Genomic DNA, 69,304 nt, shown 5'->3' with positions numbered 1-69,304 from the left:
AGGAAAGCCGAAAGAACAATAGCGCAGATGGTCATAGCCATTGCCATTTTGTAAGCCTCCATGACTCTCTGTCTGAGCTGAGTTCTAAGGTAATTATATGTAGTAGAAGTGATATGCTATATATGTATGTATGTTTAGTTGTGTTGAGTGATAAGCACCATAAGGAGTGCTTATATAGGCAGTGCTTGTTGAATATATGAAGAAAATGCCAGCTCTGTTATGAGTTGATTAAAGCTAAACAACAAACAGAATCATTTCAAGCATGTTGGGGTTTGTTATTTTATTATTTAAAGGGGTTTTATTTTTAACAAAAAAAACTTAAAACTAAATTAAACCGGCACAGCCTGGAGAAGCAAAAGGCACTACGGAAATGAGTCGTTCTATAAATGACAAGCAACATCTCATTCCTTGAACTTTTATTTAACAATGCTTGGGCTTTTGGCACCTTGTTATCAAATTATGTGTGAATTAAGCATAATTATGGAGAAAGGTGGAACTTTAAGGTGAATGGGATACATGTTACTGTATCTTTGCTAGTATATTCGACAAGTATTTTTTAATTATAATTGCCGCTTTGTCTTTCGTCTTCTACTTGTATTTGTGGAAATTATTTCTCAGATGAATGGCCTAAAATATATATGCTAGAAATAATTCCAAGTTAATCCAAATAATATGAGGGCAAAGTAAAAAAAAAATGTCCGCACTGAATGAATCATTTCAGAAACACCATAAAGCTACGACACAATTAATTATTTGCGATGCGACAAAATTATGCACACTAATGTCGCTCTAGTCGAGCATTCTAGCCAAAAAGAGGAGCAGCAAAGGAGTAAGATACACACCAGTGTGTGATGAGTGTTATTACGTTAATAACATTAATGAGTTGCGTTAACTCATTACTTTAATAAACTTTATTATAAAGCATTTAATAGCTACGTACGCAAATGACTCTGTGGCCCAATGGATAAGGCGCTGGTCTACGAAACCAGAGATTCTGGGTTCGATCCCCAGCAGAGTCGACTTTGAACTACTACTTTTTTTTAATTAAATTTTTACCTAGTTAATAATATAATTAAATTAAAATCTTGGTTTAACAAAATGACTCTGTGGCCCAATGGATAAGGCGCTGGTCTACGAAACCAGAGACTCTGGGTTCGATCCCCAGCAGAGTCGCTTTTCATAAAAGGATTCAACCTTATTTTTGATCCCCAGCAGAGTCGCTTTTCTTAAAAGAATTCAACCTTATTTTTCAGTGAGACAGATTCATATTTTTGTGTCTCAGACCTTGAGAGAAAGGCACACAGAGCAGACATATATGTACTCGTATCATGTATTGAAGTGAGAAAACCCAGCAGCAAGAGACTAAACTTTAAGTTAAGCCTAAAAAAAAGGTCCTAAACTCTCAGATATGTTTACAATTACATGTACCAAAAAAAAAAAAAATGGTCCATTACTTGGATTCATGTAGGCAATGGAGTTACATAATTCAAGTTACAAAAAAAAAAAAAAAACGGGTCACGTATTCTCCGACGATGCAGCTTTTAATTTCTGAAGCTGCTTGCGAAGATAAGCCTGTTTCAGTTTCTCCCGGCGAGAAGCTGCCTGCTCTTCCCTTCGTGATTTGAGCTGTGCCGTCTTTACTCTTGCTTGGTTCACTTCTTCATGAACTTCCCTGTAAATACGTGCCCAAACAAAAACAGCTTCGTAAGAAGAAAAAAAAATACGGACTCATTTTTAGTTTTGAGAGATATAATCTAGGTTTCATTTTCATATTTCGATGGAGATTTTAGTTTTCTCATGTGCCCTATCCTCAAAATATCATTTTCATCTTATAATCAGAGTGTTTCAAACATAAGCTTAGTACTGAATTACAACATTACTAAACACCAATTAAGCTCGAATATCATATTTGGATTATCAAGATTTTGTTTTAGTACCTCACGAAGCGCTTATGTTCATCGTCGTCTCTGGAAGCAGCGGCTCGGCCGAGCCCCAAAGGTCTCGTGTTGAACAGAAGAGCATCGTCTCCGTTCTCCGGCGGCGGTCCGGCATCGGAAGCGGAATCGGGGCGTTGTTCTGATCCATCTTCGTGCCTCTTTCCCAAAAAGTCAACACAGTACTTCTCGTTTTCTTCCTCGTCGGAAAGTTCGCCTCTCACCAGCTTCTCATAAATCTCAGCCTTCTTCTCCAACGCTGCGTAGCTCACCGCTCCGTCTTTCACTGCTTTCAGCTCAAGTTTGTCCCTAATTATTCACCAAATACTAGTTCCTCAATTGAGATTCAATCACACGTGTTCAAAAATCTATGAATTGTTTGCTTAGGTTAGAGGCACACAACGAGATTTTTCCGTTTCTTAAAGATTAAAAATCCCTAAATTCTTCAAGGAATCGTCGAAATACGAATCGAATCGAAAGGAAAAGGGCGTACTTTAGGGCACGGGCTTCGACGCCGGAGTTTTTGGCGGCGAGAGGATCGTGAGCTTTGATCTTGCTCTTGGCGCGGTGAAATTGAACGTCCGTTCCGGATAAATCCCCGGACTTCTTGGTGTCTTCCTGAGATTTGTACAGCTGAGCCTTGAGCTCCATTATCGACGAGGCTCCGACACCGGAGATTTCTCGATGCTTCTTCGGCATTATGGAAGATTCCGTTAGCCATCCCAGCGATTCCACTATCACTCTCTTCTTCTTCTTCCCCTCTTCATCTGCTTCGCCCATTGATTGAGACACTGGTTTTTCTTCCATGAGGCTTTGCCTGTATCTCCTTTGGTCGAGCGGGTTTTCTAGGAAAGCCAGAAGAAAAGGAATAATGATTGTTTATTTATTTTTGGTCGAGTCAATGGTTCTACTTCTACAATTGGGACGTGACTAAGTCTAAAATTACGACCAAAAAAAAAAAAAAAAAAAAAAAAAAAGGTTGACACTAATTTTAAATGAAAATCTCACTTGTCAAATATAGCTCAAAATTCAAAATTTGACACTAATATAAGAAATAGGTGAAAAAAAATAATTATTTTTCCAACTACTCTCAATAAATATTTCTTATTATTTTTTTTTCTTTTTATTTTCAACTCCTGCTTGGCTTCTTCTCTCACTCACATCCCTCTTCACTCCTCCCGCACTTTTCATTCTGCAGCTCGCCGTTATCTTTCTTCACGAGGCTTGTCGGAAATTAGACTCAGCTAGTCATAATTTCGCAAAAAAGCTCGTTGTTTTTCCCTTGGAATAGGAGAATAATATCCACATTTTTCAGGTTTGAATGCTAAACCTAGTTTAAAAATTTTGTTCATCTTGAAATAAATTTGTCCATCTTCTTCGTTGGTCATTGTCTCAACGTGGATCGGGGCTGGGCTCGTCTTCTTCCTCGCTCTGGAGCTTTGGATCGTCTTCTTCCTTGCTCAGGAGATTTGGGTCGAGATCCTCGTTGGTCAATATATTCATAATCATGAGTTCGAGACATGTTCATCATCAAATTCTTCTACTTTGAAGAATAATAACATGTTAAAAACACTAACAAACATAGATACATGCAATTCTTCCACATGCAAAAATAATTTTTTGCTCTTTTTTTACCAAATGAGTTTATGACACTGACTTTTTTAGAAATTGGGGTTGACATTGTCTCTAAGGCCGATTTTCCTTTTTCTAGGTTTCTCAAATTGAGCTTGACCACGAACGCGACGCCTGAAGTATTGGCCTTCTTTTTTTTGTCGGATCAAACACAAAACAAACCAAGGCAACCCAATCATCATCGGATTAAAATAATCAAGCTTTGGCTCAGAAATCCCAATTCTAAACAAAGAAAAACCAAGCCTTAATTAACTTTCACATTTCTAAAATCGAGTAGAAGGAATATGAAGCAAGAAAAGGAAATGTGATACCTATCTTTTTGAATGGGGTTGACTTCTTTATTTTGTCTCCGCTCGAAAAAAAAACGACTGGGCTCTGCTTCCTTTCTCTTCAGAGACGACTGGCCTTTTGGGTCACTTTTCAAAGCCGACCTATGGCTTCGGCGTTCCCCTCAAATATAATTTAGAAAAATAACAATAACCCCTAAAACTAAGCATCACTATGACAAAGGTTACTTTTTAAAAAAAAAAATTATATTTGAGGAGGTATATTTGTCTTTGGTCAGTAACTTGAGTGCTATTTGTATCAAATTTGAGGTTTTGAGTTATATTTAGTAAGTGACATCTATTTGGTATTATTAATGTCAATCTCCCAAAAAAAATATTGGACCAAAATAGATTGCATTTTATTCCAAAATTATTACTATCTATTTGGTATAATTACCTTTTAATTTTATTTGTATTTTTCATCTCTTTTATCATTTTATTTACCTCTCACATCACTAAATCAAATCAATACAGAGGGTATAATTTCGTCATTTTAGTTAAACAGAGGGTATAATTTCGTCATTTGAGTTAAACAGAGGGTATGAACTCGACATTTTTGAAAACCGAGGGTTAAACTCGACATTTCACTAAAACACAGGGTATAAATGTGTTATTTTCCCAAAAAAGAAACAAATTCGGGATGTTAATTTTATAAATTTCACATTTTAAATTATTTTTATAAATTTGAAATCATATATAAATTCTAAAATATTCCAAATTTATTGAGATAAATACAAATTTATTGAGATCCAAAAATTTATTGATAAACATGTCAATAACTCTTAATAAAAAAAAAATCAGATTCTTTGCAATTTATTGATATTTATAAATTTATTGATAAATATGTCAATAAATCTTCAAAAAGTTGACCTATTTTTTTAAGATTTAATGACATCTATTGACATAAATATCAATAAATTTTCGGAAACGAAAAAAATTATAAATTTGAAAAAAAATTAACACTAATCATCACATAATCAGAAGCATATAGAACTTAAGTGAAAAATAAGCTTACAATTTAAGTGTAACCATTTCATTTTTTTATAGCACATCTCTTTCTCCCATTTTATAGTATTTGAACGATGTGGGACAATATTTTAGAGCGATTTGTGACAACTGTCCATTCGTATATGACGTCCAGTTTTTTCCTTACGTTGTACATCGCACTTGGTAATTTGTATATAATACTACATAGCCTTCCACTTCCACGTTATAGCACAAATCAGTTTTATATTATTCAAATTATATTTAGGGTCCAGGTAGATATATAGCTCAATGAAATATTGAATTTTTTTTTTTAGCTAATTTTTTGTTTGTCTTTAATAAATGGCCAAAAAAATATTGATTATAAGTCCAAATTGATGTAAATACGTCATAAAATTTACAAAAAATTAACGAACACATAGACAAATAAACTATCCAAAAGATGTCACGTCGCCATTATAACTATTTACTTAAATTTTACAAAAGATTAGCTATTTAACACAATATTTTTAAGTGGTTCAGTTAATTATATATTTGTTATATTTATTTGTATACATTAATACTTTGAAAGTTTATATAATAGTTTAAACATTAGGATAGACAAGAGGCCTTTTTTTTAACTGAATGACTTTTAAACTTTTTTGAAGTTTCGTTCGAACAACTTTAACAAAATTGTTTTGCCGAATTAAATCATGTCACAGAATATTCAACATAGTTGTCAAGGCTTTTATTTTTTTCTTTTTCTTTTGCCTTTCTCAATCTTTTTATAATGAAACCTGTGCTTTATCAGTCGTTGATACACCAACTATCCATTTAGCTATTCATAGTATTTCAAAAATAACTCAACATCTTCATGATACCTACAATATTATAATTTTTCAAAACTACATTACCATGAGAGAAAATTTTAGAAAATATTGGGGTGTATGAAAATTCATTTTTTGTATGGCTTTGCATGCATTTTAGACCTCAAATTAAATTTGAGGCGTTTCTAAATTTTTTTATGAAACTTAAAAGACCTTACAAGAGATGATTAAGTTATACACAATCATATTAGGGTCCTAAAAGGATTATCTCTTCGAGATTTTTCAAGCGAATAGTGCAGAATGACTTGAGCTGAGCCCATCACTCAATGAATCAAGAAGTCGTGTCACGTTTCAAACCTTCCATTGCTATTACATAGTGTGAGTATATTGCCAAGTTATCCAAGATCACAAGATTCGGCCCAACACGATGAGATCACACTCTTCAACTCTAAACATTTTTTTCTTCATGAGGCAAGATTCACATGCAACTTGAAGTAGTCGTGGAAACACAAAAAACATGTTTTCAATCTTGTCAAGGATGACTCGTGAGTCGTGACATACTATTTATCCTAGTCTAAATTGTTTCATCCGAAATCGCATTTAGACCCTTTAGTAACTTGGGTTGCATATTCACCGTTTAGTAACTTGGGCTGCATTATCGGTGATAAGAGAGATAGTTTAAGTCCTCAATTGGTCGAGACATTAACAGATGAATTGACTTATTCACGATAAACGAGCTCAATGGTCATTCGTCAATATTGATCTCATGGATTATTTCACTTATGATTTCTCATATTTAAATCTTGAAGATTAGGAAGTGTACCTTTAACTTTGAATAATTATAAATAAAATTTAAAAATACTCTTTCCTCTATTTATCTCTCTGAGGGTAAAAAAAATTAATCCGATCTTGAACACAAGAGGAAAGCATTAAAAAATAAAAAATAAAAAAAAAATTCACAACCCACACGAGCTTTAACTTTCACCGTGATATATAATCCGATTACTTCTCCTTTATTACTTTGCCCTTAACGAGAGTAAGTCAAAGCTCAAACACAGTAGCCAGAGTGATTAAATACAAAATGAAAAGAAAGATTTTATTAGTTATATTGAGTTTGAAATAACACATAAAATCAATACTTGAAAGCCGAACTTATTTATAAAGCTAAAACAAATTCAAAATCAGAGGCGCTTCTTCCCGGTCATAGCTTCCCAAGCAACCAAGACGTGGTTCACAATTTCCTCTACTCCAACCCCATTCTTTACCTGCTCATCATATACACACATATATTATAGCAAATATATATATATATATATATATATATATATATATATATATATATATCACATGAGTTTTAGTAAGCTAAAAAAAAGTGTATGAATGAATGATTGAAGGAACCTGAGCAAAGACGAAAGGGCCGCTATCTCTCATACGAAACGCATCTCGCTCCATCACGCCTAAATCGGCTCCCACAGCTGCTGCCAAGTCAGTCTTGTTTATCACCTGTGATCAAACAATCAATTAGTCAACCAATCCATTTTAATTATTAAGATGGGAAAAAGGAAAGCGCGTACGAGGAGATCGGCTTGAGTGATTCCGGGCCCGCCTTTGCGAGGGATCTTGTCGCCGGCGGAGACGTCGATAATGTAGATGATGTAATCCGCCAATTCTCTGCTGAAATTCGCTGCCAAGTTATCTGCAACGAGGCACGTACCAACAAAGCAAGCAATGAATAACTCCGAGAGAGAGAGAGAGAGAGAGAGAGAGAGAGAGAGGCAATAGAATATTCTATGTACCTCCACCGGATTCGCAGAGAAGCAAGTCGGCTCGGAAGAGGTTGGAGAGCTCTTCGAGAGGGCCGAGGTTGATGCTGATGTCCTCGCGTATGGCGGCGTGAGGGCAACCGCCCGTCTCCACCGCGCGAATCCTCTCCGCCGCCAGAGCTCCGTGCTTCACCAAGAACTCGCCGTCCTCCTTCGTGAATATGTCGTTTGTCACCTATATATCCACAAACATACTACTCAGTCTATTTTTCTTAACGATTTATATAAATAATAGTTTGATCACAAAGTAAATATATATATAAACAAAATATTTTGAGGATGAATATCGAACTAACGAGTTTAAAGGACTTACCGCAGCAAGACTGTACTTGTCCCTGAGCTGTTTACACAGAGCCAGCATTAGAGCTGTTTTTCTGCAATAACAAAAAAAAATTAGGTCAAAATCAAATACCTTTGAGTTTGACCAGGGTCAAATCAAATTAGTTAAACGGAGACAGAAAAGCGAGAACACGTGAGCAGAGCCATGCCTTGGATTATAAAAAAAAGAATACTTTTGGTTCGATTGCCATGTTTTTTTTTTTTTTAATTTTGATTTGAAGCGTTAGAATAAATAATAATGATATGGAAGAAAAAAGTGATACCCAGTGCCGACGGGTCCACCAATACCAACAGTGAAAGCTCTCTCGTTAAAATCCCTGGTGACGAGTGGCTGAGCTCTTGTGGTGAAGAACCCCGGCGAGTATATGGGCTCGTGCGAGTGCGGTGCTAGTCCATCGTGGCTATGGTACACCTTCCCATCTTGCCCAACCCACGACCCGCTTCTCTGATCCCCATGATGGTGATGATCATGATGATGATGATGATGATCATGGTGATGATGATCGTGAGAATCCATATCTGAGGAGAGAGAGTGGAGAGTAACAAGTAGTGCGGCTGTAACAGTAGTGCAAAAGGAGAATGAAAGAGGTCTTAGGTTGAAAGAATCTACGAGGCAGATAATGTTGATACTAAATTACCGTAATGCCCTTCACTTCCACTATTAATTCGCTGTATTTTGTAGTTTGTACTTTTGTCTACTTTGTAGTTTATTTATTATTATTATTTTATTTTATGAATTACGCGATTTACTTTTACAGTTTTGTTTTTAACTTTTAGTTTTATTACCACAAATTGTGGTCCACATCAAAATAGGAAAGTAAGTGATCCATGGTGCGAAACAAAGTCAAATTTCCTTTTCTTTTATGCATCCCTTTACTATAAATTTACAAATTTTATGACCAACTCCGCAAAAAAGCCTAATTTTACGGAGCTACTTTTTATGCACATTGTAAATGGACAATATATTTTTTCGTTCGTACTTTTAGTAAGAAAATTAAAGAGGGCTTACATCTTAATCGAGTAAAAGGGTACACGACTTAGAATTATAAAAAACAAGATACTATATACTAATGACATGATTGGGAAATCTAAAAAAAAGTAATCCCCAAGTTAGTCAAACAAGTTCCTGAGTGCATTTTGCTTTCCACATGGCTGAGGCACCAACTGAAGATCCTTATTATTCCGAGCCATGATATTATTCGCAGTGGTCCCACTTTCTGGTTGAAGAGGCGATACTGCTTCGAGATTGCCCTGAATCATCATTCCTTGCTTTTGCATGTATTCTTTCTTGTCTTGATAGAGGTATAAGAACGCAATGAGAGCGAGCTCAGCCGAGAAAAGTATGGTCCAGAGTCTAGTGCTTTTCAACGTCCTCTTTTGGAACGCCTCTAAGCCCGTGTATATGTTTATAATCCCAAACAACGACACCAACGTTCCGAGTATCCAATGCACGACGTACCATAACTTTCTTCCTTCCTTTCCTCTGCGCGTACATGACACACATATAATATGTCAGCTAAGTATATATATCTGATATATTGAATTTGAATGCTATATAGTTTTTAGTACCTTTGAGGCCTGAAGAATCCGATCAGGACCTGAATCCAAATGGCGGGATAGAGAGCGAGGCCTAGTCTTTGATGGTTATTGTTGAATGAATTCTCTAAATTTCTTATGGACAACACTGCACCGGCTGTGGCAATAAGAACTGATAGCATCTGCTTCGTAAAAATAAAATAAAAATACTTAACCGAAGTGTATGAAGTTTCTATTTTATAAATAAAGTGCACTTAATATGTTGATTGCTTGATCACTAGGCGGTCTAGCTCCGTTGGTAAACAATTTGATCATTTTCATCCCCCAAATAAGATATGCGGCGAAAGCAAAAACTCAAACAACAACTAAAAAAAAAAAACATAATAATCTGTATGTTTTTGTCACGCAAGTACGTGTAAGTTTCACTTTTCTTTTAATACTGAAAAAAAAAATCACACATGTGTCATGTGTATATATATATATATCTATATTGAATTTAAGCGAACAGAAGAGACACATCATTCGTCCATCCAAAAAAAAACAGTTAATATCTTGGTATTAAAAAAAACTTAGATAAAATTTAAATACTGCATGATAGAAACCTGTGGGCTAGCCTTAAAAAAAAAAAAGAAGAAGAAAATTAGTAGTGGACGCCATCATTAAAGTTAAAGCAGCCTGTGATGATGATGTTTTATACAAATATTATAGCCACTGGCTGACATAATAATACATTTTGTGACCTATAAGCATTTTCTAGATTTGTATTAATCAACGCAGCTTATGGCTAACTAATTAGATTATTTTGGTTATTATTAGGACTAATTTCCAAAAAAATCAGTGGTATTGATTAACTTCCAGCTTGGATAAGCGGTAAAGAATAAGTATAGTAATTTATGTACTTGCCTGCAAAATGACATGAAGATAGAAGAAAACCTTAGCCATGGTTGAATCACGTTGCTCTCTGCCTGAAACCCTGATGGTAAGTATACCAACAGGCATTAAGAATCCCATTGAAATCCAAAGAAGAAGTCCATGAACTGTGACGTGAGATATCATCTCAGGACTCAGCTGCAAAAAACATTATTATAAATATGACAACAATCAGACGGTTATATGTATGTTATGTATGTATGTATGTATAAGAAATGATATATCACGGTCATATGTGTGTATGTATCTGTGGTGAACATGACAAACATAGAGATATGGCCTAAAATAACTAGTGATAGTAAACACACCTGGGCTTGAGAGCTATTTTTCCTGAGCCTGTGACCAGATTGGTGATGCTCATGTTCATAGGAAAAACAGAGGACTAATGGTACAGCTTGAGCTAGAAAGATTAGCGTCGTAGAAGATACAAGCTTGATAGAAAGTCTCCGCATATTTTTTCTTCAAACCAAAATAAACTTTGTTGAATAGTAATAAATATTATAATCCGATTTAGCTTTCTATCAATCTCGTTTCACTTGCAGGTGCTTTTTCACCATTCCTTAGCGAGACAGACAATATAATGATACGTAGAGGCAAAATAGAGGATTTATGGTGGTTCTGATGATAAAGGAGTTTTTAGGGGACAATGCTTGGATAACCTTTGGTTTTATAATGACTTACTACCCATGTAGCTATTGAGTATGAATGGTATTATTACATACGCTTTATATGGTAGTTAGGTATGGGAGGGGAAACAAATATAAATGAAAAGAAAAGTGGGATGAGTTAAAGTTCAATACAAAAGGTGGAAATACTCTGTCTCATCTTTTTTGTCCAAAAATAAAGAAAAATCACCCATACTTCAAACTTGAATGATGAATGATTGATGAGGTAAATAAAAACAATTATGGATGAAACGATGCCGTTCTGCGGAGGCGGCTTTATCTATTTTATAAGCATTGATGAACTTAGATACAACTTAAAACTAGCTAATCTATCATGTCAGACATAATTAGTGCATTTCATCTGGGGATCAATATATTTAAAATAATATTGCAATGATTCACATTATTTTCACTGAAGTAATATGATAATGAGGATCATCATAATATTTTATTTCACGGAAGTAATTTCCATTCGAATTTTTATCCTTCGCTATGTTCAAAATGGCTTAAACCCTTTACACCACATAGGTATTAGCCGCTTTAGCCGTCAGAAACTCTGGTGAGTAGTTAAAATATCACTCAAAGAATCATTAATTAATAGAATGTAAAATAACAAGAATCTAAACATTGTCATCGCTTAAAATTAGTGGATTTTGCTACAAAACCAGTAGTGTCAGAGTGTATAACTAATTTTGTCCATAATAATTGTCAGTCAGGTCAGCTTCTATCAAAATCATCATGAAACTGACAATGAATCACAGATCTCTGTGTAATTTATATACATATAAAAGTGTATATGATAAATGCAAAGACACAATTATTGGCTCTGACCACAGCCACCGTATTGTAATCTAATACAAATGGCACGCTCATAACAACAACAAAATTAAAATTGGGTGTGTGGAAAATGACTGATCAGATTGTCCAAACAAATTACTAAAGATTTTACGTGCTTTTACTCCTTCTATGAAGAATCAACTAGTATGTTAGACTTCAAGAACCCCTAACTAGGCCACAAGAACTCAAAGTTTAATCAACTACCTTGGTGACCAAGTTATCAGTGGAACTCTATGAGAATCCATCATGGATATACTAACTGGACCGATACTAAAATATCAATTAAACACGTATAAAATCAACATGACAATGATTAAGTATGGTTAAAAAAGTAGAAAAACAAGATCTCACCAGATATATATATATATATATATATATATATATATATATATATATATCTCTTCATTCATGTCGAGTCTTGAGTCTTGCCAAGATATCCGGCAACGAGAAGATTTCGTCTGGCTGAAAAGCAAGTCGCAGTAAGAAGGTGTATGTTAAAAAAACAAAAGCACGAGAAAGAAAGGTCATAGAAGTGAAGAGAACTAATGTGAGCTACTAAAAAATTTACGAGCTAGCAGCTAATGTGCTAGATCAGAAATTGGAATTGGACCAATCTAAGACTAAAAAATAGGTCCAATACTTGCTTTCTCGGGTCGAGGCATACAAAAAAAAAAAAAAATTGGAGCTCTCAAGCAAGTGATTAAAAGAGTGAAAGACAAGTCAAAATCCCCAAGTGGATGAAGGATTGTGTGAGCAGAGCTTAAGTGGCAGAAACTGTATAATGAATTGGTGTAAGAAAATTAACAGGAAAGTTCAATACTTGCTGAGAAATCAGCGACAGAAGATGAAATTACTTTCAGACCTTCTCTTGCTAAGATAATTTATTTTAAAAGGACTTTCAAGTTCTGGAGAAGGATAACCAGAATGGCTCGTCTTCAAGCCCATCTCATCCCAAACGCCCAAACCAATAACATCAGCTTTTTCACCTTCAATGGTTTCAACCAAACCCACTTCGACATCTTATCGAGCTCACAGGAATTTCCATAATCAAGCCACCCAAATGCCTTCTCAGGCACACAGACCGGTCCTTCTCCGCCATTAGACGCTCCTTGTATTGTATCGGCGATCCAAAACCTGCAGCCACATACAATAAAAGAAAAGGTAATACATTAGAAATTTCAAACCCTGTAACTGTAATCTACACAGAACAGATGATATTGAGATGAGAGCGATCCGATTCTTCCACACAATGTTGGAATGAGAACATTGTACACAATGCCGTCCCGACAGATTTAAAACAAGTTTTCCTCGCGAAACTACTGTTCAAATTAAATCTTTGTCGTTATTAACCCTATGTCGTTTCTAAATCTTTGTCGTTTATAATACAATGTCGTTTATAAAATCTTTGTCGTTTCTTAAATCTTTGTCGTTTATAATCCAATGTCGTTTATAACCCTTCGTTGTTTCGGAAATCTTTATCGTCTCTTTCTGTCTTAAATCTTTATCGTTTATAACCAATGTCGTTTCGAAAATCTTTGTCGTTTCATTAATCTTTGTCATTTGTAATCCAATGTCGTTTATAACCCTTTGTCGTTTCTTTAATCTTTGTCATTTGTAATCCAATGTCGTTTATAACCCTTTGTCGTTTCTTTAATCTTTGTCGTTTATAACCCAAACGAATTGACCTGACAGCAAACGACACTGACATCTTTTTGTTTTGTGGTCATGACTCTATGAGATTATCTAGGGCGGCGCAAAAAAACCGTAAAAACCGTAAACCGGACCGGACCGGGGATTTTTAAACCGCCGGTCCGGTTTAAAACGGTTTTTTTTTTCCCCGGTCCGGTCCGGTCCGGTTTACTCAATGTAAACGGTCCGGTCCGGTTTTTTTTTAAAAAAAACCGTTAAACCGGACCGGACCGGTTTATTTATAAAAAAATTTAAAAAAATTAAAAAAAAATTAATTGATGTCCAATTAACCAAATTAGGCATTTGTGCATGTATTTAACTCCTAAATATGATTATATGTTTGTGTTTTGGTGGAAAATTAATGGTTTTTTTAAAAAAAATTATGTTAAACGGTTCAAAACGGTCCAACGGTCCAAAACGGTCCGGTCCGGTCCGGTCTAAACGGTTCAAAACGGTCTAAACGGTTTAAAACGGTCCGGTCCGGTCTGGATGATTTAAAACGGTCCGGTCCGGTCCGGTTTTTACAGTTTTTTGGTCCGGTCCGGTTTGGGTTTTTTTGAACCGTTTTGAACGGTCCGGTCCGGTTTTTTGGCCGGTTTTGGACCGGACCGGACCGTGCACAGGCCTAAGATTATCTTCCAGCAGTGAAATTGTTCTGTGAAATTGCTAAACACAGAAAAACGATGACTTCGAGAAATACTGACGTAAATCCCTAAAAAAGAACAGAGAAAACACAAAATATCAAAAAGCTCAAGTAAATTTTCAATGGAAACAGATTTCAACCTTTCAACGACACACAGTCGCGGGATGTGAACTCGTTAATCATGCACATATAAATCCTTAAACAAGAAAAATGAAGATTAGGGGATTCGTTATTTCCACGAAATAAACTTCGTTTATTCATGAATTACAAGATGATCCTAGTCCCAGCCAAAGCCTAAAGCCCTGCGATTTCATTGCTCGGTGAAAAACCCTAATCCCGATATAAACCTAACGAGTACGACTAGCATTGGGCATTAACTAAATCCCGATATAAACCTAATCCCGATAAATCCATTCTACTGAGAAGTGTTGATCTTCAATTTATAATTAGTATTTGATTATTGCTATTGTTATGAAGATTTGATAAAGGCTGTGACTTTAACTAGATGAACCCACGATGTGTTTGTTGATGCATGTATGTGTTTGTTGATGCATGTATGCATGCTTTATATGGCCATAAGTGTCATAATAAACCTATTTTTGCTTCCTTCTTTTTTTTTTTTAAATTGTTACCCCTTTTTTTATTTGCTTCAGTGTGTTTTATTGAGTCTCGTCTCATAGGTTTTTTTTTTTTTTTTTTTTTTTTTTTTTTTTTTTTAATGAATACTATTATTAAAACACACAGTGGGAAAATAACACATTTATACCCTGTGTTTTAGTGAAATGTCGAGTTTAACCCTCGGTTTTCAAAAATGTCGAGTTCATACCCTCTGTTTTACTAAAATGACGAAATTATACCTTCTGTTTAACTAAAATGACAAATTATACCCTAAAATAGACAACAGTGTCACGAATATTCTTTTTATTGACTTTTCGTTGACGTTGACTATAATATTTATATATAAACACCAATTATCTTTAGTCATTCGCGTCATATATGTAATTTATTTAAAAACTAAAAAAATAAACAACAGTCTCTTAATCGTGAAGAACACAGAAAGAGACAAATGGGTAAACATCGATAGTTGATAGTCATCAAAATCGCATATTCGAACAAAGAATCAAGGATTTAGAGTTACAATTCGAACACGGAATGAAGTTATCTCTTAGAAGGTATGAGTTTTATTATTTAATTTCAATTTAAGGCTATTTTTATTTCAAAATTGAGAATTTGGAAGTTAGGGTACTGATTTAGATTTGATTCGGTTTTTCTTATATAAGAGTTAATATCAATGAAATGGAGATTTGTGACGCTGTTATTCATTTCAGGGTATAATTTTGTTATTTTAGTTAACCAGAGGGTATAATTTCGTCATTTTAGTTAAACAGAGGGTATGAACTCGACATTTTTGAAAACCGAGGGTTAAACTCGACATTTCACTAAAACACAGGGTATAAATGTGTTATTTTCCCTTTTACAAATGCTTCAGTGTGTTTTATTGAGTCTCGTTTCATGGTTTTTTTTTTTTTTTTTTTAATGAATACTATTATTAAAACACACAGTGGAAATAATGTGCTATATATATGTGTATATCATTTTTTTTGTCCTTTTTACAAATGCATCTTGTAGTAAGTATAGGTTCTTGTCACTGATCGTCTTTGCATCTGATTGGAAATGTACTAAAGCTATTGAGAATGTGATATTATAATTCCTTTGAAAAAAAAGCTGCCCAAAGCCTCAAACTATTCTTTGAAGCTCATTTTCTTTGTATTTGTTTCTTTGTATCATATTAGTAGAAGTATTTCACTCCCAATGATATACCAATTAGTTTCCTTTGATTAAAGATTTCCGTAGGATTCATAGTTTTAACAATATATTCAGTATATATTTTTAGGTCCACAAGAACAATGCTTATTTTATTTTAAACCCCAATTGGATGAGGGAAATCTCTCCAAAAGTCGGTTTAATACACAGTTGTAGATAGCGTCTGATTTTGTATATACAAGAAAAGGAAAAAAATAATAATGTTTAGAAGGAATTTATGTGATAATTGATATTGGAACTTCTTGTATATCAGTGTTTTGTATTCTCTTGAGTTGTTTTGAACTTGTACAAGTAGTATTCATCATCCATGTTCTATGGAGTTTGGTTTTTGTGTTGTTGGGGATTCTCCGCCTCATGTACGGAGAGTTTTGGCCGGCGATTATCGAGCTTTTATTGATGCAAGGGGTGCTAGTTTCTCGCCCATCTCTCTTTCCCGGGATTGATGGAGAGGTTTTATGAGGCCATTTTCAAAACATAAAAATTTTCTAATTGTTATTTAATAAAGTGGTGATGCTGAAAGCATGCTTGTGAACAACTCGGAGGCTCAATTTAGAACAGAGCAATGTCTATCATTGAAAACAAAAAACAAATATGATACAAAACATTGAGTTAATATCTTTACTACTTACTAGAAGCGATATCGCTTCTAAACGAATTACCGCGTTAAGGTGCGAGTATCCTTAGAAGCAAAATTAGAGGCGACATGTCGCTTTTAAAAGTGTCGTTTTTAATTTTTAGAAGCGACATACTTTTATAAAAGTCTATTCTAAAAGTCATTTAGAAACGATTTTTTTGTTTTTAGAAGCGACTATTTTTTGTCGCTTCTAAAAGCCTTTTTTCTCCTAGTGTTATCCAATTTTTAAATATTGAAGAATATAATAATGGCCAAACATTAAAATTAGGAAAACATTAATATTTTTTGATATATATATATTTAATTAAGTGACTATATAATATTTATCATATATTTAAAGTTAACGGGGCGGGTACCGGATAATCGAGTACTGAATGACATATATTATACACTTCCTCGAGAAGAATGGGGGTCATAACGGGCCGGTACACGGATAACAAGTAAAATTGTCAGCTCTAGTTGAGTTCGGAGACTTTGGGTGGATCATCGGTGCAAGAACACCTTGCAGTGGTATTCAGGGGTAGGGACGTAAATTGGGCGTGTCAAATTAAATTTTAGGAGATAAAAATCAAATATAAAGTATAGGATCCAAAGAAAGAGAAAACTAAAAATTAGATAGAATTATAGTGATGGAGGACTAAGTGTTTCAACGCATATCGCTCTGTCAGATTCCGACACTGGAAGAAACTTTTGCTAAATTTCTCTATAATTGTGATATATCTATTCTAATTATCTCAATTTTGTTAAATTAAGAGAAGGTTAAAAAAACCGACGGTATACGTCGATATATCAGAAAATGGAAATGTTCGGTAGAAAAACTACTATAACCCACTAAATATCGATACAATGTTCTTATTTTTTTTAAATTAAATAAATAAATTTCGCTTTTACAATGGTCATGAGCTATGTTTAAATTTATTAGTACAGGCACAACTACATTCAATCCTTCATACGATATTTGTTTGCACACATACATAAGTGACCGAAATACTTTATACATATGTATGTATGATTTTTATTGTAGATACGATTTTTTTATATATATTTATATATAAAAATATACATAAAATACATATATCTATGTATATTTATTAGACATGTTGGTATATATTTTATACATTATAAAAATAAATATACAACATATTTTTAATTTTTTATAACATATTAATCGTTATAACTATCTATAAGCAATATATCAACGATATACCATCGGTATTATCGATAGTCGGTATATATATTTTTATAACATATCAATCGATATATCAGTCGGTAGTGAATATATCAATAAAATCAAGATTTTAGTATCGATAACGGTGTCGATATTTTAAAGCAAGACTTAATTTTTTTTAAAATATTACATTACTTGAAGTATTTTGGTGAGGTAAGAATAATGTTACAAAAATTTATGCCGAATATCTCTACATCCATGTTTGGACTTAATGTATTGAAGTAGTTTATAATGTATTTATAAATTTGTTTAGGATTATGAAATTAAATTAGTTATTTGTTTAGGGATTCATATAGGGATTGGAAATTAGTTTTAAAATGTAATTTATAATTTAGCTAAAAGTTTATTTTTTTAAAGAACTAAAAGTTTGTTTAAGGTATAAATTTAGAACATTGTCCAGAATATTTTTTTCACTTATCATACATGTCCATCATTATTTAAAAAGAGAAAGTATTGGAAAGCTCACCTATACTTTAACAGTTTATTCTCTTTTTTAAAAAAAAGTAGTACAAATTTTATTTTACAAAAAAAAAACAACAATTTGAAGTATATTAAATTAATAAAAAAAAAGGATATAAATTATTTCTTAAGTTAATTTAATTTTACTGCATGACAAATTTTTTTTTTTTAATAAAATGAAATTTAGACTAGAATATTAAAGAGCACTGTAATTTAATAACCAACAAAAATATTCATTAGGAATAGTCAACGTATGCAAATCGTTTGGAAAATAGTCAAACAACCTATGTGACATAAGTGATAGCTAATAAAAAAAAAACTTTTACGACCTTAGCTTTTTAAATTCGTCACTTTATCTCTCCTGGTTTTGAATTCGTCACTTTATTTCCTACATTTTTTTTTATAAAAACTTCAAAAATTTATATATATATATATATATATATATCTCATATGAACTCGAAATTGAGTGATTCCAAATCTCATGGATTCGTGGTGCCTAGATCTTTAAAAATAGATCCATTGTGTTTGATGAAAAATCATGTTTAATGCGTCATGTTTATGTTTGTTTGTAATGACTTTTCCAGAATTATTCAATAAATTTTCATTTATTTCCAGATGATTCTCGAAAATTTTCAGTTATTTTCATATCCAAGACAGTAGCGTGATTCTTCTACATCTATGGGATTAAAAATTATTTTTCATCCAATACAATAGTCTATTTTTGAAGATCTCGGTGCAACAAATTCGTAATTTTGAAGTTTTGATGAAAATAAAATGTTTGAAAAAAAATAGAAGAGGGAAAATGACAAATCTATAATCTATAACCCCCCCTAATTTGATTCAAGGACTCTTTTGAAATTATTTTAACATATTACTCAAACTGCCACCTCATACATTTGACTATTTTCCCATAACTTTTTAAACGTTGACTAAATCACAAACGTTAAGATTAAGATGATTTAGTTAGTTACAAATTTTAATATTAAAAGAAAATAATAAAATAGCTAGTTATAATAAATTTTTATATATTATGTATTTATTTAACAATTTATGTGATATGAAATCCAAAATTCTCTATTTTATATTATTTATAGTCTGCACTGTCCAATTGATTCATTGTTGGCGAAGCCAGCTAAGTATTCCATTTCTTTATTATTATTATTAACGGCACTACTAGTTTAGTGTGCTCAAATAAAAAAAATAAAACGTTGATATTACTTTATCAACTCAATATATTTTTTTTTTTGGTCATTTTCTATAAGCTCAGTTTAATGTGCTCAAATAAAAAATAAATGTTGATAGAGATCTAAAAGTCATGCACACGTATAAAATATAAATACGTAATTGCCGCCAACTGAGCTGTCAACTAATTATACTATCTCTGGACTCGCAAAATAATAAATAAAAAACACTAATTTTGCAAATGAACGCATGGTAATCCTGGCCGTCAGAATAGGAAGGCATTGGAAATCCCGATTCTGATAGAGCTTCAAAGTAAAACTTTTGTTGTTTCTTCTTTTAACTTCCGGTTTTTATTGGCCGGAATGTTTTATTCCGAACAGGCTCAGAACTGGCGTTCAGTCAAAAACAAAATGGCAGTTTCGATTGAACGCCTGTACATGAAACATAAAATCACAAAGATATTTGAGGAAAAGATTCAATATTTTCAGATTGTACACTTTAAGACCCAATCTCTAAAAGTGGTGGGATAAATACTCAAGCTCAATAATTTGTTCCTAAGTTAATGACTTGATCGTTAATAATGGATATGAATATACAATGAACGGCCAGGATATATTATTTTGAGACATCTCTTACAAATACGGAAAACTAGTTCTGCCGCCCTTCTCGCTCATTCTTGTCCTCTTGAAATCAAATAACCTTTCATCGGAACACATCTCATGTCTTGTTATTGATTTACTATTTTCTCAAACAAGTAATTTCTTCTTTCTTATCGAGACTTATTTTTCTGTGCTTTATTTCGTATAAGAAATTGGATTTTTTACTCAATGATGTCAAAATTTAGGACGAAAAAATCATCTGCCCTTTTGACTAGTTTGGAGAAGAATCTTATTTGTTGGGACAAGCTTTGGGGCCGATTGCGACTACGAGGGACTTCATTGCGCACTCTTCTTCTTCTTCGTTGAGAATCCCAATTTTCATAAAATATTCCAAAATCATGGGTACAATTGCGAACAGAAATCCACAAATCGAGATAGGAATAAATTAATCAAATGCACGCACAATCATGAATATCAAACGATTTTAATCCTAGAAGAGCTGGTACCTGGGTGTCGGAGCTTGAACTTTTTTGAAACAGATCTAGGTAAATAAATGCATTATATATAACATAACAGATCTTAACCGTTCATTGTATAACCATCCATTATTAACGGTCAAGTCATTAATGGAGGGACATTATTGAGCTAGGTAACAACCATAAAATATTAGGTCTTTATACCGGCATCTCCTCCAGATATTTTCACTCATATTTTTTGCTTCCCCCATAACGTTTTCATTTATTATTAGCCCAGAGCACATCACAATCACATTAATGTACGTACTTTACTGTATCTCAACTCTCGAGACACACCCAAACACAGCACATTGATCATTGTGAATTAAGCACGATATCTATATTCATGGGTGGAGGAGAGTCGAGAGGGGATCGGGTGCAGCGGCGGCGCAGGAAAACCTTGCAGTCGTCCTTAGGGCAGATGGTGGGGACGTAGACGATGTCATCACAGCCGTCCGATCTGTCCCGCTCGAAATCGAAAAACGAGCAGAACATGGCGATGAAGAGAACCAGGTGGTTCAGCGCGTACCTCTGTCCGACGCACCGGTGGGCCCCAACGCCGAACGCCAGGAAGTTGCGCTTGAAAACCCGGTCCTCTTGCCTCTCCTCCGAGAACCGGTCCGGGTCGAACCGTTCCGGCTCGGTGAACCCTTGGAGACACGACTCGAACACCGACGGGAACACGATCGTGCCTTTGGGCACCGTGTACGTCTCCGTCAGCGGGAAATCCACCGCCGCGATGTGAGGCACCATCGTCGCCGGAGCTCGTATCCTAACAACCTCACGCGCCACCGCATGCGTGTACTTCATCGCCGACAGCATCTCCAGCGTGATCGGAGATCCCGATTCCGCCGACCATATCCCCTCCACTTCCTCCCTCACTCTCCCCAGAACCTGTTACAAAAATCGTATCAATAAATATCATTTTATCATTGTCGCATATATATATATATATATATATATATATATATATATATATATATATATCAAATCTGCTATAAACTTAGTTGCAATAAAAAAAATAAAAATAAAAACCCTAAAATAAGCATAAATTTGCGAACTTGGATATTTTCGAAACACATTGTACAAATTTTACATATAACACTGCCACTATTCCATATAATTTCCAGGATATAATTTTTAAATTTAATGTAGTTTTAGCTAACGGTACCTTAGGGTGAGACTCCAGGAGAGCGACCGCCCAGAGCAGCGACGACGTGGACGCGTCCTGAGCGGCGTAAAGAAAGTCAAACAGGTACGACCCGATGCTGACGTCGGACAAGTTGGCCGGCGCGGCCTTCCCGTCCTCCTCCGCCGCGGCGGCCTCCTTGAGAGTATCCTTCATCCAGAAGTCAACGAGACACGTCGGCTCGGCTCCGTCCCCGGCTTCCTTCATCCTGGCTCGGCTGCGCTCGGCGCAGACGGTCAACGTCTGGATGAGCCTCTCGACCGCGATCTTGGCCCGTCTGAATCCCGTCCCGGGGAGGTCGATCGGAAGCTTCATGAGACCGACGTTAAAGAAGTCGTACTCGACGTTGAACCTCTCTCTGGAAGCTCCGTCGAGGTACGACCCGACGTAGACGGTCTGAGAGGTCTCGAGGTTCATGTCGCGGATCAGAAACCGGAGAGGGAGCGAAGAAGAAGAAGAAGCCGAGCCGAGTCGCTCCCAGGCTTCGAGGTGTTGGAGGATAATAATCTGCTGCAACGCGGTGTAGGTTGAGAGAGCCCTGTTGCTGAAGTTGGGCGCGATCCTGTGCCTCACGTCCTTGTGAGCCTGCCCTGTGAGGTAGATCAGGTTGTGGTCGCCGAAGAGCTTTTTTCCGAAGGGGTGTCCGATGAAGTCAAAGGCGTCGGGTCGGACGTTGACCAGGACCTTGTGGGAGAGCTCGCTGTCGCGGATGAACACGATGAACTTCCCGACCACGTAGTTTGCGCAGATCCCGAGAGGGGATGACTTGGCGGCGTCCGATTGGAGGTCCCAGAACTTGGTCGGATCTCTGACCAATGGGATGGCGTTTCCGACGAAGGGAAGGACGAAGGTGGGCCCGGGGATAGAGCTCTTCTTCTTCAGATATGAAAGCTGTTCGATGAGTATCAAGAGGAGCAGAGAACAGACGATGTATGGCGTGAGTGAAGATAGAGAGCCAAAAGCCTGGAGATAATTACTCATCGACATTATCGCTGAGAAATATGTATGATAGAATTTAGAGAGTATTATACATATATAGGCAGAAATGAAGGGAATAGTATATATATATATATATATATATATATATATATATATATATATATATATATATATATATATATATATATGTATGATATATAAATGTCGAGTGTACATATATGGAAAACTTTATAATAGATTACTAAAAGAGTTAAATGTCATCCAACCAAAAAAAAAAACAGTCATATTTATTTAATGCTTCTTCTGGTATAAACTATAATAGATATGCATTGGACTGGCGTGGAACAAATCACTGGAACAGATTATTTATGCATGATGACCACGTGGCCATACAGGTTGCTACTTTGTATCTGTATGGGCGCTACGGTATTTATGGCATTGGTTAATAATTGAGACGAAATTAACTGAGGACTGGTACAGTACAACTTCGAGATATCTGTATTATTAGTTTATGAATATATTGATATCGCAAAACGACCAATGTTTAGAAAAGTTCAGAAAGATAGCTTATTTATGTGATCTGATAATGAAATAAATTTTTCAATCTTTTTTTATTTAACTTTTTCCACGTATCTATTTTAATTTATGAAAAATATGGAGTTCCAATGTTTAAAAATAAATCAGCAAAATTGCTTAGTTTGGGTGTGGCAATATCTTGTAATGTGCTTAAATGTTCAATGATATGATATTGATGATATAATGTATGATGTAAAATTGAATTATTTAAAAAAAACAGTAAAATTACTAATTGTAATTTATGTGACGGTCAAGATGTAGCTTGAAACAGTAGAAGATGTAGCTTGAAACCGAAGATGGTCGAAGCATTGACGTGTGGTAAGGATTGGATTCAACATAGAAATCGAGCACAATAAACATTCATGTGCTTCGATATTCTTGACGATTTTGAAGTTGATTTCACAAATGTAAACATAAATGGTTAGACTAACTTGTATAATTAAGGGATATCCCGGCCTTGTCCGGAATAAATTTTCAAGTAATTAACGAGGAAAGGGGTGCTCTTTTTCCTCACCGTCGCACCTTTTTAGGGGTCGGTGAAGTTTTTTAGGAGGCCCATTTTTAAATTTACATTCTTCTTTATTCTTTTTTTCTACTCACTTAGTTTAAAATCATTTCAATTACATCATTCTATTTAATTATTTAAATTCTTTTAAAACGTTTTTTTTTTCTTTTTTTTCTTTTTTTTTTTATGCCTAACGGGGTCCGAGTCCCGTTAGGCATATCCCGTTTGGCCAAGTAACGGGAGTCCGTTGTTGGCGGGAGCGGGTGCGCGGGATATACCGCCAAGCCAGGTTTAATGTGACCTAACAATTAAATAAATTTTTCAATCGCTTTTTAACTTTTTCTATGTATTTATTTTAAAATAGTTTTCTGTTTTATTTTCACAATAATCTATTTCTTTCTCGAACTTCCGCACACTTTCTTTTCCAATTTTTAAGTTATTTAACTCTCTCTCACTATCTCTCTCGTTCCTTTTTTTAAATCTCAGCCATCATATTATTCCGGTAGTTCATTTTTTTCGTTCAATTTTGTTTCATTTTTTATAAGTTGTTATGTCGTTTGTTTTTTTTATAACATATAAATAATCCGTGTGAAATTTTGTCTGCATGCGTAATATATTTATTATTTACCAAAACCAATAATTATTTGTAATGAGCTGCAAAATTAACCATTATGATCTGCTTGTCTTCTTGCACAATATTTATTATTTACCAAAATTAATTAATATATATATATATATATATTTATAAAGAGATAATAATGGACTATAAAATTCAATTATTTTTTAACATGATGATTCAAAGAAAAATATGAGAGAGAGGGGTTAAAAATAACTAATTGGTAAGAACTTCGTATGTTTATTAAAAAAAAAATTGTTGATTGAGTGTGTTCATTTTTTGGTTTCAATTTTTTTTTTAATTTCGTTTTGTTACTTTGAAAATGCGGGCTAGTAACCATAAAGGTATTATGGTCTTTATTAGTCGGTTATTTTCGTGAATAATTATATTATAAAATTAATCAACCGTTAGCTAGTTTACAAGATCTAAAAATTATTTTGTTATACTACCCTTTATTTATTACCATCATGGTTTTCAATTTTCATCCTGACCATGGGAGATTCATATGATATAATCTCCTTTTTTTTTTTTGTAATAGAGATGACCAATGATATATGATTAGTATCGTAAAAAAAAGACATTAAGGCGATGTGATATTTGTTTTTGTTACGTAATTTAGTGTGATTTTTTTTTACTATTTAATGAACTTGAAAAATCACACTAGTTAGACCACTTATAATATCTAAATTGCTATTTAGGCAACATTTTTTTTTTTTTTTTTTGCTATTTAGGCTACTTAAGATCTCTATATTATTAAGTCACGTGATATAATTCTTATATGTTTTCCGGTATCGAGATGCGAGCCGTGCAGCATATAGAGCAATGATATATGAATAGTATTGTAAAAAAAAAAGAAAAAAAAAAAGAAAGAAAGAGACGTTTTTTTTTTTTTTTTTGAAACATCAGAGAAAATCCATTCATAATAAAATGCTACTAACGAGCAAAATACAACGAAGAGGAAAATCACCAAACAAAGACCGACCAGTCAAGTCGAAGGTGCCACCTAAGAACCATCGGGACAACCATACCCGAGACAACCAAACAGGAACGGTCCTGTCTTGGAATTGCCGAAGCATTTCCATGTCTCTTGGGATTTGCCGAAGCATTTCCTTGTCCCTCAAACGGAGATAAACTCCTACATAAACGTGGTTGTCGCTCACCTGAGCACCAACCAACCAAAGCCCTTCCATCCTCCCACCGGAGGACCACCTCCACAAACCCAACTCCCGCAGATTAAGCGAACCTTCGCGGCGGGAGCTCGAGAGCATGAGGTCGGCGACCAACCCAACATCCTTCCTTCGACTGATGCGCGCCTGAAGTTGATGATAAACTTCGATGGAAAAACGCACATTAGAGAACGAAAGATTCGACTGACTAGCTACAACACTAAGGCAATAAACTAGATCTAAAAGAGAAAATACTAGCTTAGTCCTCACTTCTAACAAACCCCAACAGAGTAAATAAAAAAAGACATAAAAAACACAGCCACCAACAAAACCCATTCCATCCAAGCTCAAAATTCCACTGCCGACAGAGGCTAACACCACCACCAAGTGCGGCGTCGACGATGGAGAGCTCCGATCAGGACGAGGAAGGATACGCCGGAGAAGACGACGACAAGCTCGAGCGAACGGAGAAGAGGGCAAAACGAACCGGAAGGAGAGGGCTAAAAGCGGGGCAACGAGCGGGAAACAGAACAAGCGTCGCTCCCCCCGGGTCGGAGCCACGCCGGGCGACCGGAGCCCAGGAGGAGCGGAGGCAAACCAGATCTAGATCTGGGAACTCTGGTTTTTGGTTTTTTCTTTGGAGAGAGAAAACTTGTACGGTTTCTGATCGAGTAGATGTTGAAAGAAAGAGACGTTAAGGCCATGTGATGTTTGTTTTTGTTACATATTATTCAATATGCTTTTTTTTTTTTTAAATTATTATTTCGTTCGTTGGTTAAGTTTAACCACTAAAAATGTTAAAGAAAAATGAATGTGAAATAATACGAGTTTACAAAGGTCATGGAACTCTCTTGTCATTGTCAATTGATTTTGAGGTAGAATCTTATAAAACTTTCACATGATATTAAGTCAAAAAATGAGCAAATGCAAAGAACCATTGTCTTAAGACGGTGTGTTATAAATTTCACATTAAAAATAAATGGAAAGTAACAAAGAGTTTATAAAGATCATATGTTAATACTCTCAATGTTAAATGATTTTGAGATAAAACTCATAATACTTGCACAAAAGATTTATCAATTCATGATGAGTTTCATTTTTTCTGACATATATATTTTTTTTTTGTGAAATTGCCACAACTTAGACTCTTTTCTGGACAATTTACTTCTTCGTATAAAAACGAATTTTTTTTACCATATTAGAATTCTTTAGTTATGAGTTTATCATTAAATCACTGGAATTAGTGACAAACTCTTAACTAAATAGTGCTGATATGATAATATTTTTATTTTATAGAAATAAGTAAATCTCCTCCAAATTACTCTTAATTTCTTCCACCTCCTTTTTTTTTTTTTGTTACAGTGCTGTGTAATTGTGTTAGATTTAGACATGTGAACGAATAGCTCATTGATTCCACGGCGATTTCTTCCGAATCTGATATCTATTACGCAATGTCAACTATGTACAGTTTTTTTTTTTTTTTTTTTTTCTGCATTAGGTTATTACTTATTATTTCATTTGATGCTTTGTTTGTACTCCGAAAACTCCGAACCAAGTTGATCTTCTAATAATATAAAATACTTTCTTCCTTAATCAATGATAATTTTATATTTTTTTATGGCCGGATGATTTTATAGTTGCATCCACTTATTGTTCTCACAGCATAATTTATTTATAAAACAAGTTACATTACATGCTACTTAGAAAAAAATTGTATGCTTTATTTTTTTAGGGCAAAATTTTATATGTTTTATGCAAGGATCGAAATACCGTTACCGTTACCGTTCCGAGCTTTCGAATTTACTGGTAACCCCCCGTACCGTAAAGGAATACCGGGGGAAGCTGGAAAAAAAAGGAAACCGGTACCGTTGAACTTACCGTTACCGTAGAGGAATACCGTCAAATACCGTATTTACCGAGAGGAATTCAGAAAATAAATATACAAAAAAACATACAAAGTTTAACATAACCATAATCATTACAAAAAAAATCATAAACATGAACACAAACTCTAAAATTAAAAACAATTCATAACAAATTCTTCATAAATCAATAAACAAGTTCAACATAACCTTAGTCATCACTAACTAATAAAAAAATTACAACATAATTCGGATTAATTACAAAAAATTAGAATCATGAACACAAACTCTAAAATTAAAAACAAGTCACAACAATTTCTTCATAAATCAATAAACAAGTTCATCATACCCTTAATTATCACTAAATAATAAAAAAATTACCAAAAATTCGGATTAATTACAAAAAATTAGAATCATGAACACAAACCTTAAATAAACACTACATTTAAGTTCACAACTATCAATTTATACTTAATCTTCAAGAATTATCAAGAAATTTGAAAAATTAAACCCAAAATCATTAAAAAAAAACCTTAAACACGTCGGGAAGCTCACGGGAAAGGGGGATTCCGGCGGGATCTGAGAAGAAATGAGCTATGTCGCGTCGGGAAACAGGCGGTTCGGCGGGATCCGGACGGGATCTGGGAAGAAATAGGCTAGCTCGCGGCGGGATTTGGGAGAGAAGAAACCGGCTTGAATGGCTGAATTTTGGGGGAATCCGGGATTAAATACCCAGTTTTTTTTTTTTTTTTTTTTTTTAAGTGAACCGGACCGGGAAGTGAGAACCGGGTTCCTATCCGGATCCCAGTCCGGTTCCCCCGGAATCACCGGAAACTTCCGGTTTTGGTGGTTCCGGAGCCGGGGTCTTCAAAAAAGGGGGAACCGGACCGGTTCCCCCGGAATTTAAATCCTTGGTTTTATGGTTTTCACACTAAGTTTTTATTTTATCCCTCCGAAAATAGTTTGCAATCTTGTCACACACCGTTTTATTAAACATTACTAAAAAAATCAGCATCCGCAAAATTAATGTCACAAATAAAATATACTCTCTTGTATTTTCTTCATATGTAGCCTTTACATGGTAGTTGAAGAGTCGCTAACTATAAGCGCATGTTCAGTACTAAGAGCATCTCCAATACTAATATTATATAAAAAAAAATTAGCAAAATAGTTAACTTAAACGTTTGGGTTCAGCAAAATAGCCAACGTGCCGTAAATCTTAGGTAAATGATCAATACATTTTATTTACAAGTGTATTTTTATAAAAATACCCATAAATAAGTTCAATTTTTTTTGGGTATTCATGGGTATTTTTGTAAATATACGCATGTAAATAAGTGTAAATAAAATGCAATTACTATTTACCTAAAATTTACGAAACGTTGGCTATTTTGCAAAAATAAACATTTAAGTTGGCTATATACCTAATTGACCCATATTATAATTGGTATAATTTTCACACCAAATATAATGTAACTTTTACACCAAATTTTGATTTTACTCCAATGCTACAACACCAAACTTTATATTAAAGAGAATATTCTAAGAATATGTTTTTAGATTAATTTTTTTAATTTAATTAGTTACTAATTATATATAATAATGTAATTATATTTTATTTATTAATTATGTGTAATATTTAGTATAAATTGATTATATTTAAAAATATGAAAATATAATTATAAAATATTTAAAAATAAATAAACTTCATTACATAGATAGTACAACATTTTTCTTGAGTATAAATAATACACCATTAAAAAACATAAATATAAAAATTTCATATTATTAATTAAATTAATTACTATAAAAATAAAAAAATACATAAAAAATTAGCATGCTAGATTATTTAAGTTGTATTGAGTGAAATAATAAGCTCTAAACAATTAAAAAATAATTATTAAATGTAGATTAACTAAAATATGTGTTTTTAATCATAGATTTTCACGTACGATTCCTTTGAGAAGGGTGTGATACCACCACCTATCAGGCCCGACGAGTCGTCCACGAAAACAAACATTTGAAGAAGAAAAAGAAGCCAAGCCTGGTACAATTAGTTGTAATAGTCGGAACCATCCCATCATAATATGATATGGTAATTCAATAAATGTCCGTCAACGGCATTCTTCATTTTTCATAAACCGAGGTGCAGACGAATTCTTATTTTGACACAAGAAAAGGTTGTGTAAAATTCCTAATCTTGTGTCAACGACTCGGAAGACAAATAACCCCTTTTAGAATGTCTTGTTCTTCTCCTTCATTTTTTACTTGAGTTTTTATTTACCGCTTTTTTATAATATGTTTAATCTAATTTGATTCGGTCTATGACTGAAAATAGGGACATAATCATACCCCTTCTAGTTTGATTGAAAAAAGAATACTAGTAGTTTCCTATCAACCGGATGACAAGAAATTGATGGAATTCTATGGCTATATTTCTCGAAACAAATTGCAGGAAAGTGCAGTTGTCGATAAATCAACTATTATAGAAACATTATACCTATCAAATTATAATAATACTTAAATATTTGGTGTAATTTTGACCCCAAATGAACAGTATTGCATTTGGTGTAAAAACTCTGAAACTCTATATTTGGTATAATCTTGACACCAAATAAACACTGTTCATTTGGTGTCGAGACTATACCAAATATAGAGTTTCCGAGTTTTCTCCAATGAGATGCTCTCACTACTCTGTGATTCTTTAATCCGATTTTGGCACTTTTTCATCATTTATAAAATATACCCTCGCATACAATAAGCACCCTCAACTACAGATGAGATGTATTTTAATAATTGATCCAATAAAAAAATTAGATTATATCAAGATTGTGAATCTTGTGCAATATTAGCACATGTATTACTTGTAACTTTGTTTTTCAAGTATTTTGACGTATAAATTGTGTATCATACGGATGTAATAATTATGGTGGATTAAAAATCATAATCATCCCTCAAAAAAAAAAAAAAAAAATCTTAATCTTTGTGTTTTTATTTATTCAAATAGTGAGTCTCAGAGCGAAAGTAACACATTGACGATCACAATCCGATCGCCTCTAAAACCAGTCCCCAAATTGAACTCGACTATTTTATACCAGTAAAAAGTTTTGAAACCGGAGTATTTTTAGACCAGTTTAAAAAACCGGACGGACCAATCAAGACAAAACCATTTTAAACCAGACCAAAACCTTGAAAAAAATGGTTGTCCAATGACTCCAATCTAATTTAATATTTTGCACACCCAACATGAGGGTGAACAGAATCCTTAATTTGTTTTCTCGACTTTTATCAAAGTTGAATCCTTTATTTTACCCTCGATGTTGAAAACGTTGTTTTATTTTTCTTCCCAAAGCTAAAATACTTTCTTAGGACGATAAGTCGTCTCAAAGATGAAGCATTTCATGACGACTTGGTCGTAAAACACTATAAATTTTGGGGGAAAAAAAACAAAAAAATAAAACTCTTCATATTTTTGGTTAGTTTTGGTTTGTTTTGAAGAAGTTAAGAGTATGGCCTTTGTGATTTGGTGCTGTCCTATATAATTTGAGTTACTATTCCACAGCTTAAGAATCTGGAACCAACTACGAGACCCAATTCAAAAGGCGACAACACAGTGCCTATAGCTATATTTCGTCAATATGAATGAATTTTCACAAGCAAACCAACCTAGTTATATATATATGGACAATTAGCACGCATATAATAATAGGTCTGACACAAAACCACGTCCCAATCGAAAAAATAATTACAATTACCAACTTCACCAAGCATGAACTCCTCTTGAAACACCTAGTGTAACAGCAAGCAAGGCCAAGATGGTCTGCAACAAGATTTAACTGACATTAGACTACATATGACCAAGTTTTTCATGTCGCATTATAAAGATTTAAATTATTAAGTCACTCAACTCATGTATGTAAATTGTCTGAAAACCGACGTTGGTAGCTATATTAGTGTACATGTCAATAAGCGAATTTGCATAAATTCTTATTAGGTCTTTTATTTTTTGCGCAATTTTTTCCGTTGTCTAAAAAATGACCCAACGTAACACCATAGCCAGTCAATATTTTAGCAACAAGCTGATATGCACTGGTATTTTCCTATTAAATATACTTTCCTAAATATTCAATATTAACCCCTAACTTATCTACTAGTTAATTATAATGCCTTCAAACTCCTAGGTCCTAGCACTAGCACAACCCTCACTGAAATTACAAAAAAAACTAACTTCAGCGGGCTCCTGAATTTACATATATACCAGGAACTATTTTTCAACATCGTTTTATAAATTACACAAACTCGCACAAGTAACCGAAGTTCAAACTAACAGTTAGTTTTAAAAAAAATCGAGCAGCATGGTTATCTAAGTTTATATGTTATATAAAACAAAGTGGGTCACTAAGTGAATACTTACACCTATTGTGCAGGCAACAAAGCCAGGCTTCTCTCTGTAGTCCACTCTTATGCAGAGCAAGATAAATGTTCCAACGTACCACGGAATGCCTCCAAAGAAAAAACCAATTATAAACCTTTCACACAAAAGAAAGAGAAAACGTCATTTCTAATTCTCATACCCGTTCTTTGGTTGAAAAAATTAATACGCAAGTCTATTTTTTCAAACGCCCAACGAGATCATAAAAGAATGGTTATAACCAAAGCTCACATACTTTGTTTTTTAAAACTAAAAAACTGGATGTTAAAACACTATCCAGGAACATATCAAGGAATTAGACTTTTATATGATCTCATTAAATAACAACTATAAGAATAACTAACTCTCCTTCCACCAAATATATATATATATATATATATATATATATATAGAGACTAGAAATTTAAAATCATCGCAGTATAACTCATGTGATTGAAAACATAAAAGAGCTTGGAATCCATTTTTTATCAGTCAATACACTTCATCCCTAAAGCACCGTTGGCTCTTTACCCGAGCTGATGAGTATAACAATGGTGTTTATAAAAACATCAGAGAAAAGATCAGAAATCGAACTCACAGAAACCAGCCAAGACCGAGTCCACAGCAAGGAAGACGAGGTTCTCTCACGGGGTGTCCCTCAACAACAGCATAACCTTGAATCACGAGAACAGAAACAAGAATAACATGATTTACGAAAACAACATATAGAACCTTTCTTTAGCTCACATGTCTGACATCAAAATAAAAAAAAAATGTGACATCCCTCAAATTCGTACTCTTTTCCATCATCCCGTGAAACCTTACAAGATAAGTTTTCATTTCGAGCTCTAAAGCACACAAAAAATGGCCGGAACTTGTTGACTTGATCTGAATTAACCAGAATAGAGGATCCATATATACACCGATCAACATCCATGGGAATTTTGTTTTTCAAGCGTTAGATTACTAATTATCAGCCAATCACAGTCCAATTCAAAAACCCTAAAAACGCAAAATAACCTAAAACGAAGTACGGCAACCAAAAAAAAAAGGATTTATCAAGGATAACCGGAAGCGAACCTGGTACGGTTTGATAAGCGTGCTGATAGTGAACGTGAGGGTAGCGAGGGTGACCGGTTACGCCGGGAGGCGGAGCCGGCTGAGGAAAGCCGACGACCGGCTGAGCCGGTGGGTGCTGAGGTGGCGGATGGTAGTAATTGGCAACGCCCTGAAACGTGCCGTAGTACTGGCTCTGGCTCTGGCTCGGCTGATCGCCGACCACCGCGTCTCTGCTCTTCGATTCCTCGCTCATTTTTTCAACTAAGATTTATTACTCGGAGCCGATTTAGAGTCTTTTCAAAGTCTACGATCTTACACTCTTTCCTCTTGTTTCTTCGAATGTTGTTGGCGATTGGCGGTGGAAAAGGAAGAAGCTGATCTGGCATATTGCCCGACCCGAATTATTGTTGGACTATCAGTTGGGCTTTCAAAAGTGATTTTCCAGTTGTTGTAATTGCTTTGAGTACCCGTTTTTTTTTTTTGTATTTTATTATAAGAATCGCGTTTTTAAAACTGTTACTGTGAAAATAGCATTTTTTAAGTTATAAACAGTTAAACTATACCATGATCATAATGACCAAATGCACATCCTTAATTACTCTTTCTTTATTTGACTACCGCATTGAACGGTGAAAATAGGAGGAGCAGATATAAGTAAGATCATCCCAAGATCGTAACCTAGCTCAATTTTAATGGCCGTTCAAAACCATTCAACAATGAGGCTAGTGCTATCAATCGGGTCGGCCGCTAGTAAGTTAACCTGCCCGATTCTCTTTTTTTAGAGGTTTTGGGACGACTCAACTATTTTCGGGTCCGTTGAATGACTCAAGCCCGATCCGACCCGAACGCTCAAAAGTTTTCAATTCAAGCTCGGTCTGAACCTTAATTAGGTTCGGTTCGGGTCCAATCCTTTTCATAATAAAAAAAAAATTGTGTTTAAAATTTATATTCTTTTGTATAAAAATATTTTTGACACATATTAAATTTTTATTATCTATTATATAATTTTTTTCTACTAAAAGGTTATAAATAGATAGTAGATACACATAAAAACTATCACCAATGTGAATAGGTACAAATATCTGAAAGCAGTAGTGTCAGAATTAACAATGTCACTTGCAAAGGAATGGACAATAAATATCATGAAAACTTGTACCAAACAATGTCACAATTATTAAAAAAAAAAAATCAAAAAATTGGCTGCTTAAGCCACGGAATGTGTAGCAATTTAAAATTGGCCAACCTTTCGTTAATATGCTGTAAATAGCCATATTGCTTACGTGGCAGCTTATTAATTAAATTAGATTTACACTTTTACCCTTATTTAACTCGCAGAAACCGAATAGGGAAGTTTTCAAATTTGAAATTTGAAATTTCCTGCAGATTATGAAAATTAATAGCCCATTTATTGTTATGTTTCTGAAAGTTTCTAGCGTTGACTTTAGGTAATTAGTATCTATTTTCGTGGTTAAACTCTGTAAATATATTCTTCATTTATTGATATTATGTTGTCTTCCATATATTCATAATTTCCAGAATTTTCGTGCTCAAAATATTTCCAGAATTTTTTTTTCAGTTCAAATATACTATAAATATACTGTAAATAAGCTTCTTATTTACAATGAATATACTGTAAATATGCTTTGTATTTACAATGAATATACTGTAAATATCCTTCTTATTTACACGAATATACTGTAAATATGTTTTCTATGAAGAAAAAAAAAAAAACTGTTCTTCTTATTTAATCATATGTCTGTCTCTTCCTACGCGGACCTCGGAGGTCACCGGCAGCGATGGTGACTTGACCGCCATCAAAATGGCGGCGTGAATCTCCAAAATCGGCTTGATGCTCAAACATGACTGTCCTCCAATTTTCGATTATCCTTTCGGCGCCAGAGAAGAAGATCGTCACGCTCCTCCGCCGCCGTGCCCTAGGTCGCCGCGAAATCCCGACCTAGAACCTAGGTCACGCCCTAGGTTGTCGCGCGCCTCATCCTCGCTCGCTCGCGGCTTGGATCTTGGATCGGCTCGTGGTCGCTCAACAACGCTCGTGGACGCTCGGATCTGCGCTTCCCAGCCATCGCCGGTCGCGATCTCCTTCGCGCGCGCTCTCCGACGGTCCGACGCGACTCGATCTCCGCCATCGTCGGTCGCGGCTTCCCTCGCGTGCGTCGCCAACCACTCCAGCTTGACCCGGTCGAGGATCTCCTTCTCAGGCGCGGCTCGAGTACCAGCCTCCATCTGCGATGGACTCGTCATCGAGGTCTGCAAAAATCGCTCCAACAGATTCGTGAGAGGATATTATCATTTGAGGTTCTTCTTTTTTTTTTTTTTATGGAAATTGATGTGGGCGGTTGTGTGTGAACGCATCTACACGGTTTTAATTACTTCCTAGATTTTCGCGAGCATTAATAACGAAATATTTGAGCTGATTAATAACGAAACTGGGCGGGAAAAAGAAAAGGGTAGTCTAGTCAAATTTTGGCTGTTAATAAATCATCCGGGCTATTTACCACTTATTTACAGAACGTTGGCTAAAAATAAATCGGCTATTTTCAGGAGGCTACTTAGCTTAATTACCCAAAAAAAATTACATATATCCCAAACAAATAACTAAATTGCAATTTTTCAAAAAGAAAACAAAAACAAACTTGCAATCCAGAAAGAAAACTTTTGTTCATAGTACTAAAATATGTAATATGAAAATTCTAATTTATTTTCTTATAATTAAGGAAACAATGCTTTGAATATTGATTATATAACCATTCTATTATATAACAGTGCATTTTATAATATACAACGTTAGAAAAATTGAATAACATGTTACTATATATTAATCCAGCCATATACCACACTTTAAGGTGGGAACATCTATTGTATTGTATAGGATTTAATTGAGTAATCAGCGTCCGAGACTTTAGACGGCTCGTCCAAGCTGGCTTCCCTGACGTTTTCCTTCATCCAGAAATCAATGAGGCCGACGTTGAAGAACTCGAAGTCAACGTTGAATTTCTCTCTTGCCTTGCCATCCAAGTAAGAGCCTACGAAGACTGTCTCAGAAAGTCTCCAAAACCAAGCTGCGGATCAGAAACCGGAGAGAAACCGCGGCCGAGCCGTCCGTAGAGAGGCGCTCCCAGGCTTCGAGGTGGCGGAGAGCTATAATCTGCTGCGATTCGGCGTAGGTTGAGAGAGCTCTCGGTGAGCCTGGTCGGTGAGGTAGATGAAGTTTTGTTCGCCGAAGAGCTTTTTTCCGAAGGGGTGTTCGATGAGAGTGAAGGCGTCGGATCGGACATTGGTGAAGATCTTGTGGGAGAGATCAGTGTCTCGGACGAACGCGATGAATTTCCCGAGGACGTAGTTGGCGCTGATTCCGTGAGGGGATGACCTGGCGGTTTCTGATTGGAGGTTCCAAAAGCTTGTAGGGTCGCGGACCAATGAGACGGCGTTGCCGAGGAAGGGAAGAACGAAGGTGGGACCGGGGAGAGAGCGTTTCTTCTCGATGTAGACCATCTGTTCAAAGAATATCACTGTAGTAAATCTTGCAGCAAAACTAGCCAAGAACCCTAGTTTTTCTTCCAGTGCAAGCAAAACCAGGAAAAACAGTAAACCAGCAAATCAAACGCGGAAAAGTGAATCGACACACGTTTTACACTGGTTCGGCAATGTGCCTACATCCAGCAATGAAGATCACGATCACTATCAAGAAATCCTTACACACTCGTCCTCACTTTTTCCCCAAATTGTGTTTACCCTTACAATAAGTCTCTCAAAAGTGTTTCCCCGAGTGTTTTCAACAACTAACCGAAAATTAAAGTTACAAACAGCCTCACTACATCTCTCTCTATTTATACAACACATGAGACTCATTAAAACCATCCGAGCAATCCTAGCCGTCGATGCCTTGCACAGGAAGCCAACTCAGCTGAGATGATCCAACGGTCTGCTGCTGCACAAGCTGAGTCTTTGATGAAGTTCCATGACTGATTTCCAACAATCACCAATAGGACTAGTGAGCACACGTACCAGGTACGAAGATAGAGAGCCAAAAGCTATTGAATTATTGAACATTATTAGTATTATTAATGCTAGTATTTGTGAGTTTAGGATTGTTTGGACTTTGGAGTTTAATTTATAGTTAATGATAGGAGTGCCAAAGCTGAATTTGTTATGAATAGCGTGTGGGAACAGATAAATTACTTGTCGAAAATTAGAGATTTTTTTGTTTGTACGGAGAGTCTTAGGTTTGGGTTCTGACCCTGAAGATACTGATCTCAGTGTTGCTTTTCTCGCTAAGAGAAAAACCAATGACTTTGTATGATTGGAATATCCACACAGATTTCGCCTTGATTATCTTGTTCTTGTAGCAAGCGATTTCGCGGAGATCTCATAATCACGGAGATCAACAGCAGAAAGTGTTCTGGCGTGAATGAACTCTTTGATCTTCCCTTGGCTGAATCGGCGGAGAAGCCTGGGACCTTAGCCGTGCCCGAACCAGAACTTTCTGTGTAAAGCCTCCGTTTTTGGTGGGCCAAGTGATCTGATAGACCTCGTTCGTCATAGCGCCTTTCTGGTGAACCAAGTGGAGGGGTTCCACGTCATCGAGCTCGTCGCCGTAATGAGAAGCCACATACTTTATTATGCTCTCCAATTCCTCTGAAACACTCCCTTTCACATGCCCATTTATCTTTATTGCCATTCCTTATTCCTCTCTCACCAAAGTCTGAAAACAAAAAAGTATTGCCGGCAGTGATTGTCACCGAAGCGGCCTTTGAAAAGCTTCTGATGACGAGCTTCCAGCAGAGGAAACAGCGAAGGAATCAAGAAGATCAAGAAGATGGGCGCCAGAGATGATGGGGCTTTTCCTCGCCATTGCCGATTCCGATTTCGTCGGCTTCGGAGCCGAGAGCGAGATTGTCTCGCGAAGAAGAAGAGGAGGTTACAACGCTTTCAAAGATTCAATCTTTGTTGCAGCTCTCATCTTGATACTGGCGACGGATTGTGGTAGCTTCGCTGGAGAGGTTGGAGATGAATCATGGTGGGGCTTGCCGGAAGAAGATCTTGAAGCCTTGACACGGCGGGACTCGCCGGAGAAGGGAACCTTGTTGGCCGTGGCACGGCGGGACTCGCCGGAAATAGATCTCGAAACTTTGACACGGCGGGACTTGCCGAAAATAGATCTTGTTACTTTGACACGGCGGGACTCGCCGGAGAGGATCTCGAATGTCGACACGGCGGGACTCGCCGGAAGAAGATTCTTGATGAATGACACGGCTTGAAATCACCGGTGATGAATCTTGATAAAAATCACTCCGAATGTCCGATGCGTCTCCGTCGATGAAGCTTTTCCGTCGATGAAGCGATGAAGAGAAGAACTTGAAATCGAGAAGAAGAGGCGCTCAATATTCGGAGGTAAAAGGAAATTGACCTTCGTGAAATTCCACTGAGCTTGTCGTCGGAGATCTATTCCGATCGTCGAGGAATCGGGGATGACGAAGTGGATTTCTCCAACCTAGAAAATCGAATGCGGAATTTCGCTCTGATACCATATTACATTTCTAGGTTAGGATAGATATAAATTGGATTTGAGAATTGGGGAGAAACTAACTCTCATATTGAATGATTGAGAGTGAAAATGTTTATTCCAATCTTAATGAGAAAAGTACAAGTATAAAGCTTTATATAGCCATGAACAAACTAAAAGAAATAAAGGAAAATACAATGAAAGAAATAAAAGAAAAACAACATGTCGTACTTATCGTTTAATAGACATAAACGACACCTATGGAAAATATTTGATCTCTAATAAATAATAAGGGTATGTGTAGTGTTGCCCAGCGACCTGTAACTTAATTATAAGGGAAAATTATGAAAATATCACTTTTAGAGTGTAATATTTATGAACAGCGGCTATTAATCCTCTAAAAAATAGTTTTTTTTTTCTCACTTGTTAAGCATTTATTTTTATTATAATTAAATTATAAACAGTAAATAAATTGATAGAGCCCATAACAATAAGCAAATCAAAAATCAAGAAAAATAATTATTTTTAATTTAATAAATGATATTTTCGTACAAGACACCTTAAAACTAAATAATTCGTACGGAATGAAACCAGCGTAGTTGTATTTTTATTAAATAATTCGTACAAGACACCTTAACTAAGAACATCTCTTGTTTAGGGTTGAATTGAGTAATCACGTGGCATAGTTTAGAGATTATCAATCAATATTATTTAGTCTAAATATTATATTATAAATATCTTTGTGTAATTATATATGTGGTACGAGGCTACGAGCCAACAATTACCAGATGATAAAACCCCACTCCCCACCACAGCCTATTATTACTTGGTTCAATAGTCAACATCAACTCATGTAATGAGGCTGCAAATTGTATTGCTAAGACTCGTCTTGAACGCTTAGAGTTTGATGTGTGGTGTTTGGCAAACCCTGTGTGACTGAAACCTTGTATTCTAAAGGATATTAAATCCTCAGTTGTCGGCTAATGAAATCAGTTTTTCCCTCAACAAAATAGTCAACATCAACTCTTTCAAAGAATTCAAAAAATCCCATATTTAAAGATATATTTACTTTTCCTTTTTTCTCTCCTTTTTTTTTTTTTGATAACTCCTTTTTTCTCTCCTTAAGAGGGTCAAAATGATCGGATATTTTTTGTTTCAAAGAAATATTTTACTTATTTGATTTGCACCACCACGTCACGGACAACTCAAAAAGAAATTAAAAAAACATATCCTCCAGCAAAGAATTGTTGCTCTGGTGAGTAAATTAACCAACCGACACATCACGTCACATCACATTGTCCATTTTGCCCTCCCCGCCCATTGGCGTCGTCGACGAGAGAAGGGAATCGGGTGCATCGCCGGCGCAGGAAAACCTTGCAGTCGTCCTTAGGGCAGATGGTGGGGACGTAGACGATGTCATCACAGCCGTCCGATCTGTCCCGCTCGAAATCGAAAAACGAGGAAAACATGGCGATGAAAAGGACCAGGTGGTTTAGCGCGTACTTCTGTCCAACGCACTTGTGGGCCCCAGCTCCGAACGCCAGAAAGTTGCGCTTGAAAACCCGGTCCTCTTGCCTCTCCTCCGAGAACCGGTCCGGGTCGAACCGCTCCGGCTCGGTGAACCCTTGGAGACACGACTCGAACGCCGACGGAAACACGATCGCTCCTTTCGGCACCGTGTACGTCTCCGTCAGCGGAAAATCCTCTGCTGCAATGTGCGGGACCATCGTCGCCGGAGCTCGAAGCCTCACAACCTCGCGCGCCACCGCATGCGTGTGCTTCATCGCCGAAAGCATCTCCGCCGTGATCATCGAATCCGGCGACCAAATCCCGTCAACTTCCTCCCTCACTCTCCGCAGAATCTCCGGGTGAGACTCCAGCAGAACCACCGCCCAAAGCAGCGACGACGTGGACGCGTCCTGAGCCGCGAACAGGAAGTCGAACAAATACGACCCAATGTCGGCGTCCGAGACGTTCGCCGGCTCGTCCGACCCGGCTTCCTTCGCCGCCGCGGCCTCCCTGAGGTTTTCCTTCATCCAGAAATCAACGAGGCATGTCGGCCGATCGGCTTCCGACATCCTCGCCCGGCTCCGCTCGGCGCAGACGGTTAGGGTTCGGACGAGGCGGTCAACGGCGGTCCTGGCTCTACGGAATGCCGAGCCGGGGAGGTCAACGGGAAGCTTCATGAGGCCGACGTTGAAGAAGCCGTAATCGGCGTTGAACCTCTCTCTCTCCTCGCCGTCCAAGTACGGACCGACGAAGACCGTCTGAGAGGTCTCGAGATTCATGTCGCGGACCAGAAAGCGGAGAGAAACCGCGACCGAGCCGTCCGCGGAGAGGCGGTCCCAGGCTTCGAGGTGGCGGAGGGTTATGATCCGCTGCAGCGCGGTGTAGGTGGAGAGAGCTCTCGGCGTGAAGTTCGGAGCGATCCGACGGCGTACGTCCTTGTGAGCCTGGCCGGTGAGGTAGATGAGGTTGTGTTCGCCGAAGAGCTTTTTTCCGAAGGGGTGTCCGATGAGAGCGAAGGCGTCGGGTCCGACGCTGGCGAAGATCTTGTGGGAGAGTTCGGTGTCTCGGACGAACACGATGAACTTCCCGACGATGTAGTTTGCGCTGATTCCGAGAGGGGATGACCTGGCAGTTTGTGATTGGAGGGTCCAGAACTTGGTCGGGTCTCTGACCAATGAGACGGCGTTGCCGAGGAAGGGAACGACGATGGTGGGACCGGGGAGAGAGCGCTTCTTCTTGAGGTACACCATCTGTTCATAGAATATTATCAAGAAAATAAATGTGCATCCCAAGTATGGCAGTGAAATATGTGACAATATTATCATTCTTCTTATTGGTTTTGTGTATGAAAGTGGAATTTACAGTACGTGTAGAGAAAAAATGAAAAACAAGATGGAGTGTCCGGGAAAAGATCAAGCTTCTTATAGAGAGAAGAGAACTACTACAGAGTTTGGGACTGCCTTTTGTTTTTGCTTTTATGCCGTGTACGGACAGAAATAATATGCCATGCCAATATAGAAGCACCAATGAATCGGATAATCAATATAAATTGATCAAAAAATAAGAAATGGTATTAGTTAAGTTAGGTCCAGTGGTGGGGTCGGAATCCAGCTGGACATGCATGCATGTGAACCCATCGCGCCGTCTTAATTTCTCTCCTCTTATTCGAATTCATTTCTTGTACTAGCCTAAATAATCTCTTCATTTAATTTGTTTTACTTTTTTAAGTTGTTGTTTAGTATAAGCGTGCCGTGCATAATCAGAATTTAGAATAGCTGACTTTTTTTTAATTATAGTGTTCTGGAACTAAATACTTTCATTTTAAAAAATGTATTACACAGAACAAGTCGTCAATCAATTAAAAGACCATAATAAAAAAAACAACACATGAAATCAACAGAACAATTCGTCAATAATTATAAACCTATGCAAATAGACAATGATACTATTTATTTTTCGGAATTACATGTGTGTAAAGACAAAAGTTGCAATCATTATATAAGATAAGATAGAGTTAAAGCTTGAACAAGAGCCAGACTGTACACTTATAATATAATACACGTTTGAAACGTTATTCTTATTCCTTACGAATACTATATCTAAGTGATCTGCGGTCTCAAAGCTTAATATCCAGTAATGCCTCATAAACCACAAATATGTAAGCTATGCTACTTAAATACGCCTATGCAAAAATGTTATCAAGTTCGCCATAGTTTTATCCAGAGCAAATCAGGTTTGAGTTGTGTACGTAAAGAAAATTAATTCAGTTTGATAATTTTAAAAAGAAAAATTAGTCGAACTAAACCATCTGAAACGTTGAAATTGTAATCTAGCCAACGTTTCGTCCAAATTTTCACTCTAGCAAAAAATGATGACGTGTCTTAATTATGTAAGATGTTAATTACTATAATATACTCTACTAGAATTTGCTTACAAAATTTGTAGCTCACGTTTGATCAACCAAAACTTTCGAAGTTAATACACGTGTATATATTTAGGATTAAAAAAAAAATTCTATATTTGGCAAAGTTTGTTATTGAGTGTTTTCTTATTTCTTTCTAATTTTTTGTTAATCTCCGTTGCTTTGTTAATTATGGTAAATTTACATATGTGCAGGTAGAGGTCGATGGTGTTATCAATTGATATTTATTTTCTTTCATTTAATACGCATTTAATACGGTGTTATTCACAAGCCGATCAAATTTTCAATACGAATTTTCGAAGTTAATACACGTGTTTTAGAATTTTTAAAAAATTATATATTTGGCAAAGTTGGTTATTGAGCGTTTATTTATTTCTAATTTTTTGTTAATCTCCGCTGCTTTGTTAATTTCAGTTAATTTCCGTTTATTTTACGCACGATAAACTTCGGCTGGCTGAAACGTTGACTAGTATTTGATTTCTATGATTTATGTTACATAAGTGTATTTTCGATATTTTCTAACCGTTTATTTCTGTAAATGGCTATATTACAAAATTTACCAAACGTTGGCTAGATCCTTAAAACCATGTTTGAAATTGGCTACGTTGCTAGATTAACCTTTTAAATTTTTTTTCTTCGTAGTTAGCACTTTTATTATTATTATTATTATTTTAGTCTTTAGAAGAGCTAGACATACATGATTTTCATTATTATTATTATTATTATTATTATTATTATTATTATTATTATTATTATTATAATATATAATACATGTATTGGAATTCTAAGATAGCTATCCAATAATTAAGACAATGTACTCCAATGAAGATAACATGAAGAGCTGGCATGAGTTGTGCTATTGTGTTATATTTTTAATAATTGAGTAGTTGAGCTATAATTGAAATTGTGAGTAATCATTAAACTAGCTTCTTCTTATTACTTGCATTTTCTCTAGATTTTTTTTTTTTTTTGACATATTTTGACATAAAATTGTCATAAATATTTTTTAGTTAAAAGTTGGACGTTATCAAACTTATAACTAGTTTTTTTACAGAGTTATAAGCAATATCATATAATGTAATATATTACTAAAATAAAAATATTTATCAGTTTTATAAAAAAAAATTACATTTTTAACATAGTATTTGATTAAATAATTAGAAATGCTGTTAAAATAAGGTTTAAATTTAGTTATGTGCTTAATTTTATGATTTTCATCGGAAATGCGAACCAATATATTAGTTCGAAAAATGTAGAAAATTGAATATTGTAGACCGAGCATTATAGGTATTCACAAAATAAGAATGAATGCGTAACAAGGTATTGTAAGAAAACAAAAATCGAAAATAAGGTAACCCAAGTACTTTAGAAAAAATTATTATACCAGAAATATGACCGTTTAAATTTTTATTTTACCAAAATGCATTAATTGTTTATAATTCCAAAACTATGACTATTTATTAACAAACTTGTCAATAAACAGATGTGTTTATTGATAAACTTGGTCATAATTTTGGCATTAAAAATGATTAATGGATTTTAGTAAAAAAAAAAAAAAAAGTTTTGAATGGTTATAGTTTTTAGAACTATCCCAAAAAAAAAAAAAAAAAAAAATCCAATGTAGAGGTAATCAGGGCCTAATGTGCAAAGGATACAAGTAGCGCATGCCATAAAGAATCAACGTGAAACTTGTATGGGAATTTTTTTTTTTCTTAAACTAGTCGCATGAAAGAAGTGTATAAAGTTTTTATTACGAAAATAATAAGTTATAAAAAAATATTTTTCTTGATGTTTTAAAAAAAATATTGTTTATTATATTGGACTTGATTTAACTCTACTATTGTTTACCATAATCATTTATGAGAAAAAAATAATTATTTGCACTTTGAAAAAAAAAAAAATTAAAGGATTAAAACACCTACTATTTTGAAATGCTGCACTTTTTAAATGCTATTTCTATAATTTTCCTACAAATAGACGACATACTAACCACTCCTCCAAAGGCTAGCCGAAGGGTTCAGCTCTAAGGTCGGGGAAGTGAAGACTGAAGAGACTCAAACTCTCTCTTAAGACTGATTGAAGACCAAACCGCTCTCTTGGGACCCCCAATGAGTCGATGATTCCGTTCTCGAGTCTTAATACCTCTGTAAGTCAAATGTATAGAGAAAGTAACTTCTTCCCAAGACAACGAGTCCGATCGAGGATCTCATCCGATCGCAGTCATTAGGGATCAATTCGCCAATTGATCTAGACCTACATAAATGGCCTACATACATGTCTATTTGTGAGCTCTCCCCTCATAGTTTGATGTTTTCAAATTTAAAAAAGATTATCGAGTAGAAACCGTGCGCTAAGCGGACTAATCATATTTTGTAAGAGATACATCAAGTTTTCTAGTTCATTCTATAATATAAACCTTCACGGTTCATTCCATAACACAACTTTTCAGGGACAACGACCCCTAAACAAAAGTCACAATGTAAAAGATACATATAGTTTTCAAATTCTGATAGTAGTGAGGTTAAAAAATCAATTAAAGATATTTCCGCATATTTGAACAAATTTTTCAATAAAAAAGAATAATTTCCGAAGATAAACTACATAGAAACAACAGCGTAACGCTGAAAATACCCTAATATGCAAAGTCATAATAGGCAAAGATATTAACAAGTAAAAATAATATGACCTAGTACCCGAATGCTAATTGCCTTTTTACAGGCACGACAAAATTGCTGAGGAAAGGGTAAAACCTACAACACATATAATCATGGAACCAAAGACTAATAAAAAGAAAACACTAGTCCCTAACCAAAACTTTTTCTTCTTCTTTTCCTTGTGTGTTTCTGACTTACGTATCAGACTTCACACTTTGATTCCTACGCCGAAACAAGTCCCACATATGCGGCGAACAATGCCAATACAGATGATATTATATACGCACCCGCTACTATCTTCGGTTCCGTGACCCCACACAGTTCAAAATGGTGATGAATTGGCGCCATTCGGAACAATCGACGACTGATACCAAAGAAGCGTTTGGTTGCTCGGATATACGAAAGCTGAAAGCAATCACAATGCAAAGAAAAAAAGAAGTGAGAAGAGTTCAGACTAAGAGTACTCACACGCGGAAGGGTGGTTAATTAACTAACCTGCATAATGACCGAGACAGCTTCGATGACAAAGACACCGGATGAAATGAACAACGGAAAGAACATTCCTGTACAAGCTGCCATGGAAGCTAAAGCTCCGCCGAGTGCCAAGGACCCAGTATCACCCATGAACACAGATGCTTTGTATCTGTTGTGCAGGAGAAACCCAACACAGGCTCCGGCCATTGATGATCCGAATATGGACATGTCTGATTTAGAATTTTCGAACAAATCATCACTACAAGCTAAATTTAATCACCGACCAGATTTGTGTTCAGCGCAACAACAATTGTTTCTGGTTCAGTCGGATTAGGGGCTCTAATCCTAACAGAAACTGACCTGGACATATTGGAAGCACCGCAATAGACATTCCTGCGAAAGCCAATGCAGCGGTCCCACCAGCAAGACCGTCGAGACCGTCCGTTAAGTTGACCCCGTTTCCCATGGAAACAAGACAAAAAGAAGTCAGAATTAAGTACCACTTGCCCAACTGAATGAGACCCAATGGCGCAGGAAGTGGAACCAGCATTTTCCTGTGTCACAACGTGAAAATCACAAAAACTTAAAAATATATACATGAAAATGAGCTATAATAAATAAATAAATAAATAAGAAGTGATGCCCGATCAGATTAATTAAAAAGTACACTGTACATGCCATAGGGTGATGAGAAACTTGCAGTAGTCAGCCAAAATGAAAAGCAAGCCCCAATTGCAACCTGAAAGTCGTAACACGACATTGTCAAAAACCAAAAATGTACGTTTCAGAGAAAAGTAATCGATACTTTTGACGCAACCGAAATTCTCACCTCTAAGAGAATTCTAATGCGCGCAGATAAGCCACTGCTGTGATTTGTTACCAAAATGAGGACATCATCGACAAGGCCGATCGCACCAAAGGCGAGAGTAGTCGCAGCGGCTATAGAAACTTCGGGAGAAGGCGAGCCGGCAATGACCTTAGCAACAATAACACCTATCGGCACGAAGAATAATCCTCCGAGAGTCGGTGTCCTCTTCTTCACGGAGTGCCTGGAAGGGCCTTCTTTCCGAATGATTTGGTACATCTTAAGGCCGTAGAGTAAAGGGACACAAACATAACCGGCACACGAGGCTGATATGGCTGATATAAGAAAAGGTCGGGTCAAATGGAACGGTGCTAAAGGTATCCTTACGATCCGCCATGCACACGAATCCACGAATAGAAGCAAGGTTGTCATGAAGACTATAAGCCCTGTATTGAGCAAAGCTCCGTGCTTGATCCTGCAAGTCTCGGCACGTAAAGACTTGTTATTTAAGAATTTAAAAATCTTAAATTGTGTACAGATTGTCTACACTTGGTATTTTCTACTAACATAATGATAGTGCAGTGTTAAAAAAAATCCAGATAAGTAAAGACCATCAAACGTGTTATAAATTGAAGATGATAAAACACTAGTATATGAAAGTCAAGAACCACAAAGATATACATGAAAAATCCAAGATGAGAAAAAAACTGCCGGCAGAAAAACCAGAACGTCGAAAAATAGGTTCTGGAGAGTTCGAACAGTGGAAAAAGCGTCCATGGGAAAGTGATAAGTGGAATTCCAAAAGCTATACACGTCAAGCACAACTATGTCCCTGTGAATATCAAATTTATTTCACCATGGACTGTCCAGGCCGAACCAAGCCAATTCGGGTCACCAAAACTCCAGCATAACCCGAATAAAGGCCAAACACAAGTAGAGAAGACAATGCAGTGGAGCTACATGTCTAAATGAAAAGACGATTATGATTTACAAATATTACAAAGCAGTGCTGATAAATGAAAAAAAAAAAAAAAAAAATCAGGTAGGAATTGCAACAGAATATATAACAAGCTGTGTATTTAGCTTGATCTCCAAGTTTCCCGAACTTGCCTGTATCTCTTATGGCCTCGGCCAACCGATCCGAGACGATGAGCAGCCAAGCTAATCGCGTCATTGTTGTTCGTAGTGGTTGAATGTGTAGGCAAATCCACTTCGGTGAGTGGATTCACGAGATACTCGGCATCACTATTTTCGCCTTCGCTGGAAGATACAACCGGACTCCTTGGCTCCTCATTGTGGCCCAAATCATCAAGCAACGGAATGTCAAACGAATTCTAGGGCACAAAAAATTAAGCACCTTAAAAATTAAAATTTAAAAAAAAAAGGAAAGAAAATCCACTAGTGTCTATGATTCTGTATCATTGTGTTATTAACTTATTATTATTCATTACAAACCTAAAAAATAATCATAATCTTACATCGTCGAAAGCCTTGAATTGGGTATGTCTGCGTCGAAGACCTCGAACGCGTCTTCGCTTGTTTGATCGAGAAAGCTACAGAAGCAGAAAAAAAGAATAGAGCTTGAACAACAAACCAAAGAATAAATTCAAACTCCCAATCGATAATCGTAGATGATTATAAACGACACGTGCGATAATATAAAACACGTACCTTAAGAGCCTGTGAGAATTGATTGGGGTTTATTGCAGACAGCGAAGGAATCGAGGAGCGAGAGAGAAGAAGAGTCGGTGGAGGAGATAGGTTGGGAATATCGAATGGACGAGACTGGAAATAGTGGGAGTTGAAAGGCATGATTTCAAACGAAAATCGGATCCTGGAAAGTGGTTGCTGAAGAAGAAGAAGAATAAGGCCATGCAAGAAGGTGAGTCATTAAGAAGGCTGAGTCGGATCTTCTTCTTCTTCTTCTGCTGTTTTTATGCAGCTTTGGTTCTAAATGTAAAATGAATGGAAGTCCAAATTCAAAGCTAGAAACAGAGAGGAAGAGAGCGAAAGTATTTGCGAGAGCGAGACCCTGGTTGCGCTTCCAAATAACAAACACTGTGCAGATTTTTTTTATTAAATAGCCTAAATGAAAAAAATTAGACAATGTACATCCAATATATCATTTCAAAAGTAATCGTGTAATTTTTTAGTTAGACTTTAAAGCAAGAAAATAGTTATGTGTGATTTTTTGACTTTTTTGTGGCTAGAAAACTTTATTTTATATCTATTTGATATTGACATGAAAAAGTTGTCAATATTCAAGATTTTTTTAAACTGAAATGGAATAAAGGGCTAATGAAATATACCCTTGATTTATTTTGCCTTAATATCTCTTTTCTTTGGTAGTTGGTACGATAATATAGTATCATGTCGCCATCTATATACCACGCGTCACACAACAAGAGATGAGCACTAAACAGCAAGAAATATTTCTATCAAAATATTATTTCAATGAAAGTTGAAATATTGACTTGGTCATGTAACATTCATAGTTCATGGACCTTTCACCAAACCATTTTCTGAAACGTGCGCAAATATCATTATGCCAAAAAAACAAATTGAACGACGAAAATTCATACCTCATTCATTCTCAAGATCACAAAAATAACAAAAGCGAAAACACAGCTTACACGTTGCAAGAAGTAGCTAGAGAGACATGGTTTTTTTTTCCTTTCTTTCCTTTGTAAAAAAACCACATCGACGCTGCTATTAATACACGACTATCATACGTATCTATCTATATATATATATATATGATTGGTAGTGCCTAAAGGAAAACAAAAAGAAGCGCGTAAACGAAAACGACCAGAAGCGACCCAGCCCCGGCTCCGGCGAACTTTTTCCCGGCGGCGGAGAACCAGACGCGGACGTCGTCGATGACGGGGCCGCAGAGGGAGGTCATGTCGTCGGAGCGGGTGTTGTAGTAGACGCTGTAGAAGGCGACACGTGTCCTGTCGGCCTTGGCCGTGAAGTTCATAGAGGTGACGTGGAACGTGGAGTTCGAGTCGGGGGTATAGTGGACATTCTGCGCCTGGTCTCCGGCGAAGGCCATCACGGCGAGAGGCTCTTTGCACTTGTCGTCGGCGTGGCCCAGCGCGAAGCTGAGCTCGTACTGCTTTCCGGCCGAAGTCTCGACCATCTGAGAGATTATTCCTTCTTTCCCCGAGAGAAGCTCGACGGCCCGTTTCCCTCCCGGGACGCTGTAGTGGTACGAGTCGATGTATCGGACCGCCCGGTTCGACTCCACGTTCCAGCCTGGCAGGGCCGAGATTTCTTCGTCCAGGTTCGTCGGGAGGAGTACCCCGAGGGACACGTTCTTCGGCATCCACGGGCCTTCTTCGAAGTCCCCGTTGATCACTGCGTTGTCTGTCAAGACATTTGATTTTTTTTTTTCGCGGCTCAGAAATATTCTACAGACTTTTCATTAGAGTTTCGGTGACCCGAATCAGCGAGCTTGGCCGGACTAAGAATGTCCGTGGTGCGACATAATTTGAGATTAATAATAGCTTACATGCAGTGATGGAGCTAGACTACAATGTTAAGGGGGGACAGATGAAACATTTTTTTTCTCCCTAGGAGGGGCTAGTTTAAAATTTCTGTTTCTGCCTGTTATTATTCGTAAAATCTAACGTTTATATATCCACAAATAAAAACCTCGTGATGATATATATATCAGGAAAATAGTAACGTTTCACACCGCTAAATAACCAACATTTGATAAAACTTAAGTAAATAATCAGATGTAAATCTTAAGTAAATAATCATATTCATATACCAAGCATTGACTATTTACATAAAATTTACGTCTGAAAGTGGTTATTTATCTAAGATTTATCAAACGTTGGCTATTTAGCAATGTCAAACGTTTAACTCGACTATTTTCTTAATTTTCTAGTTACCTTTGGGGCGATCCGGGGTGAAGAGCTTCTTGACAGCAATATCGTCGATGATGGGCCCACACGTAGGGTCGTCCTCCATGCCGAAGTTGCTAAAAACGAGGGGAAAGTCGGCGGAGAGGGCCTGGAAAGCGACGGCGTAGGGGTCCCAGCCTTGGATGGTGTAGAGGGTCTGGAGGTCGATGGTGAGGGAGGCGGGGGGGACGGAGACGTTGAGCGCCTCGAGCTGGGCGCAGGTGCGGGCCGCGCTGAAAGTCACCGCGTACACGGAGCCTTCCTCCACCGTCAGATCCTGACGGATCTCGGCGTCGTTGCCCAGCCTCACCGCGTGGGCCCCTTGGGGCACCACAAGGATCATCCCGCCTTGCCTCTGCCCCGTCTCCACCAGCTCCACCGTCCCGTTCCACTCCCACCCCGGGATCCCCATCCCCATCCCCCGCCCCGCCGACACCAGATCCTCGCTCGGGAACCCACCCGGCGGGCTCGTCTCGAAGTCCCCGTTCCTTATCGGACCTGTCGGAAACGGATCGACTGACTTTGAGTAATCACTAAGTAACTATCTTGGAGTACAAGTGGAAAAAAAATAAAATTATACTGAATAGTCATTTAAAATTAATTAATTAGCAAAATAACCAAAATTTTAAATTTTCAGCAAAGTGATGAAAATGACGTTGTCAATTTGTTTTTTTACACCAAAATTATTATTATTTTTTTTGGCAATTATTTTAAGTCATTTATCACTTAAAAAAAAATCTAATCTAATGGGCAAAAAAGTTTTTGAAAGTTGGATATTGCAGATTTTGACTACTTCAATAATCACTAACTAACTAACTTTGACTAGTAACTATCTTTGACTTTACAAACAAACCATGAATACAAGTGAAAAAAAAAACATTATACTAAATAGTCATTTAAAACTAGTTAATTAGCAAAAGTTTCAAATTTTCAGCAAAGTGACAAAAATTACGATGTCAATTTTTTTTTTTACACCGAGATTAATTTTTTTGATAATTATTTTAAGCAATTTATCCCTTAAAAAAATCTAATGGTCAAAAAAGTTTTTTAAAGTTGGTTATTGCAGGTTTTGACTACTTCAATAATTTTATACAAATATTGACTATTTTGCTAATTCAATATTTTAAATAGCCTATTCAGCTAAATAAATAAATAAAAAAAAAAAAAAAAATTCAGTGTCATTAGACAGTGAAACTGTGAAAGAAGATTTCCGACTCCGGTAATTATTTGTATCACCCTAACTGTATGTAAATGGTGTTCTAGTCTTTTACCAATCCTAGTCATTTAATGTATATGAGACTCTGTTTCTATCAGAAGCCAGCAAAAACTTCTAAATATGTGATGTGAGCTCGTTTGCTTTTTAGCATAGTTCCGAGTTGAAGTAATTGTGTAAGCTATTTGTTTCATCAAAAGTATTTGAATCCTTGCTAAATTTTGCATGGAAGCAACTATAACAAACGGATAAGTCTTATCCGAGATTCGTGGCCACATAAATATTTCATCTTAAGAACTTCGAATAGCTAAAAATAAACTCAGAAGAGAGCCAAAAAAAAGGGTGGATAACAGAATGAAGGAATAAAAAAGAGAAACTTGAAAATCCTTGCAGATAGATAAAGTTAATGACACATAGGCACATCCTAACAAACCACGACGTGACTATCCCTTGTCACTGACAAAAACGACAAATAGCCTGGCGGTGTCGTTTCATTGAAAAACGACAAGAGACGTGTCAAATCCAATGTGAACAAATAGACAGGTTTAACCGCGTTGGTCCCACCACACCCCCACCGTTTTGAGTGGGCCCATAAAATTTCCATGCGGGTCAGAGTCAGACCCACTTTGACTAAACATATATATATATAAAAAAAAAAAAAAAAAAAGCGAAGAGATAAAAAAGGTTATTTTCAGGGATTCAAGGGTATGTGTATTGTGCTTTTTAGCTTTTACGGAGCGAGTCTAGCTGGAAATAGGGATGGTAACCCAAAAAAGGTACAATTATCGAATATTTTTTTGGGGATACGTTTCAAAGGACTTTGGCCTTTTGCCGGAAATAAAAAGTAAAAGTAATATAAAAAAAACGCGTTGTGATATGGCGGGAAATAATCCCACTACTGTTATGTTACAATGTATTATTTAGCAAGGACTAACATAGCTACCGTTGAATTTGGGGAAAATATGAGGGGAAACATTTGGGGCCCAATCCAAATTGTGATATGGCCTTTTCTTTTGATCGAGAAAAGAATCGATGCTTCAAAACTTTTGATGTGAAAGGGTTTGGTAAGTTGAAATCACGAATAGTGAATAAAGAGTCAATGAGATCACACATGTAAAGACTTCTTGTGGAATTTATTGGTTTCAATGAATCATAAATTTCCAGCTCCCAAGGGAATGGTCATTGATATTCGAAATCGTAAAAAAAGAATGTGCTTTACAATTTTTTTTAAATGTAAGTTTTATATTCACAATATAGTGTTGTTAACAAAATGGGTTTTTATGAGAGGGAAACAAAATTTCATCATGACCCACTGCAGATATAGTGGACTATCCGACTGTATCCACTACTCTTTCGTGGTTATGCATAAATATATAAAGTAGAAGAAAGCAAAACATGAAAAATATATAAAATAAAATAAAACTAGAAGGAAACTTATTGACAAGAAGAGAGAACATTCAGGCAAAACTGTATGTATGAAATAAGAGGTATTAAAGAACAAAAGCATGAATGCCGTGAAGTACTCGATTACCGTGGGCCATATAGCTTTGAAGGCTTTGATTAAAAACAAAATTAAAACATATTACTCTCTACGATATATTCATTTCATTACATAATAAAATTAAACATATTACTCTCTAGTCTCTACGATCTATTCATTTCATTACATAATAAAATAGAACCATAGACTGTCACAGTGACTCGAAGTACTACTACTATTAAGAGATATCTAAAGCTGTATTCTAATTTTGTTTTTTCTCTCACGAAATCGAACATTGATTAGTTTCGCTTTCACATTCACTCTCTTGGGTTGCCAAAATGTAATGGCACTGCAAAAGAATTTGTGTTTTTTTTTTTTTTTTTTGTGGCAACTCTCGAAGCTCAATTAATTACACATCTCGGGGAAAACAAAGTTTGAAATCGCCAATAAAGAAAATGCACTAAAAATCATGCTTGTAGAAGATTCAACCCACCCCAAAAACGAAGAGCAGAGATTAAATATCAGATCTTAGAACAGTTCAAACTTCAAACTAATAAAGAAGAACATAACAAGTGGCAAATATGTAAATACAGCTAGAGAGGACTTACCATCTTCTACCATTGGCACTGCTATACTAGTAGTCGCTGAGAGAGCGAAAACAAGCAACAGAAGTGAAAGCCATTTTGTCGATGTACTTAAGCTCTGAGCCATTTTCGCAGCTCTCTCTCTCTCTCTCTGAAACTGGCTCTTTGGTTATCTGGTTCAGAGTTTAGGAGAGAGTGAGTGAGTTTATAGAGACAGAGGAAAGGGAAACAGTGAACAAAGAGAGAGAGAGAGAGAGAGAGAGAGAGAGAGAGAGTAAAGAGTGTCTTTTTATCCAAAAGATTCCACTTCGAACGTCTTTACTCAATTTTGCTTCTTAAGTCGTAATTATTGTTATTATTCTAATCACTTTTTCTTTAACGTTATTTACTTATTTAATATAAAAACAAGAAGTGAACATATATAAGACCTTCGATAGTTCTCCGTGTTCCCACTTTCCCACCACTGCTAACCTAGTTATCTGATTTCTTTTTTAATAAACGAATGAACTTTATCATATATTTAAATGAAATTTTCTAATTTTATCACTTTCATTTTTAGATATGTTTTACTACCACGATTGCTTCTGATATAAATCTTACATACTATTTTGTAACATAAATCTTACTGATTATTGTACGAAAAGCGTTTTAAGAAATATCGAGTTTAATAAATCTTTCAAAATCCGTGCTTGATAATCTTAATCATATTAACAGTTAAATTAATATAATAATAGGAAAATAACACATATATGACCTGTGTTTTAATGAAATATCGAGTTTAAATTTTACTTTTAAAAAATGTCGAGTTCATACTTTCTGTTTAAATAAAATGACGAAATTATACTCTGAAATAAATAACAGTGTCACAAATCTCTCTTGCATTGATATTAACTTTTATATAAGAAAAATCCGATCGAATCCAAACCAGTATCCTAATTTTTAAATTATCAATTTTGAAATAAAAAATGTCCTTAAATTAAAATTAAATAATAAAACGTATATCTACCAAGAGATGACTTTATTCCGTGTTCGAATTGAAACTCTGAATCATAGGTTAACTGTTTGAATCTGTGATTTTGATGACTATCAATTGTCGATTTTTACTCATTTGCCTCTTTATGTATTCTTCGCGATTAAGAGACTGTTGTTTACTTTTTAGTTTTTTAATAAATTACATATACGATGCGAATGATTAAAGATAATTGATGTTTTTATATAAATATTGTAGTTAACATCAATGAAAAGTTAATAAAAATTCAATAAAAAAATAATTTGTGGTACTGTTATCTATTTAACGGTATAATTTCGTTATTTTAATTAAACTGATGATATGAACTCGATATTTTTGAAAACCAAAAATTGAATTCGACATTTTATTAAAACACAAAAATATATATGTGTCATTTTCTCCACAAATAATATACCATTTAATACTGCATTGGTGACGTGATAAAATGTCGAAACCCTAATATCTTAATAACCAGTAATGAGTAATGAGGTTACATAAACACTTTAATTTTTTCTTTGTATGTATTATATTATTATATGATTTCCGTACTTTAATAAAATTGTCTCGACTTTGGCCCACCCACCGCCGGATCATGATGCGTTGGCCACTTGTATAAATTATGCTTTTTCTTTCTCGTTTGGGGTATTAAATTTAATGCTGAGCACTTGCAAAATATATATAAGGTCACCAACCATATAAGAGTAAAAAGGACATGAATAGGATTTTAGATCATTTAAAAAAAAAAAGGATTTTAGATCATACACAACACATGTACAATCTTCATAAATAAAGGGTGAATATGTGATGTATATTCCCTAACAAATTTGCAATTAACTCAGTAATAACCAAAATACCACATTTTGAGAGGAAAAAAATGGATAATGGTTGCGTGTTTCGTGTATATTTCAAATGTATAATTATATTGTGCTTTGTTTTCGGACTAAATTGTTGTCCCTAATTTTAATAGCGTCACAAGGAAGAATTGCCATCTCTAATTATCTTAGTTTGAGCTACATTTATAATTATTAAATAATAAAATTATAATTTAAACGAAAAAATAATAATAGTGTTTTGAAGTGCAATATTTAACTTCTTTCAATAATATTTTTCTTCGTTAAAAAAAAATAAGTGTTTTTTTAAATTGTAAAGGGTTATTTTTCTCACAAACAAAACGGTAAAAAACTAATTAGAATGGAGTTCAATATATAGACATATTTGTTTTTTGTTTGTTTACAACTGGGAAAAAAAATGCTATTTTTACCATAAAAATTATAAACACGTTATTCAAGCAATTAGTTTAAGAAAAATTCGAATTTGAAGGTTAAATGCGTTATATGTCTAGCTATCTGGCTCGCGAGTAGTGCTGGCCCAATCAATAAGGCCCAAACATAAAGACCCAAAAGCTCAATAGTCACTAGTCAGTCACTATCTCCGAAGCAGCTCTCTTTCTCTCGCGAAGACGAACAACCAATGGCTTCTTCATCGGCGTTGAAAGAGCTCCAGCGAGAATTGGATAACAAAGCCAACGATCTCAGTAAAATCCAGAAAGGCAATCACTCTCTCTGTGATTTTTCTTATTTTTACTCGTATTTAAGCTCGTATTTAAGCCTAACAATCTAAGCGATTTCTTATTTGTTTTCGCTCTGCTGTGCACTTCTTCGATCACTTAGAAATCATTCGAAACCACTGCCAAAAAATTGATATACGGACCTTTTTCAGACATATCGAAGAATCACCAAGTGAGAAAGAAGTACACCATTCAGCTAGGCGAGAACGAGCTTGTCCTCAAGGTAACCACCATCATTTCCGTATTTTATATTATTTTTTCGTAGCTCTCTCTTTTATTTTTTTTATTACCTGGAAATATTTTGACTTTGGAATCGGAGTTTGTAATCGTCGAAATGATTTCTCTATTTTTGACAATAAGTGAAATGACTGAAGCTTTCTTTTGTTTTGTCATTAAGATTTCTTGGCTTTTGATTGAATGTTGATTGATGTGTATCAAATTTTGTTCGATTGTTTGGGATTTAGGAGCTGGATCTACTGAGGGAAGATGCAAATGTGTACAAATTGATCGGTCCAGTTCTTGTGAAACAAGATTTGGCTGAGGCAAACGCCAATGTGCGCAAGAGAATTGAGTACATTTCTGCTGAATTGTATGTTTCTGAATCTTTTTTGTTGAATTTGTCAACCAAATATCTAAAGATTACCGTTTAAATTAAAGAAAACTACAGTGGAGAGATCTGGTTCGACATGTTTCAAGACATGAAATTTAACACTTACAGCAAAAGAAACTGTTATAATGCGTGTTATTTTTAATATTTTCTACAGGAAACGGCTTGATTCGACTCTGCAGGACTTTGAAGATAAGCAAAATAGCAAGAAAGAGGCGGTTAGTAATTTTATCTTTTGATCGATATTATCATCAATCATCATCATCATCTTCAATGTTTCACATAAAAGTTGGTATACCGTATTTCTATGATAGCGATCACTTAATAGTGCAAACTATAATGACTAATTGTAACCATGTTACTATTCTTATGATTGATTTATGAATTCATTTGTAACTTCGTCTCAAGTAGAGCTATAACTTCCAATATACATACTAGTTTAGAGCAGATAACTTGTAAATCTTACAAGAAAATTGGATTGATATCCAGCGAAGCGGAAACTATATGTATGTGTAAACTTGAAACTAGAATGTAGGAATTTAAATCCACTTGGGGAAACCAAATAATGATGGCAAGAAAGAGACTAAGTTCGTATGAATGTGTAGTCACTGCCAGTCCTTCCTTGAATGTTATCCTTTCCTTTTCTTTGTTTTCCAATGCGGTTATAACTTATATCTAAACATTTAAAATTTGTAATCTCCAGGGTTGGCATCTAAATCTAGGTTTACATACTTTGGCTTGTGCTTCATGATTTGGATTCTACTCTAGACCCACTCATGAATTATGACCGGTTTTTATTGTGCTTTTTTACTGTCGTGCTTGCATTGAATTTAACTTCCTAGCACATAAGCAGTTAGACATTTTTACTTTGCCACTATACACCACCTTTGTTGATCAGTGTTATAAGTCACAGTACTAATTCCTTGGCCGGATGTCATCTTTCAGATTCTAAAAGTGCAACAGAGAATTCAGTCTCTCCAGTCTGCAAAAGCAAAGGCATAAATTGCACTCATGCGTGGTCGTCGATATGTAAACTCATACATGTCCTAATTTGTAGTTTGGCTCTATGCCATTGGAAATCATTTTGACCATATTCGGTGTTGTAGTTGATTGTTAGCTACATCTGTTATATAACAGTTACAATTATGTGTGGTATTTTGTATTTTTCAGACAGATTTTTACACTCCTGATCGACGAAAATAGATAATGAAAATAGTGCGTTTTTCTTGTTCTTTTGTTCCTTCTTTTTGGTCGAACCAGATGTAGTTTGGCTGTCGTTTGAACGATTTGTTACTAAACCTCGGCGCAATCAATTCGGTCAAGTGGAAATCTTTCCTATAATATATAAATTTAACTCTGTTGGCCGTTGATAATTTATCAACTTGAGTGTAATGAATTAGGTCGGAACCATCTGTCTTAGAGTGTCTGGTGCCTGGCCATAAAGTGCCTACGGAAAGCAGTCCGATTTAAAGCACTAACAAATTAATAAATAACCGTCTTAGATGCGTGTACATTTAACGCTTTAATTTTTTCTTATAAGGCGGACAAAGGTCTTTTTTTGCAAGGGGAATTGTGTCAGATATGGTGTTTACTTGAACACACTGCCTTAAATTGAGATATGTTGTGGCGGGTGCTATACCATTTGGTAGGAGAAAAGTCATTTTGATATATTTATGAGTAAGAAAAAAAAAAAAAAACAGAGAAGAAATCACCTAGCTACCGATTTATCACACTTATTTGAAAAGACTGATCGAAATATTTTAATTGTATATAATGACGACTGACCACAATAGTTTTTATTTTTTTTTATTTTTTTAATAGTTTTGTTTTTATTAAAAAAATATCCGTAAAAATATTTGGGAGTTGTTATATTTTTGAAATTTGATAAATTTTTAGGTTTTTTCTTGTTGCAACTAACAGAATATATGGAAAATATCAAGATAATGACATCGTTTGGCATAGCTTTGTTTAAAAAAAAAAAAGTGCTTTTAGATTCAGTTTTTGAAAAAAACTGTTTTTTTCAAAAACTGATAAGGTGTTTGGTAAACTGTTTATAAAACAGTTGTTGCTGGTAACAAAAACTGATTTAGCGTTTGGTAAAATAAATTTATTATAGTAAAAAGACTAAAATAGACATAAAATAAATATTTAACAATGCTATGGATAATCACGTGAGGATATTAAAGTAATTTTATATCAGATACAAAACGCTTTTTCTAAAAGCTAAGATTCTTAGCTTTTGTGACTCATGTACAATTTTTAAAATCGTTTTTGAAATTTTTTCTAAAAACTGTTTTACCAAACAGTAAGATTGCAGTTTCATTTTTGCTAACAGCAAAAACAGGCTTAAAAAAGCTATGCCAAACACGCCCAATACAAGTGTTAAGGGGTGTAACCTTAATAAAATAGTGAGTGCGAAGTTAGTGTTAGGTAAATAATTATAAATGAAACAAAGTTAAAAACCTATAAATGAAACGGTAAAATAAGAAACAAGGTTAAATAAAAATTTTATAAATAAAGAAAAGAATATTTACAACTTGAAAAAACTATTATTGGGATAATTATTTTAGACAAGCTATTCTTATAATTAATTTTAATAATACTACTAAATGCAATTTTCGCTTTTTTCAGGCTGGGTTTCGACTTTAGTTTTGGGTCAGGCCTTTATGTTATGTACGGAATGACAAAAACAAAATCTTTTTAAAATTAAATATTTGAGTACGAAGTTTTCAAAATTTAACGTTTTAATTAATTTTTAAATCATATTACCTTAACCGTAGATAATAATATAACGAAGCTAATAAATTGTAGACTCTGATAAAAAAAAAGTTATGTATACATTCACGTAACCTATTAACAAAATAGGTTACTTTAGAATTTTAAAATTTATTTGGTTTTATCTAATTAACCTAATTAATTGATATCTCTTAGAAAAAAATCCAACAAAACCATCCTGAAAACCCGTTATTCCATTTTTTCGATCAGATTCCATAAGAGAGAGATAGAGACACGTCTTATAACTTTAATGATGAGAAATAAATAAAATAATTGGGATTTATGCCAGTTAAAACTAAAATGATATATTGGAAGGTATTATATTATTCTATGTCAAAGACAGTGTCTAAACAAAAAGATTAAACGTGTCAATCAATTATAAATTATATTATTGAATGGGAGACAAAGATTTGATTAGCTAATGATGAGAAAGATGCAATGATCATATATCTTTCTTTATGGTGTCAAATATAAACTTTATAAAAGGATTGATACCAAAGCAATTTATCTAATTGGGTGTCGGCATATTTCTCTGTCTCTGGAAGAATATGAGAGTCCATACAGCAAGAAATCATACATTGACTTTATTAATTACAGGAAAGAATTAAGAATCGTGTTAACAATTTACATACACAATAATTTAAAGAGGTTGACTGAAATAATATGATGTCCAGTCAACATAATTAAAACCATTTTCATGAATGTATACCTCAGCAGATAAAAACTAATGTGACATAAGTATAATAAATTAGTTATAGACTAATTTTTTCTTTGCCATGTATTGAAAAGTATATTAATAATATTATACTTCTACCATGAAAACCTCAATAACACCCATTTATCTCAGTGATATTAATATACAATTACAAATAAATAAAAACAAACATCACGGATCATTGTCTACAAAATAAATGCTTTGAAAAAATTTATTTAATCAAGAAAAATCATACAGATCAGTCACTTAAAATACTAAATGATAAAGTAGTATGTTTAATGATTTTAAATAAGACATTCAACTTTATTAATATGACAATTAATTAAAAAATTGCATTATGATTCTATCAATTTATTTTCGCAATTGATATTAACAAAAATATACCTTTATAAACGGTTTTTAAATTAGTTGACAAATTTAGTCTTCGATTAATTTGAGAATTTGAAATTTTGAATGATTTAATTTTATTTCTTTTCATTAGTTGATTTATTTGTTTCCATGTAGGAGTTGTTTTCCTCGATTTATGCAGGATTTTGAAATTTTAGAAGTCAAATTAGCAGTTTATTTAGTTATCTTTTCATTTTTTTAAATTTAATCGGTAGTTAATATAAGAGTAATTTTGTCAATTTTATATCGTTGACGTTGATCGATGGCTATTTTGGAATATATATACACTAAACGTCGTTTCTGTTGCAAATCTCAAGTTTCTTTCTTGTAGTTATCTAGAGTACCACCCTCTCGTTAAATATTGTTGAGTAATTGCGAAATATATTTTACACGAGAGTGCTTAAACTCAAATTAATCCCGTAACCTCAACATGAATGCGGTCTTAGTTGGATTATTCTCTTTCTCATGGTCGGCTTTGCCCACGAACGAAAAAGCAAGCAATCACTTGCTTACAAGCCACATGATTGTATGCATGCTCGTCTTGGTCTACGCTACAAATTGCTTAGGTCACCGCATTCGATGAATGCGTCTTTAGCTGCGACCACGATACGTTCAAGATCGACGTGATGGAGATTCGCCAATTGGTGCACAAACCATATAAATAATGAAAAATTAGACGATTAAAAATGAGAATCGAAATTCTTATTTATAGTCTTAACACAATCACGAAAGGAGCTACAATGAACCTCACAAAAATCTCAACGATATTCTCGACAACATGTTCTACAAGACATGGCTCCGCAGTTCAAACTTAGATTAAAACCGCACCACAAAACCTTATCAAAACAAAAAAAAATAACTTAGATTTGATAAAGAGAAAATCTTAAATAAATTTGTATGACAACTAGATGTGTCTATGATAACATAACAAACTAATCTTCATCTCATTCAACCAAATAATCGCACGAATTATATCATCATAAAAGACTTGGGAACAGTATTATTTCTAACTATATTACATCTCTCGTCGGTCTAATGTCCTCTTTATCGCATTCGTACATATATACGCGTCACAACGAAAATGTATAATATAATCTCTTGGAGATGTCCAAAGGCTGCTTTACAGAATGCACTTAGACATGTGAATGTGTCTCAATAACACCCCATTACGGTCACTTCAAAAGAAAATAAAAGTAACAACACAACACAGCACAACTCTGCACATTCATATGCCGTGTTTTTTTTTTATCAAGGGCTTAAAATAATGATAAGAGGTGGAGTATATTATGGGAACTTATAATACCTGTACAAGTTAATTTGAATGGCTACGTACGGACTATATGAGATATGTCTTTTTTAAAACTTATTATAAGTAATATTTTTTTGCTTCTTTTATGCTTCTTACGTTGATGATATTTTATTGATAAAGATAATTGGTCGCAATTAAAGTTTTTTCCAATGTTAGTTCACTTAAAAGAAAAACTTGGGACCCATATATGATATATATATATATATATATATATATATATATATATATATATATACACACAAATGTATATGATACACATATATGCATGCACATGCTCAAATGAAATATTTTCTCAGCCTAGGTACATGTACGTTGCTTTGATATTTCGAGTGCGTATTCAGGGTAGTGTATTGTTAGAGGATATCATATACCTCTTCTTTGTTGTTTTCGATCCATAAAAATCAATGTTTTTTTTTTTCACAACTAGATTCTATGTATAGTTATAAAAGAAGAGAAATGTTGAAAATATACAATAAATATGGTATGTAGTTTCAAATTGATAATCACATATATATCCTACTTGGCCCTAATTTCCCAAAAGATGGCCAATGTTTGTGAAGTTATACATACATACATATATATAATTTTGGCAAGGAATAATGACATTATAATGACTGGTAGGGCATATTTTGGAGAGGCAAGCACAATATTGACTCTTTGTGGTAGACAAATTGAGAAAAGAGAAGAAAAAGAAAGCAATCAGGGAGCATATATTATCGCTAATTCGTGAGATGAATTGTACATATAAAACGTATAAATCAGTGTGGTACATATAGCTATCATGTATATTTGGAAAACAACCATGTGCACGTACGAGGCGTCCATTAACATGATCTTCTTTTCCCCCCAAAGAAAAAGCGAAAGACGTGATAAATTATTGTTGGAAAAAAATTAACTTCGGCAACGTATATATTATTGCATTTTAATTCGTTAATCAAATGATAAATTATTAATTCCAAAGTCAAGGCTGTACACAATTATTTGCTCTGAAATTTTTTCAATATAGTTAGGAATTTCACATGGATAAAAATTAACAGGTGTTTATAAAAGTTATGAAGCAACTCATTTCATTGCTAATTAATCGAGATGAAACTTAATCATATTTTCATAAAATTCAAATGGGTATATGACCTATTCGTTAAAAATTGGCCTAAAATGAGCGACCACACATTCGCCACATGTGATACAAATTTGAGTGACTTCTCTCTCTCTCTCTCTCTCTCTCTCTCTCAAACTCGTTGTTTATTTTCTAAATCGGTCTAGTCCATTTTCATACGTCAAACTCGTTGTTTAAACCACACCGCGGACTAGTACTAGTGTGTGTATATATATGTGTTCAACTTTGGATATTTAGGTGTAACAGTTGAACATGTTAAGTGTTAGCATAATTATGTAGATTTAAGATAATATAATTTCTAGTTACTATTAATCTACTTAAACTATGGTAAAAATGGAAATGGTCTAATTTTGGACGACGACGCTGAAATGGTTTGATTCATTTTCTTACTTTATTTGGTTCGATGCAGTGTCAAATTTTCAAGCAATTTAGGACGTTCATTTTGTGTAAAGATTGGTTTAAGACTAGATAAGACCATGTACCTTCGCAAAGTAATTGGTGATGTCATAAAATATCGACGACTTCTTTTATAATTTGATGTAAAGATTCTTCGCCGACGTTTGGATTTCTTGCAGACACACTTCGCCACTTCGGATCGACTAATTAAGGACTGCTAACATCAAATATCGACCTTTGTAGTTTTAAATTTTTATTCAATATTATAATTTTGTGGATCATTTCTGTAATTTCTTTTTTGCTCAAAGATCATATTTATGTAATTTATTGTTTTGTATCTGGCGATGTAGCTAATTAGCCAGATTAAAATATACAATTTGAAAATTGTCAACTTTTTGTTTATATGAATGAGTACCAATAAAGCTCTCTAAAAGTACATAATTACTCTTTTTTAAATAAGGAGTATCAATTATAAAAAAATGAATTACTTAAAAATAGTTAGAAAACATGTCCGACTAGATTCTTCAATTAATTTGCTTAATATATTCAATTTGAGGAGTGCCCGTTCGGCGCCTAATGCTCGGAGATGAAATAATTTGAGAAGTGCGTGTTCCATTTGTGCAAACCGCACGGCGCGAAATATCGCATTTGGTATCTTCGCGGAACGTGCGTGTTACTCGGAGACTTCGACGACAATTTGACGAAACCACGCGGTGCGCGAGGAGGGCTCGTGGTGCGCATTAGACTTTTCGTTGACCTCAGTCACTTAGTGATTGGCGATACGACCCGTGCGGTATGCACTTTTGGAAAATTTTACCACTTTGCTTTATTTGCTTCGGTTTGACCCGTTTTGACTCCCGATTGCTTAGTTTTATCGGTAAATGTCTCCAAGGAGCTTATAGAAGCTCATTTACTCCTTTAAACCCGTAAATCATCATAAACACCCTAGAACCATCAAAAACACCTAACAACTCGCTAAATTCAAGTCGAGAAATATGAGTTTAACGAGTATGAAACGCACTCGTTTAGTTGTCGTTGTATACGGGGAGACTTTCGCTCAAGTATTCCAGCACCTGTGGATGGCGATAAAAATCTTAACAGGCCTCGATGCTTCTTTTTGTTTCATTCGTGTTTGTTCTTACCGGTTGAGTTTTATACCGATTTTAATTTGATCTTCTTGTTTTTTTGTTTCCATATTGTTTATTATTAGTTTCTTATTTAAATATTTAATTTAATTTTTAGCAAATTGTCTTTATTCCCGCACAATATTTTCCATAATATTACTAACACTTTAATATCAATGAGCGTAACAAAATAATCAAGAACACAAACATAAAAAATAACTGGTTTATAGTGATTTATATCGATTAATATCAACCAAATACATCCCAAAAAGCACTAGTTTAAGACCATCCAATATTTTACCAAGCAAAATTGGAAAGAAACATCTTAGGTGAAGATAGATACCAACCAAATTTAAGATTAATGACGAAAAAACCGAAATGAAGTAAAACAAAAATCGCCCAAGAACCTCAACAGATTTTATGAAACAGATATGAAACACGTACAAAAATCACAGATTTTATGAAACATGTATGAAGATGATATATTAGTCATTATAATAAAACTAGTATTGATCATATAAGAAAGATAAATTATCAACAATGGACTATATATAGAAAATAAACCGTGTAACTACATATAAAAAAACCGCTGAAACATATTATTTCGAAATCGTATGAAAATGAAATTTTTATATTTTCATCACTTACCTTTGTAAGTAACAATTTAGGAATTTCTTTGTTTTTAGTTTGTCAACAACAAAGAAGCATTAGCAAAATATTCCATTTACAATTAGAAATTATTAAAGTATGATGGGTTCCAATTCAAAACTAATTGATGATGAAAGAAGTAATTAATCTATAACCTTTATAAACTCTTTGTTGGAAGGATTGTAAATAAAGAGAATTATTTACAAGTGTATAGATGATTTTTTGCTAATATTTGAGTGGGGTCCACTCATCAGAATTTGTTAATTCTTGTGTATTCTTATTCCTCGTTGCGACGGGTATAAGATTGATTATTTATTTGCAAAAATCATTACTATAATGAATGCGAAATTGATGCTCAAAGTATGCTTAAAAGAACACATTTGTTATGTGTAAATGAAGTGAATTGCAAGAGTCCCACATGGGTTGGGTAAGTGTGTTGTTTGGTGTTTATATACTATCCTCTTTCTTTATTGGTCAAGCACGTGCAAGAGAGGAAAGTGTGGGTGAGTTATCTCTTAACCCCTCGCGCGCACACACACGCGCGCGCCGCCAGGCCGGGCTGGGCTCGGGTTTCGGGAATGTCTCGGGCTTGGGCCATTCCTTATCTTTTTATTGCAAAATTCACTTACGATTTGTTTTAATTCCATAAATAACTTCTGTGTTATGTTGGGAATTAATTTATTTGGGAGTAAAGGTTACAGTTTGCATGGGTTTAATGTATTAAGTGCCTTTATTCTGGAGTAAAGGAGACGTTTGAGCGAGCGTCCAAGGTTACTCACGTTCATAACTGGCGAGTATTCAAGTGGCATTAAATGCCTTCAAGTGCCATTATTCTGGAACGTTTTCTTGTTCAAATCTGTTCAGAATTGTGCCTATAAAAGCAAGGCCCGAGTTCTCATTCGAACACACACAACAACACTCCTCTCTCCCTCTCTTTGAAATTGTTTTTTGTAGTCCGGTGATAGCTTCTGACGCTCAGGTTCTAGTTCGCCGAAGCCGAGTCTTGTGGTGCATTGCTCGTCTTAGTAGTCGTTGTATCCTGGGAGGCTTTCGCTCACGAAATCCAACACCCGTGGGAGGATGATAAAAGCTTCAAGGAAACCGTCAAACGGGCCTCGACCTTTTCCTTGCCAACTTCCTGTTCTTTTCCATTTCCGGTTTATGTTCTATTTTATTTTTCCTTGCATGTGTCTTTAATTTCCTATCAATATTATTTGTAATATTGCTAACACTCTTGTTAATTTTCATTCATTTTCGACGTGGGATTCCTAATATGCCTATTCAAAATGGTGGCTCTGATACCATGTTAAGTATAAGGGCTTCGTCTCAAACCAATTAGAAATATAATAAACAATCTATGACTTTTTGTAAACTCTTACTAGTTCTCAATTTGCAGCACAACCAGTTTTGGGTATATTTACACCATAAATACAGTAGGTATCTTAAGTTTATTTAACGTATCCTTCTTTACTTGATACTTAAGAATACAGCAATTTTAACGGTAAGTAATTTATTTACATTACACATAATATATTTAAATCAGACTTCTTTTTCAAAATTTCAAAATCTATATGTGTTAATATTATTTGAAGATCATTTTTCTCCAAAAAATAAGTTAGAGTAAAAAAAAAAATACTACCATATGAATAGTTTGAAGATCATTTATCTCTAAAAAAATAATAATTAGATAGAGACGACCAAAATACCCAACTTAAAAGTTCAGATATTATTTGCTGTTTAAAAACCTATAAACTTAACGAATACATATAAGAAGTCCTTTACTCATCATCAGTGTAACAACTCATTACAGATTACAAACAATCTAACTTGTTAGATAAAGATTTCTTTTAATTTTATTTCTTTATTCGAAGTAAATTCTAGTCTCGATGTTAAACTTCAGACGTCAAAACGTATCTATGGTTATCAGTAGGTGGTGATGGACATAATGAGTCGTCGTCGATGATTTGGGCTTTATCTAGGGTTAAAGCGTCACCACTGATATTTATCATTCTACACTCTAAACGACGAGTTATATAACATAACATCTCATCTCAGTGATTGACGTATAAGTGATCTCATTCATCACGAAATCATCATATATAAGATATGGTTCATTTTTGCACGTTTTGTTTTGAGGTATATAGCTTGCATGCGTTTTGGTTCTGCATATATCAAAGAGAAAGTCGTGGGGTGAATAAAGCCTGAATATAAAAGAATATGCCTGTGAAATGACCACCGTATTTTACGCATAATTGTAAGACACGGTAGAAACCACTATGGAGAGGGTTGAATTTTCGCTCTGATGCCACCATTACCCATCTCAATATATTGCAATCTCCGTACTCGACCTACATGTTTTTATACTATACACATCATAAATAATATACATATATATATATAAATTATATTGTCCTTTGGGGCACTGAGAAACCATATTTATACATTATATATATATATATATATATATATATATATATATATATATATATATATATAATATGTTGTTTGGCAAAATTGTTTTGTAGCATCTCAAAAAATTATGACGGTGTGATAGCTAGACTGCGCAAGATTCAATTCACAGCGCATTTTGCATACAAGTGTTATTTTTCAAAGATATATTCGTTCCAAAATTATCATTAACGAATCAATTAGTTGCGATGATCTTCACCGATATCTAATAAAATCATCATGTCTAGGGTTTTTATTGTTGTTATATGTAGGATAATATAAACAAGGCGCATGCAATGTACACTGAAAAAAATGACTGATAAGAATTTACGAAAGTGTATATAGATTATTTATTTCAACTGGTAGAGTAGGCGACCTTTAAATTTTAAATAGGTTTAACTGAATTTTTTTTTTTTGTCTTATTGTAATTTTGAATCCACCATTTTTTTTTTACTTTTAATAATATTTTCTAAATATCATTTAAAATAATAATAAATAAATAGTTGCTCTATAATTTAGTCATTTGTCATCCCCTTAGCTCAAGGTGAATTTTCGGTTAACTTAGGTTAATTGTTAGCTGAAATAAACGGTTATAGGTTAACATAAAAAAAATCTAATTCAATTAATTGAAATTAACCGATTTAACCGATCAAACAAACGTTCAAGTATAAATGTTTGCCTACATCTATTGAAAGGCTTTCTATTGTCTGATCAAAAGAAAAAAGAAAGGCTTTATAATATTATAAAAATGAAAAGGGAAACGGTCTGTGAGACTGTGAGTGGTAGACTCTTACTCGCACTGCATTGAAAAGGGAGATTATGTCACTGTAGTAACATTGAAAAGAAAAATTGATAAAAACAAATAAAAACGGCTAGAAAGGAAAGCATTGAAATTGGACGGTTAACTTAAGTTAACTGAAATCTTACTCGGTTAAAATTAATTGTACAATTAATTTTATCCGGATAATTTCAATTAAAAAATAAATCAAAATAAAAACATTAACCGAATTTTCTGCTTTACCTCTAGCCAGTCATTTGCTCTATATTATTTGGTTGTGGAGCCTAATTCATCACAAACAATGTAAAGACTTTGCAACAAGAATTCATGCCGACCAACCTGCTATTTTGTATACTTTAGAGGCGTCGTTTTTCTTTGTAGAGAAAAATAGAGAATTGTACAGAAACTTTTGATTTTTTTTTTTTTTTACTATAATGAAATCTTTAGCAAAAAAGTCAAGATAGCTCTCGCATTAAGACTAAATCAATGTAAATCTGTGTGTGCTAATTATTCTTTGATGATTTGATTACTTATCGGTTAGGTCGAATTGAAGCTGAAATCTTAATGGTTAGAGTCCAGCAAAAATATTTTGACCTGGTATAATTTGTTTTGATCCCTGCGGCTTCTGTGGCGACGGCAAGGAAATCGGAATGTTTAGATCGAAATATTTTTGTTGTTAATTGGCCTGGTATAATTTGTTTTCTTATTGTAAAGATTACAAAGTCTTTACGTAATCTATCACTCCTGTTTTATTTATTTATTTTTTAGAATTTAAGCTTTCTTCTTGTTAAAAATACATAATTACTATAATCATATGATTTATCTTAAATATAAACAAGGGCTTCTAAAAGTTATGTAGCGCTGCGGCTAGGGACGGAGCCACAGTAGGTCTCCCCTCAAAAATTTATTTTGCACTTTTTAAAAAAAACTTTACATT

General features: G+C 34.8%; 9 protein-coding genes and 2 non-coding genes across 12 annotated transcripts; 3 read left to right on the top strand and 8 right to left on the bottom strand.

Moving 5' to 3' along the window:
- Window positions 1–946: 946 nt before the first annotated feature.
- TRNAR-ACG (transfer RNA arginine (anticodon ACG)) lies at window positions 947–1,019 on the top strand. Its single transcript has one exon. It is a non-coding gene; the product is annotated as a tRNA-Arg (tRNA).
- Window positions 1,020–1,100: 81 nt separating this feature from the next.
- Window positions 1,101–1,173, top strand: TRNAR-ACG (transfer RNA arginine (anticodon ACG)). Its single transcript has one exon. It is a non-coding gene; the product is annotated as a tRNA-Arg (tRNA).
- A 195-nt stretch (window positions 1,174–1,368) lies between these two features.
- LOC149386417 (uncharacterized protein At4g18257-like) lies at window positions 1,369–2,821 on the bottom strand. The gene is made up of 3 exons (XM_089625236.1): window positions 2,428–2,821; window positions 1,938–2,243; window positions 1,369–1,672 (listed from the first exon to the last, which is right to left on the bottom strand). Exons 1-3 carry the CDS (start codon window positions 2,739–2,741, stop codon window positions 1,516–1,518), a joined length of 777 nt encoding a protein of 258 aa, XP_089481362.1. The 5' UTR covers window positions 2,742–2,821; the 3' UTR covers window positions 1,369–1,515.
- A 3,931-nt stretch (window positions 2,822–6,752) lies between these two features.
- UREG (urease accessory protein G) lies at window positions 6,753–8,458 on the bottom strand. The gene is made up of 6 exons (XM_089625235.1): window positions 8,108–8,458; window positions 7,819–7,879; window positions 7,479–7,680; window positions 7,257–7,378; window positions 7,081–7,185; window positions 6,753–6,947 (listed from the first exon to the last, which is right to left on the bottom strand). Exons 1-6 carry the CDS (start codon window positions 8,359–8,361, stop codon window positions 6,864–6,866), a joined length of 828 nt encoding a protein of 275 aa, XP_089481361.1. The 5' UTR covers window positions 8,362–8,458; the 3' UTR covers window positions 6,753–6,863.
- A 321-nt stretch (window positions 8,459–8,779) lies between these two features.
- LOC149386415 (Cytochrome b561/ferric reductase transmembrane protein family) lies at window positions 8,780–11,667 on the bottom strand. The gene is made up of 4 exons (XM_089625234.1): window positions 10,619–11,667; window positions 10,284–10,448; window positions 9,414–9,562; window positions 8,780–9,327 (listed from the first exon to the last, which is right to left on the bottom strand). Exons 1-4 carry the CDS (start codon window positions 10,760–10,762, stop codon window positions 8,955–8,957), a joined length of 831 nt encoding a protein of 276 aa, XP_089481360.1. The 5' UTR covers window positions 10,763–11,667; the 3' UTR covers window positions 8,780–8,954.
- Window positions 11,668–20,622: 8,955 nt separating this feature from the next.
- On the bottom strand, window positions 20,623–22,819 carry LOC149386414 (cytochrome P450 710A11-like). The gene is made up of 2 exons (XM_089626865.1): window positions 21,757–22,819; window positions 20,623–21,479 (listed from the first exon to the last, which is right to left on the bottom strand). The coding sequence occupies exons 1-2, from the start codon at window positions 22,759–22,761 to the stop codon at window positions 20,901–20,903; spliced, it is 1,584 nt and encodes a 527-aa protein (XP_089482991.1). The 5' UTR covers window positions 22,762–22,819; the 3' UTR covers window positions 20,623–20,900.
- Window positions 22,820–31,032: 8,213 nt separating this feature from the next.
- On the bottom strand, window positions 31,033–33,276 carry RPL18AA (60S ribosomal protein L18A-1). The gene is made up of 4 exons (XM_089625014.1): window positions 32,930–33,276; window positions 32,448–32,523; window positions 31,853–31,967; window positions 31,033–31,258 (listed from the first exon to the last, which is right to left on the bottom strand). The coding sequence occupies exons 1-4, from the start codon at window positions 33,159–33,161 to the stop codon at window positions 31,199–31,201; spliced, it is 483 nt and encodes a 160-aa protein (XP_089481140.1). The 5' UTR covers window positions 33,162–33,276; the 3' UTR covers window positions 31,033–31,198.
- A 6,165-nt stretch (window positions 33,277–39,441) lies between these two features.
- LOC149386412 (cytochrome P450 710A11-like) lies at window positions 39,442–41,412 on the bottom strand. The gene has a single exon (XM_089625111.1). It carries the CDS (start codon window positions 41,264–41,266, stop codon window positions 39,713–39,715), a length of 1,554 nt encoding a protein of 517 aa, XP_089481237.1. The 5' UTR covers window positions 41,267–41,412; the 3' UTR covers window positions 39,442–39,712.
- A 3,429-nt stretch (window positions 41,413–44,841) lies between these two features.
- On the bottom strand, window positions 44,842–48,698 carry TRANS11 (translocase 11). 2 transcript variants are annotated; one of them, XM_089625112.1, is made up of 8 exons: window positions 47,968–48,486; window positions 47,775–47,849; window positions 47,407–47,630; window positions 46,321–46,771; window positions 46,166–46,230; window positions 45,852–46,045; window positions 45,513–45,721; window positions 44,842–45,422 (listed from the first exon to the last, which is right to left on the bottom strand). In XM_089625112.1, exons 1-8 carry the CDS (start codon window positions 48,106–48,108, stop codon window positions 45,240–45,242), a joined length of 1,542 nt encoding a protein of 513 aa, XP_089481238.1. In that variant the 5' UTR covers window positions 48,109–48,486; the 3' UTR covers window positions 44,842–45,239. The 2 variants fall into 2 exon arrangements, 1 of the variants encoding a protein (XP_089481238.1); XR_016301196.1 differs by having other exon boundaries at window positions 45,284–45,422; window positions 46,159–46,230; window positions 47,968–48,698.
- A 143-nt stretch (window positions 48,699–48,841) lies between these two features.
- LOC149386410 (choice-of-anchor C domain protein, putative (Protein of unknown function, DUF642)) lies at window positions 48,842–53,795 on the bottom strand. The gene is made up of 3 exons (XM_089625114.1): window positions 53,512–53,795; window positions 50,199–50,708; window positions 48,842–49,665 (listed from the first exon to the last, which is right to left on the bottom strand). The coding sequence occupies exons 1-3, from the start codon at window positions 53,612–53,614 to the stop codon at window positions 49,067–49,069; spliced, it is 1,212 nt and encodes a 403-aa protein (XP_089481240.1). The 5' UTR covers window positions 53,615–53,795; the 3' UTR covers window positions 48,842–49,066.
- Window positions 53,796–55,859: 2,064 nt separating this feature from the next.
- PFD6 (prefoldin 6) lies at window positions 55,860–57,902 on the top strand. The gene is made up of 5 exons (XM_089626081.1): window positions 55,860–56,045; window positions 56,216–56,286; window positions 56,528–56,652; window positions 56,828–56,888; window positions 57,616–57,902. Exons 1-5 carry the CDS (start codon window positions 55,967–55,969, stop codon window positions 57,670–57,672), a joined length of 393 nt encoding a protein of 130 aa, XP_089482207.1. The 5' UTR covers window positions 55,860–55,966; the 3' UTR covers window positions 57,673–57,902.
- Window positions 57,903–69,304: the final 11,402 nt, after the last annotated feature.

The sequence above is a fragment of the Urtica dioica genome, chromosome 9 (assembly GCF_054948205.1).
Source record: "Urtica dioica subsp. dioica isolate 48M chromosome 9, U.dioica_male_clone48M_v1_H2, whole genome shotgun sequence".
Lineage (NCBI taxonomy): Eukaryota > Viridiplantae > Streptophyta > Magnoliopsida > Rosales > Urticaceae > Urtica > Urtica dioica.
Note: the sequence above shows the minus strand (reverse complement) of the source record. Positions and strands in the feature narration are given on the sequence as shown.

Bases quoted from the DNA above. Each gene is read 5' to 3' on its own strand.
- LOC149386417 (XM_089625236.1), bottom strand. From the start codon at position 2,741: ATGGAAGAAAAACCAGTGTCTCAATCAATGGGCGAAGCAGATGAAGAG. The intron at 2,244-2,427 runs GTACGCCCTTTT...GTGAATAATTAG, and splicing joins GTCGAAGCCCGTGCCCTAAA to GGACAAACTTGAGCTGAAAG. The intron at 1,673-1,937 runs GTACTAAAACAA...ACGTATTTACAG, and splicing joins GAACATAAGCGCTTCGTGAG to GGAAGTTCATGAAGAAGTGA.
- UREG (XM_089625235.1), bottom strand. From the start codon at position 8,361: ATGGATTCTCACGATCATCATCACCATGATCATCATCATCATCATCAT. The intron at 7,186-7,256 runs GTACGCGCTTTC...GTTTGATCACAG, and splicing joins TCACTCAAGCCGATCTCCTC to GTGATAAACAAGACTGACTT. The intron at 6,948-7,080 runs GTTCCTTCAATC...TATGATGAGCAG, and splicing joins GCCCTTTCGTCTTTGCTCAG to GTAAAGAATGGGGTTGGAGT.
- LOC149386415 (XM_089625234.1), bottom strand. From the start codon at position 10,762: ATGCGGAGACTTTCTATCAAGCTTGTATCTTCTACGACGCTAATCTTT. The intron at 10,449-10,618 runs GTGTGTTTACTA...TGTTTTTTGCAG, and splicing joins AAAATAGCTCTCAAGCCCAG to CTGAGTCCTGAGATGATATC. The intron at 9,563-10,283 runs GCAAGTACATAA...TTTACGAAGCAG, and splicing joins ATCTTCATGTCATTTTGCAG to ATGCTATCAGTTCTTATTGC.
- LOC149386414 (XM_089626865.1), bottom strand. From the start codon at position 22,761: ATGTCGATGAGTAATTATCTCCAGGCTTTTGGCTCTCTATCTTCACTC. The intron at 21,480-21,756 runs GTACCGTTAGCT...TTTTTGTAACAG, and splicing joins TCCTGGAGTCTCACCCTAAG to GTTCTGGGGAGAGTGAGGGA.
- RPL18AA (XM_089625014.1), bottom strand. From the start codon at position 33,161: ATGAGCGAGGAATCGAAGAGCAGAGACGCGGTGGTCGGCGATCAGCCG. The intron at 32,524-32,929 runs GTTCGCTTCCGG...TCGTGATTCAAG, and splicing joins CGCTTATCAAACCGTACCAG to GTTATGCTGTTGTTGAGGGA. The intron at 31,259-31,852 runs GTAAGTATTCAC...ATCTTGTTGCAG, and splicing joins TTGTTGCCTGCACAATAGGT to ACCATCTTGGCCTTGCTTGC.
- LOC149386412 (XM_089625111.1), bottom strand. From the start codon at position 41,266: ATGATAATATTGTCACATATTTCACTGCCATACTTGGGATGCACATTT.
- TRANS11 (XM_089625112.1), bottom strand. From the start codon at position 48,108: ATGCCTTTCAACTCCCACTATTTCCAGTCTCGTCCATTCGATATTCCC. The intron at 47,850-47,967 runs GTACGTGTTTTA...CTGCTTCTGTAG, and splicing joins AATTCTCACAGGCTCTTAAG to CTTTCTCGATCAAACAAGCG. The intron at 47,631-47,774 runs GTAAGATTATGA...TTTGTGCCCTAG, and splicing joins AATTCAAGGCTTTCGACGAT to AATTCGTTTGACATTCCGTT.
- LOC149386410 (XM_089625114.1), bottom strand. From the start codon at position 53,614: ATGGCTCAGAGCTTAAGTACATCGACAAAATGGCTTTCACTTCTGTTG. The intron at 50,709-53,511 runs GTAAGTCCTCTC...CGTTTCCGACAG, and splicing joins AGTGCCAATGGTAGAAGATG to GTCCGATAAGGAACGGGGAC. The intron at 49,666-50,198 runs GTAACTAGAAAA...ATGTCTTGACAG, and splicing joins CACCCCGGATCGCCCCAAAG to ACAACGCAGTGATCAACGGG.
- PFD6 (XM_089626081.1), top strand. From the start codon at position 55,967: ATGGCTTCTTCATCGGCGTTGAAAGAGCTCCAGCGAGAATTGGATAAC. The intron at 56,287-56,527 runs GTAACCACCATC...TTTGGGATTTAG, and splicing joins AGAACGAGCTTGTCCTCAAG to GAGCTGGATCTACTGAGGGA. The intron at 56,889-57,615 runs GTTAGTAATTTT...GTCATCTTTCAG, and splicing joins AAAATAGCAAGAAAGAGGCG to ATTCTAAAAGTGCAACAGAG.